We start from the raw sequence: 70796 nt of genomic DNA, 5'->3' as shown, positions 1-70796 counted from the left end.
TAGGTTGTATCCTCATGGACACACAACCGTTTGCAGTATAATCACTAGTAACCAAGAAATTAACACACTTAAAATATGTCACATAAAAAAGCGAAACCTTTTAATTTTATACTTGTCTTATAGTTTTTGGCTCTTTTTAAGCATCTTTATTACAAACTTACAGTAATAAACTTGATAAGGTACACGTGTGTACCTGCACCACCCCCACTTTTGCTTTTCAGAACTGCTTTAATTTCTCATGACAGATTCAAAATGTGAGATTTTGGTCCATGTTGATGCGATCGTATCACACATGCTGCAGGTTTGTTGGCTGCACATCCATGATGTGTATCTCCTGTTCCATTGCATCCCAAAGGTGCTGTACTGGATTGCGATCTGGTGACTGTGGAGTCCATTTGCATACATTGAACTCAATGTCATGTTCAAGACACCAGTGTGAGATATGAGCTTTATGAAATGATGCGTCATATTTTCTTACTATCAGCTCTGACGTCAAAAAAGCATTTTGCCTCAAACTGCTGCTCACTGGATATTTTCTCTAACAAAGTGGATGATGAATGAATTTCGCTAGAGCTACATTTCCATCTTTTCTACCCAAAAAGGTTTTACTCTGTATCACATTCATTAATAATACAATGATAATAATAATACATGCTATAATTACCAATTTGCATTCGATGACTCACACATGTATTTAAAAGTCTTGGAACAATGATGGATAACAAGGTCACAGCCCACTTCCTGCTATGAGTGACTCATAAGCCGTCTGCAAACAACAGAAAAACTGAAAGTCCAACAAAAGCAGTAGGAATGAGAGTGCCTAATAATGGGAACAGTGGAAAAGAACCAACCTATTAAGAGCCTCCACTGGCACACAGTCCTGGAAAAGTGGGGAAACCCCATAAAGAAACATAAATGATACACCTTTCCACAATAAAAGCCCTCGCCTAGTTTAATGTAATGAGAGCAGGGTTGAGTCTAGAAATGCTAAATGAGTTTTAAAATTAACTGGTATACTGATAAAAGCCATAAGCTAATATTCAGTGTCCCATCCATGAGTTTAGAAGTACAGATGAAACCCCAGACTCTTCAAATCTCACTTTTTCTTCTACAGGATGCTTAAAATGTTCTTTATATAGTTTCTTATGGAGATTATGCAGGTTTAGACTTTAAGGGTCAGTCACTTGGGTGGAGCTACCTGTTGTAAAGGCTAGGGTAGTGGTCCCTTGGGGAAGGAGGAACTGAACTGAAGAGATTATACTGCTGTGGCATTACTCAGCTACCAATGCAATTTGTTCCCTATAAGCCATCAAACGTGCAAACCTCCTGCTTATATAAGCATGCGCGGTGCTATCTGAGCAGAAAGCCGGGCATACCTTTAAAAGACTGGAAGAAAGGGAGGACACAGAGGGAGATTTGACTAAAATAGGAGAGAGAGCAGCCGTGTCAGGGCTGTGTGTTTTCATGTGTGTTTAGTGGAAACAGCCAAGTCAAGGTAAAGGTCAAAGGAATTGGAGGTTTTTTCCTTTTTAATTGAGAGAGGGCAGCAGGATGGAAAAGACATCAGTCACAACAATGACACAGAGGGAGAGTGGGAGGTGTGAGCCCCGAGAGAATAATCTGAGTTGACTGGACAAAAGCAACCGCTTCAACAAAGCACACTGTGAGACAGGTAGAGTGACCGTGTTCAGGTCCTCCCGACATCGCTTAGTGGGCCGCAGAGAGGGAAGCTGGGGCAAATTTGTAAAAGCTCTCTGCTGGAGCTGGTTTGAAAGTACGTTTAATTGAAGCACAGATCTGACTAGAAGCGAGAGTGCAAACACAGGCTGACGCTTTTTACCACAAGTCTCACTCATGCAGGGACATTCACACACAGATGGATGCACCGGTGGTGACACCTTAGGGTTCAGTATGACAGGCTGGAGAAGCTGGGATTCAATTTACCGACCTCCTGAATGATAGACCACCCGCTCTACCACCTGAGCTGCTGTGACCCCAACAGAGAATGATTCTAATGGGAACATTTATCCCATTAGACTGCATAGAAACACCATTAAACACACATTTTTTGCCAGTTAGTTATTTTTGCTTCTTTTCTTTTTTTTTATTGCTGAGATATAAATCTGAGATCTGTGGACTTTCTAATACAATGGAGGTGAAGGAAATATCCTTTGCTGTGCTAACAGCCTTGAAAATGACAGCCGCACTGACAGCTCTACGGAGCTGCACCTACTTCTTGTCACACATCTCTGCCGGTTGTTATTTTAAAAAGTAAACATGTCTCATAAGAAACCTGTGGCTGAAAGAGAGCTGTGCTGAGCTGTGGATGCATCCCCGCTGAGACCCAAAAATGATTATCAGACAGAGCAGCAGCTGAAATAACAGCTAATGGCTTAAAGAGAAATACAAAGACATAAGACAATAATAAGAAAGCTTAACTTCCATTTGCAGTGAGTCAGAATAGGTGACTGGCAAAACTTGTGGCTGGTACTGTATGCTTGTGAGAAGTTGGGAATGTTGAATTATAAAAAAGTAAATGTCAATGGTGTCTATTTATTACGTTACATACAGCCAAATTTAAAGTCTTTCATTGTCCCGCAAACTTTTTGCCCAACTAGTAAGTGGAGAAACGGAGTCATGTGAAAGGGAAAGTTTTCACAGGGCTGTGCACCCCAACAACTCTTGGAACCAGTTTTAGGAGCAATAAACTTTGACTGGGTCATTGCAGTACTTTATTCATTTTTAAGGCATTCTGTTGTGCTTGGGGCCACTGTTCTGCTGCATGACCCAGATTTTAGCTTTAGCTGTTGGACAGATGGCTTTACGTATGGCTCTAGAATAATTTGGTATATGGAGGAGTTCATGGTCAACCATACCTGCAAAACAAGCCCAAAATCATCACCCCTCCACCACCGTGCTTGACAGCTGGTATGATGTGTTTTTGCTGATATGTTTTCTTCAGATGTAGCTTTGTAACTCTAAGTCGTGCTGAGACGAGACCTTTTCCCGGAAACCTTTGCAAACAAGCCATGTTTGTTCAGTCTTTATCTAATTGTACAGTCGTGAACGCTAACATTAAACATGCTAACTGACAGTCTGACACGTAGGTTTTTGGGTTTCTTGCACTGGCTCCATAGTTTGAACATTTGTCTAGCAAGCAAAAGGTCACCATTGATGAGTATCCAGTGTAAAATTCAGAGTTATCCACTGTGGTGACCCTTTGTAGGAAGGGAGCAGCCAAAAGTGGCTTCTGACCATTGCATGGTCTGACCTTGAGGAATTTGTTGGGACATCCGCTCCTGGATTGTTTTATTGTGTTTCCACAAACCTGAATGCTTCAACCTGCCAAAATATCAGCTTTTATAGAGCTGCTTATGCGCGCTGATGATCAGTTGATTAGCAGCACTTGGCTGCTACTTACCCTCTGCACTAAGGGTGCACTTTACTCTTGCAGTTTCCCTGGGCTGCATAGAGTCCTGTGAAAACTTTTTTTTTGCATGACTGCATTTTACATTGATGCTAAAAAATAATTTACTGCTGGTGCCTGTAGGAAGGTCAGGGAACAAAGTCACTTAGAGTCATCCGCTGGGTGAATCGACTGGCAATCTTATTAGCAATGCTGCAAGTGTAGCTAATGGTTAAACAGAAGCAATGTGTCCCTGGTCCTCTGAATAATCGATATAACACATGTGATAAATGTTAGGGGTTTGTTTTGTTCTTTTTTTGTTTAAGAATAGAAAACCAACAAACTCAGTATTATACATAGTTTAAAAAAATATTGAGTCATAAAAGAGATAAAAAAGAAGGAGTCTGTACTTTGTCCTTGTGTTTAAACAACTTATCAGCCTCTTAGATGATTATGGTAGCTGCTTGTAGCGGAGAACCAGACGGCCTTACAATACAGCAGATACCATTTTTACCTAAATCGGATCTAAATGGACTCATAAACTCAATCTGTGCTTTTACAGGATTTATCAAACATGTTTGTCTCCTGAATCTCAGTTATTATATCACAGACATGATATACAGCTGAAACAAGGTCTGATAACATGGAATGAATAGTTGATTAATTATAACAGTTAACATTAGAGGACGTTTGGGTTTGTTTTTAAAGCAGACAGCTACACAGAGACACTACACTGTGTTAGTCATTTATTAGAAAATCAGCTTTATTGGATTATTGATTCACAGGTTTTGAACTGAAGTTGTAAAAGTCTCTTTGCCTTTTATAACAGAAAACTGAACATCTTTGTACTTGTCAGACTGATGAGACCTCTGAATAGTCCGAATGTGACTCAAACAGTTGCGATCCTAGATGTCCTGCAGTATTCATCATGTTGATTATAGGTCTATTGTAAGGCTGGGCTCTCTTTGCTGGAGGCTTTGTCCAAAATGGAGCGATAAATGCGACCCAGACGCCACAGCCACCCGCCAACATTGCACAGTAGTTGCGTAGTGATAACACAGGCCATTAACTCCAGTAAACACCGCTCTAATCTTTACCAGATAACTATATCAGCCTCCTGTTGCACTCCTCATGTCCCCACTGTGCCCATCCTCCATCATTACTATCTCTGCTCTCACACACACACAAAGCAATCCTTCATTCAACTGGTGGAGTCAAACAGAGTTCACAGGAAATTATTTTTAGCTAGAGAGACTTACCACAAGTAAGGCTGCTGCGGAAAAGCTTTTTGCTTTGGAAGGACAGTGAAGAGAATTCATTCATAATGACATGAACGGATATCTTCAGCATTTTAATGTTGGAATAAGCCCGATGGGAAAGTCATAAAGAACTGTCCATCTGTTCCAGAGTCTAAAGACACGCATGTTAGGCTGGGTGACTCTGATTTGGCCGTATCTGTGGATGCGAGCTAGATAAAGATCCTAAAATTCCCAGAAGAAAGCGCTGTAATGTAAAGACCTTTATGTTCTGACTCAGACTAGAAAAGCACTGTTTAAATGCCAGTCCATATCTAATTCATCTACTCAAAGTTGTTTCATTTTTCTCCATCTTCTTAAAATAAGTAACAGGGTTTGGATGTAAGGTCACATAACGTGGACTTCCTTCTCACCGATTTAAAGTCTGATCAAGATTTAGTGACGTTTGAATCGGTCTCTAACGACATTAAAAAATATGCTTCACATAGTTTCCCAGAACCCAAGATGACATCTTTGGACAAAAATCTCAAAGTGATTCACTTGAAATAATTTTTGACAAGGACAATCCTCACATCTGAGAAATGACGACGGTCATAATTTGGTCACTAAGGTAGTTAATCTGCAGGAGCTCTAATGCTGGATCAATATGATCCAAAAGCAGATTTAGTTTAGTTTTTGCGTTAAGCTTTTATTAAATAATACTTTAAGATGTTTGTTTTGGGTTTTTTTTTTGGTTTTTTGTTTGAAGCCATTGCTTACTGTAAACATCCGGGCTGGGGGGAGGTAATAATGGAAAATCACTTTGTGGTTGTGAAATGTCAGATTTGGAGATCGCCGTTGTCCTGGAAGTCCCGTTTTCCTGGTGGGAGGCAGGCAGACTGAGAGGCAATGACCCAGGCATGGAGGCAGAGTCTAACAGGACGGCTAGAGGAAGATAAACAAGCTGCTCTGTATTGTTCTCCTGGTATCACTGAGAAGCTGTCAGCCTGAGTGATTGAAGGGCTCAACCTCCCAAAATAGGCCCTGCAAGGCCGCGCTGCCTTTCCCTTCCACCCTGTTATAAATAACCTGTGTGTGTGCGTGTGTGTGTGCGTGTGTGTGTGTGTGTGTGTGTGTGTGTGTGTGTGTGTGTGTGTGTGTGTGTGTGTGTGTGTGTGCGAGCAGCCTGTGTTCATGCATTTCATGTTAGTGTGTGTTTTTTTTTTGTTTGTTTTTTTTAATGACATCAGAAACAGCAGTATGCGACATTACGTGATGGCAGAGCTTCAGTTCATCCTTTGTCTTTTTTTTTTTTTTTTTTAATAAATAGGACAGGGGGAATGAATGAGAGAAAGAGGGGGAGAGAAAGAAAGAAAACCAAAGGGGAGAAGAGACGGTGAGAAGGGGGGGGGAAGAGAGAGAAAAAAAAAAAGAACTCCTGGGTCACCTGTATGGAGAAAAAAAACAAACAAACAAAAAAAACAAACAGAGGAGACAGCAAACAACAAAGAGCAACATAATAATAGAGAAAATAAAGCACCATCACAATAAACTAGCTAGTCATAGATATCAATATTTACTAAATAATAAACGATATTGTGCAGCACGCAAGATAGACAGCGCACAGTGTGCTTTGAGGCAGCAGCCAAGAAGGCTTTAGTCCGCGTCTGTGAATACCCATGTGTGCATACCTGTGTGGATCAGCATGCTTGCATTTCAAAGGTTTCTCCATGTAATGATCTGCTAGGGAGTGTGGGGGGGCCACAGCCCCGTCCTCCAGGGTGTGAAGCGGGTATGGAGGAGATCAAAACTCCAGACATCCAGAGGCCCCCAGAACACAAGAGACCATGGAAGACCAACAGAGGGGCAGCCGCGCCACTGTTCCAGTAAGAGCTGAGGAGAGTCCCAGATGAGGGCTCGCCCAGCAGCCGCGGAGCAGAAGTCAGGGGGAGTTGCAGTGACGCGCCCGTGAGCTCCGCCGGCCCCCAGCTGTGCCTGAGTGACCGAGCCCCAGGCCGAGAGGCCGGGGGCACCCCACCTCCAAAGGGGCCCGAGCGAGCCCCAGGCCCCAGGCCCCGACAAGCGGCCGCCAAGGAGTGAGCCGGTGTGTACCCGGACGCCCACCCCCAGACACAAAGAACCACCAACACACCGACACCTGAGGGAGTCCGCCACCGGCAGGGGAAGTGGTGGTGGGTGGAGATAGGCCTCCAAACCTTGGAGGGCCTGAGGTGTCCCCAGAGAGGTGGCGTCTGATACCCAACCTGACATATAGACACAGACATACAGGCACACACAGACACAAACATCCATTCCCACCCTCATGCTCTCATATGCACTCACTCCACACTCAACCAACGTGGAGACAGACATAAAGAGACGCTGTACACACAATCACACTCCCCAAGCGTACTCTACAAACCGGGTCTAGGTACCCTTGCCCCTGGAGGGGGGAATTGCACCCAGACCCAGGTGGTGTTACCCTTTTCCCTGCGGTGGGGAGAGGCAGACCACCCCGACTCCGCAGCAGCAGGGAGGCCCCACACCCCAGACCGCAGTCGGACGGCCAACTCCTCCTACTAGCCCTCCCGCTCCAGCAGGCCGCAGAGAATGGGGGTGGGAGAAGACTCCAAACCTCCCTCCACCCGCTCATTGTAGTGTTGATGCATATGTGTTCTAAGGTGCAATTAAAACCCAGGAGGGCATGGAGCTACCTGCCAAGGAGCAGCAGGTAAGCGCATAGTCCCTCCTGCTAGCCCTCAATGACTAAGTGTATTTAAAATTGAGAGGTGGGCAACGATGTCAGGGGTGAGGTATACACCCTGATGGTAATTTGGACTCCGTGATTGTGCCCACCCCCAAGATCCTATATGTATGTGTAATGAGAGTGTGAATAATGTGAATGTCTAAGTTGTGGGATAAAATTGAGGCAGAGGCAGCCAGAAGGGGACGGGGGGGGGGGGGTAGCCTCCTCTGCACCCTGGTGACATACCCCCACTCCAAGGCCCTGCATGTGTGGGTGGTTGTGGAGGAGCGGGAAGAGGGAGGCAGCTGGAGATGGGGAGGGAAGGAAGGGAGGGGCAGGTAACCCCTCCCTGGGGCCAGCTCCCCCGCTGACCCCAGTAGGCACTCCCACCCTCCGCGACCCGCCAGGGAAGGGGGGCCCAGGCCCATCAGACCGGGGCCCAGTGCAGTAGCGCCCTCCGGCTCCACAGAGCCCTGGACAGTCCACCCAACCCCACCACAGAGAAAACTGCACCCACCCCACCATCCACACATCTTCCAGACTACATAAGACGGTAAACGCCCAGGCTGAGATCTTCCTCCACCTCTCCTGTATCTCCCCCTCCTGCAGAGAGTTCCTGAAGAGAAGAAAGCTCCTGCAAGATGTGACCATCCCCCCCACCAGTTGAAGAGCCCCCCAGGCGGCTCGACGCACCGGCGGCACCCTGCTCCAGGGCCGGGCCCCCATGCACCCACCCGCCCACAACCCCGGCAACACACCAACCAGGACCCAAGCCCCCGAGGCCCGGCCCGGGCCCTAGCCCAGAGACGGAGCGCCCCCAGAACCTCACGCCCATCCCGGACCCACCCAGGGGCAGCCAGGTTGCCAGGTCAGTAGTGTGTGTTTTAGATAGTGTTAAGAAAGAAAGAGTGTGTGCAAGCAAAGGGAGACAAATATGAGAACTGCCAGAGCATTCTTAGAAAGTGAAGCCACTGAAAACAATGACAGGAGGTCTGTGAGGCTCACAGCCAATGGGTGACAGGAGCCCAGCGGTCGAGACCCTCGACCAACCACTTCTTCTAACACACATTCCCAGTTTAGAGTCTTTAACCTGCAGTAAACTCCCACTCCCTCCAATTTCCACACTTCAGTACTGCACGTCGTCTGTGCACGTGCATGCTCCCATGCCTTTGAGTCATGTTAATGTTTGGATAGGGGCTTGTAAATTACCACCTGAGGGAATATCCCTAGATCATTAGTACTATACTCTGTTCAACAGGTGTGCCGATCGGGGTAAAAGTTTCAAGCAAACATATGACGGCACTGCAGCATCAGTGCAAGCAAATCATGCACTCGGGTGGGGAGGGGATTCGTTTTCTTGTGTGCGCTGCCGAGTAACAATCAAATAAAAAAGAAAAGTTACTTCTTAATAGGACAGCGGAATAAAACTGTCAGAAAGCTTTCTGCTTCTGACTGGATACCCCCAAAACCTCAGCCCACCCAGGCTGCTCTCTCTTCTCTCCATCTCCATTTCCAGTAATTCTTCTGGGTCCAGTAACTCTGTTCAGCTAAGAGCCATCTCTTAGTTTATACTCAAAGAGTTTTTGGGTATCCTTATTTGAGCTGGCTGCTCTCTCCACCCGTCAGCCGGGCTCCACTCTAAACCGCCAGTGTGCCGTTCTCGCCTTTGATTCAAACGTGCCCTTGCACTTGGCTTTAGACTAATTTCAAAGTAATGGATGCTCCAGCATGTACACACTCGCACCCAGCCGACAAATTGTGCCAAGCTGCGGAAGTCACACTCGCAAAGACAAACAGATAGCTCGCAGCTCGACACAGTGGCGTACAGTCTCGGGCTGGCCTCGGACTGCTCCAAAGTATTCCTGCTATGCTCAGCACACTGCTGACCTGATTTCCTATCCTGCTTCTCATTGGAGTGGGATACCTAGAGAGAGAGAGAGCAGACAGAGGCCAGAGAAAGAAGCTCTTTCTTCAGCCAAGAGAATCTGTGTGGAAGAGGCATTTTGGTTTATTGTTCTAGCCAACCTGTCGACTCGCTCTCAAGAGGGAGGAGTTTTAGGGTTCAAGGGAAGGTCAGAGGTCATGTTGACTCTCAGGACCGTTTAGTAAGCAAGGAGAATAAATTAACCCTCCTGGGAACGTGCAAATATTTACAGCTGACATTCTCCCCTCTCAACAAGTCACTGTAGAAAAAGTTTTATTAGGAAAGCTGAAGTGGAAAGGCTCTTGAAGCAAGCACCAGTTTTGAGTTTTCTTGCATGACTTTGGGCCAACTCATGCAGAAGACGCCCATGCTCTAATATCCCATTACTGGTGCTTGTGTTGTTTTTGTTGTTGAACCAAAGCAGACTTTAGAAATCAAGAGGCAGTAAAAAAGAAAAGCTGACAGAAAAGCTCAGGGTGTGCCGAGAATCTGCACCGAGAGACTTCCACGATGCATGATAACCATTTAAAACTGACAATCCAGTTGATTTACTTTTGCTTATGTGACAAAATAAAGCGTTTAGGATGTGGAGGAAATGAAAGTGATAATCCCAGGCCATTTATCACCAGTTACAGAATAAATATTATATTATTTGCAATCCAGACGTTATTTAAGATAACATTTGTCTTAGAATCGATTCGGAGCCCTGCACTGTAAACTGAAGGTGCAGTGCAAAGTGTATTCATTCAGAAATCCAGTCCACCAGAGTTCATTTGTTATATACCGGTCGTCTTCAGTGCACACTGAATAAACATCTCAGTACACTGTGCAGAGACCGGTGCAGCCTTGGAGGAGTAAGCTGAGGAGAGGCTGACCTCGGACTTTGACCCCAGGTTGTTTTCAGGAGGTAATTCAAACCTCCCGAGGGAAAGCGAGACGGACCAGTCGGTTCATACGGGTCTAAGGGAGGGGAGGGTGCGCTGCCAAGTCTTTGGCATAGATGTGGTTTCGGGCATGTTTAAATGATGCAAAGGTTTATTCAGCTATTTCATAACTGTTTCTGAGTGTGTCATGATTATTTGTTTTAATCATTTTACACTTGCGTAAGTTTATTGGAGAGGGTTTGTGTGTGTGTGTGTGTGTGTGTGTGTGTGTGTGTGTGTGTGTGTGTGTGTGTGTGTGTGTGTGTGTGTGTGTGTGTGTGTGTGGTCATATCAAACGAGCTTAACCTCCTCTTTGTGTGTCTTTTTCTTTTTAGTCAACTGAAAAAAAGTATTTCAGGCACCTTCTAAAGAATAACAGAACAACAACCAGACCCCCCAAAGTCCACAAAAAAAACATGCTCTTTGCACACACTGTGAAAAAACTGAATTGTGAAACTGACAAGTTGCACAGTTGGCAAAATGTATGTGCAGGAAAAAGAAAATCCTCTGACATATCTTCTTTAATCCTACACAGCGTCTAATGACTAGATGGTTTCCCGTCGTGCTCAGGCCTCAGATAATATTAGAGTTTCTGCTGAGGTTGGACTATAATTCAAACAAGGCTCTCAGCTCCTCCAGGGCCCCACATTCACCTTGTATCATTTTGGTGTGTGGTAATTCAGTTAAATGCAAATTTCAGTGGGAATGTCCATTATTCAGACACAGTATCAGCTCAGATGTTGGGGGCCTCCTTCACAGCCCAGCATTATTAACCAGTGTTGCGTCTCTGTTGTGTAGAGCTCTGGGGCCCCCGGCATCACAGTTTGGCTGGGGCACTGGTGCATTTCTTTGCAGCATTAGGTTAAGTTGGTCTTATTTGAAATTCTATGCAAAATTAAAATAATGTGAAAAGCATTAAATGCATAGAAGACATGATATAAATCAATATAGATGGCAGTACAAAATACACTTCATTAGGTTCACCTGTTCAACTGCTTGTTAACGCACACATATAATAGTCCAGTGGCCTCCCAGGATGTCAAGTGAATGCACTTGATAACTGCCGCCACTTCACTACGAGTTGAGGTTGGCTCCAAAAGCGAGTCAGTCTGATATTAAAATGCACAAATCTACAGCAGAAATAACAGTGTTTACAGCCTGGTATACAACACGTTTAGTTTCTATAGCTTGGTTTTATTTAAAGATACTTATATTGACCAAAACATCAAACTCAAGTTTTGAAAACAGAAGTCATAAGTCAGTACCTTTTTTAACTGTCTTGACCAAGAACCTGTTTCAGACCTTTGAATCTTGTCTTTACATGTAGATTTGCACATATATATGTTGATGTGCCAAACAGAAATGGTCAGTAACACGCTAGCAGCAGTGTAAGATCAGTTTTATCAGGGATAAAAATAATTTAGCAGAGGCACAGATATCAAAACCAGTTGGAGGGTAGGGTGAAGGGGGGATAACTCCATCCACTCCTGCAAACTGCACCCAGATTTTTGGCATATAGGCATGTTTGACTTTAGCAGTGAGCTTGAAACACTGCCTCACAGAGCATCACTGTAGACTCTAAATCTATGTTGATGTATTTTTGAACTCCACTTACACAGGGTGTGCTTCCTACAAATGTCAGGGTCCCTTAACTGACACAAGGCTGTTTGTAATGGGTTAATTCAATTAGATTTAACAAAATATACACTTTAAATAGTAATTTCTTACAGCGGAACAGTCAGTATTTAGGTCATTTTAATAAAGTTTGCATTCAAGCAGTATTTAAAGGGAGAACCTGAATGTTTCAGTCACATGTGCTCTTAATTGAGCCTTATGTGTAGTATGAATAGCCATGAGGGAGGCATTTATCTGTAGAAAAAAGTTGTAAAGCCCCCTATAAGAGCATTTATGGATGACCTCACCAGGTCACCGGGGGTAGGTGGATGCTCCAAGGACTCGAAGAACTCATCAACTGGTCACAGATGGATTTCAAGCCTGCCAAGCCTAGAGCATTAGTAATGAGGAAGGGGAAGGTGACTGACAAGTTCTGCTTTAGTGTGGGAGGCATCCCGATTCCATCAGTCACAGAGAAGCCTGTCAAGAACCTTGGCAGGATGTTTGATAGCACCCTGAAGGACACTGCAGCTTTCCAAGTGACCAACAGTGAGCTGGGCAACTGGCCCTTAGCAGGATAAATCAGGGCTGCCAGGAAAGTTTAAAGTTTAAAATTTACCTGCATGGCATCTTGCCTCAACTTGTCTGACCACAGCAGGTCTATGAGGCTCCACTCAGAAGGATTAGCCACTACCTGCGCTGGTGGTTGTAACTACCCTGAAGTCTCAGCAGTATTGGACTTTATAGCAGCAAGAACAAGCGGCAACTCCCTCTTTCAGTAATCAGAATTCATGGTCACCCGGGCCAAGTAAGTGATTTTGTACAGGGACTCCAGCAACTCCAGCTACAATAAAGTCTCTGCAGCAGGCATCGAGGTCAGAACATGGAGGAAGTGGAAGGCATGTGAGGCCTAATTCTGGCTGGAGCACAGCGAGTCGGTGGTAAAAGTGGCATCAGGGTGAGCAGGGTTTAGAAACTTTCCTTGGCCTCTTTATAGCAAGGCCCAAGGGCAAGAAGGATGCCAGCTTCTCCAAGAAGAGGTTCGTGTAGGGGTTGAAGAAGGCCACTATTGCAGGTCATTAGGGATACGGCGACAAGGAGCATGGATACCATGGAAATAGATGTTGGACCTGGATATGATTTGATCCCCACCAGATAAGTTTCCTGATTCAGTCAGTCTACGACTTTCTTCCCATCAATCCGATCTGCACCCACTGCACCCCTATAGCACTGGGAGAAGGCTGCTGTCACTGGCTCCATGACCAGGTGCTGAGAGTGACAGCAGATGTCATCAGCACGGGGATAGCTCACAGCAGGCAGCAACAACCTACAAGACATCCTACAAACCATCATCTTTGTCAGGGCTGGGCAAAAGCCTCAGCAGCATATAATCAGAATCAGAATCAGAATCAGAATCAGAATGGGTTTATTGCCAGATGTTGAGGTTTACAACATTAGGAAATTGCTGCGGTGCTTCAGTGCAGACAATAAGAATTAAAGTGCTATGTAGAAAGAAAGATATGTGCATGAGATATACATGAGATATATACATGAGAATAAGAATTAAGAGTGCTACGTAGAAAGATATATACATGAGTGCAGGTGGTGATCAGTGCCAAACATGAAATGATGCAGTGACACAGCGTAGGGTCATATGTTAGTGGCGGGGACAATCATGTGGTTATTGTTCATGTGTCCAACAGCAGAGGGGAAGAAACTGTTCTTGTGGCGAGAGGTTCTGGTGCGAATGGACCGGAGCCTCCTGCCTGAGGGGAGCAGGTCAAACAGACTGTGTCCAGGGTGAGAAGGGTCAGCTGAGATCCGGGCTGCACGCCGCAGTGTCCTGGAGGTGTACAGGTCCTGCAGAGATGGGAGTCTGCAGCCAATCACCTTCTCAGCAGAGCGCACAACACGCTGCAGTCTCTGTTTGTCCCTGATAGTGGCTCCAGCGTACCACACGGTGATGGAGGAGGTGAGGATGGACTCGATGATTGCAGTGTAGAATTGCATCATCGTCCGTGTTGGCAGGTTGAATTTCTTCAGCTGCCTCAGGAAGTACATCCTCTGCTGGGCTTTCTTGATGACGGAGGTGATGGTGGGCTCCCACTTCAGGTCCTGGGTGATGGTGGTACCCAGGAAGCGGAATGAGTCCACAGAGGTGATGGGGGTGTCAGTCAGGATGATGGGGGGGAGTGGGGCTGTGTGCTTCCTGAAGTCCACAATAATCTCCACTGTCTTCTGGGCATTCAGCACCAGGTTGTTGTGGCTGCACCAAGACACCAGACGTTCAACCTCCCTCCTGTAGGCAGACTCATCCCCGTCCGAGATGAGTCCAATAACGGTGGTGTCATCTGCGAACTTGATTAGCTTGACAGACTGGTGGGTGGAGGTGCAGCAGTTGGTGTACAGGGAGAAGAGCAGAGGAGAAAGAACACAGCCCTGAGGGGAGCCGGTGCTGATGGTCCGGGAGTCCGAGACATTCTTTCCCAGCCTCACGTGCTGCTTCCTGTCCGTCAGGAAGTCAGTGATCCACCGGCAGATGGGATCAGGCACATTCATCTGGGAAAGCTTGCCTCGGAGATGGTCTGGAAGGATGGTGTTGAAGGCAGAGCTGAAGTCCACAAACAGGATCCTGGCGTAGGTTCCTGGGGAGTCCAGATGCTGCAGGATGAAGTGTAGGGCCATGTTGATGGCGTCGTCTACAGACCTGTTGGCTCTATATGCAAACTGCAGGGGGTCCAGGAGGGGGGCCGTGAGGGTCTTGAGATGGGAGAGAACTAGGCGCTCAAATGACTTCATGACCACAGATGTCAGAGCCACGGGTCTGTAGTCATTTAGTCCAGTGATCCTAGGTTTCTTGGGGACAGGGATTATGTAGGATTATGTAGGATTATGTATTATATAGGTCGGCTCCTGGCAACAGCATGGAATTGGCAGCTGAAGGTTGACCTTGGGAAGCAGCTCAAATTCCCAGACATCATCACAGAGACCTCACTCAGGTCCGACATGGTCCTGGTGTCAGAAATTACAGGACAAGTGGTCCTTCTGGAATTGACTGTCCCCCCAGGAAGACCGTCTGGAGGAGGCTTTTAAGAGCAAGAAGGCGAGGTATGGGGGGCTTATGGCTGATTGCTGAACCAGGGAAGACCCAGTGTTATCCAGATGCTTTGCAGGCCAGCCTCTCTACGTGGCACTGATAGAGACAGATAGAAATTTCCAAAACCTTAGAGCCATCAAGAACACCACACATGCAGCAGAAAAGACATCAAGGTCCCCCTGACTGGGTCGCCTGGCCGAGGGTGTCTGATGTTAAAACACCCAATGACCCCAGACCTGATGACATCACTGATGATGTGTCCAAGATGCATCCAAAAATCCTCAAAAGAACCATAAAACCTATGAAAATCCAGTTAAAAGTTTAAAATCTGTGCCCTCCTCCACATTTTCCAAAACTGTTAAGCGTAATCTAGACCCTGGACCTTATTTTTGACACCGCTGATCTAAATGGCTGATATGAGGTTGTTGTGTTGTATTTGAGCTGTTTTGGTCTGTTAAATTTGCTGGTTTTGTTGTGAGTCTGGAAGTAAGTGTAAACCTATGATCTCAGTGTCACTTTGTCACTTCCTGTTTTACTTTGAAGGTTGGTTCTCTTCTCGTTATAGTTTCACTTCCTGCATTTTCCTTCCTCCAAAGGGATTTTCTCCCCTACACTTATCAGACTCCGTTGTGTTTAATTGCTTTCACCTTTGCCTTCATCCCTCCTGTTTCTCCTCCTGAGTCAGTCCTGTTTGTGTTTGTGTGTTAGTATAAAGTCCTGTCAGTTTACTGTGTGCACAGGGCTGTTTGCTAACCTCCCCAGATTGTACATGCCCCGCTTTTCCTTTTTTTCATGTGCCTCTGTGAGGTTATTTCCTTGAGTTTAATCTAGTTTTCTGGATTTTGCTAGGAGCTTTGTGTAGCTCATTATTTTCATACTTTTGTTTGTGAAAAATGTTTGATTCCTGACAATCAACATCCTTGAGCCTTCCCAGGTAGTCCAGCTTCCTCTCAATGACATTCATGGGGTTAGGTTTATAGGTGAGTAAACTGAGTGGAGGTGTGATTGTGAGCATGAATGGTTGTCTGTCTCTGTGTTAGCCTTTGACAGAGTGGTGACCTGTCCAGTGTGTACCTCACCTCTCGGCCTATGTAGCTGGGATAGTCACCAGGCTCCCCGTGACCCCAGACTGGATAAGCAGAAGAAGAAGATGGATGGATGGATGGAACATCTTTATCTCCTCTGAAACAACTTGTTATACTTCTCTTTTTCTAGTTTTCTGAATCTGAAGAAACTGTAATTCCTAGTTTGTTTTTTTTAAATCAGTTAAGCGAATCTTTTCATGTAAAGTGCTCTTGTCTGGGAATCGCTGGCACAGACAACGTCAGTGAAACCTTTTGAATTAACCACTGCCAAGTCTGAGGCATGTTTTCTTTTGGAAAAGAGTCATGTGATCAGGCGTGACAAATCATGTAAGGACAGGGAATGATTGATAAGACCAGAACCCGGGCAGCGAACAGAGCCTATCAAGTTCTCAAACAGCAGCGATTCCAAAATAGTCGGTTTTAAGTTTCCAGAAGTGTCCCAGCTGAGTGAATTCAAAGCGTGAGTGCAGCAGCTCGTCCTTACAGACCAGCAAAGTGAGTTAACTTTTGTCCTTTAAATGTACAGCAGCGACCGAACATTATTCTCATCTGATGTGAGCAGGGTCTCTCATCAGTGCTCCAGATCTCCATAAAAGAACAATACAGGAATTCATCAGCAGCAGCAGCAGTTAATTGACGCACAGGCTGTGATACATTCTTTAACCAATCGACCGTAAACACATAGAAGAGCTTATTACCCTTATACTACTTATTCTCTCTGTGTCTTCTGACCCCAACATGCCCGAGCTGTACCATACGTGCCTCCTGACACATACCATGAATCGTGCTGTTTGTTGTGATTATGCGTATATACTGTAGGTGGCCCAGTGGCTTCTCTGAATGAGCAACAATTGCTCTTTGTTTGAATAATTGGAACAAGGTTATTTCAGCAGTTTCGTCAGCCAATTAGGCCCCGACTGAGCTGACCTCTCCCTCTCGTGTGCTTGTCTCGCCAGCGACCCCTGGAAATCGTCATTAGAGCACTCCTCCCATAGACGGCCTTATTTCCCTCTCTACCGTACACCCCCACCTCACTGCCTCCTCTTCACTGCCTTGGCAATAAAGTCTTCCTCTTTGAGGTGTACTGAGGAGCTGTGCTTGCAGTTTCTCAGAAATCAATTTCAAGCTGAAATACTTTTAGTGAAATAGTATCTCTCGTGGCTCTCTCAGCGTCATCCAAAGTAGACTGTAAAGATGTCAGTCGATTTTTCTCCTCTGGCTCTTTGCGCCCTTTTCAGAGCACCAGTCCCGCTTTGATCCAGACTCTGGCACAGGATTGGTGGAATGGAGCAAATATTGACTCCATCTGAGCCAGACAAATCACTCCCCCTTCCTGCTTTCTTTTTCTTTCAGTATCCTTTACACTTGCTCAGTTCCCGTCTAATCTGCCATTACCTCTTTCTCTGACATTCCCTTTCATGTCTTTTCTGCTGCTGCTTTTCTTTTCGCCCCCTTTGTGTCCCTGTCTGTCATTTTCTCTCTCCCTCTCCCTCTCTCTTCTCTCTCCAGGCTTCTCAGGCTGTCGGTACTGTTAGGTCAGGCCTCCTCCCCTTCTCAGCTGCCCGTGAAGCTCTCTCTGTCTCACTTTAAAGCTACTTTGGGTTTCAACACCTGCCTGTGCTGTATGTTCAACTGTTCAACTGCATGCTTTTGCCTTGAGCCTAGAACGTGCTGCCTCATCTGAGAGTGTGCAAACATGCATGGGCATCATGTGAAGGTATTCGCGACGGTACGTGCCAACACGCTTTCATGTGATGCTCATATGTGCTCCAGCCGACTGCAGCGGAGAGATCAAGAAACGAAAAGCCTTTTTCAAATTAAACTTTCATAGCTTTCGCTCTTTGTTTGCTTTTATGTTTGCTGCTGATGCAACCCCATTTTTTTTTATATGTGCAGATCATGTTAAACTATTGATGTGCACACTCACACACATGCAGGGCCTTGGAGTGGGGGTATGTCACCAGGGTGCAGAGGAGGCTACCCCCCTCCCCCTGTCCCCTTCTGGCTGCCTCTGCCTCAATTTTATCCCACAACTTAGACATTCACATTATTCACACTCTCATTACACATACATATAGGATCTTGGGGGTGGGCACAATCACGGAGTCCAATCACCATCAGGGTGTATACCTCACCCCTGACGTCGTTGCCCACCTCTCAATTTTAAATACACTTAGTCATTGAGGGCTAGCAGGAGGGACTATGCGCTTACCTGCTGCTCCTTGGCAGGTAGCTCCATGCCCTCCTGGGTTTTAATTGCACCTTAGAACACATATGCATCAACACTACAATGAGCGGGTGGAGGGAGGTTTGGAGTCTTCTCCCACCCCCATTCTCTGCGGCCTGCTGGAGCGGGAGGGCTAGTAGGAGGAGTTGGCCGTCCGACTGCGGTCTGGGGTGTGGGGCCTCCCTGCTGCTGCGGAGTCGGGGTGGTCTGCCTCTCCCCACCGCAGGGAAAAGGGTAACACCACCTGGGTCTGGGTGCAATTCCCCCCTCCAGGGGCAAGGGTACCTAGACCCGGTTTGTAGAGTACGCTTGGGGAGTGTGATTGTGTGTACAGCGTCTCTTTATGTCTGTCTCCACGTTGGTTGAGTGTGGAGTGAGTGCATATGAGAGCATGAGGGTGGGAATGGATGTTTGTGTCTGTGTGTGCCTGTATGTCTGTGTCTATATGTCAGGTTGGGTATCAGACGCCACCTCTCTGGGGACACCTCAGGCCCTCCAAGGTTTGGAGGCCTATCTCCACCCACCACCACTTCCCCTGCCGGTGGCGGACTCCCTCAGGTGTCGGTGTATTGGTGGTTCTTTGTGTCTGGGGGTGGGCGTCCGGGTACACACCGGCTCACTCCTTGGCGGCCGCTTGTCGGGGCCTGGGGCCTGGGGCCCGCTCGGGCCCCTTTGGAGGTGGGGTGCCCCCGGCCTCTCGGCCTGGGGCTCGGTCACTCAGGCACAGCTGGGGGCCGGCGGAGCTCACGGGCGCGTCACTGCAACTCCCCCTGACTTCTGCTCCGCGGCTGCTGGGCGAGCCCTCATCTGGGACTCTCCTCAGCTCTTACTGGAACAGTGGCGCGGCTGCCCCTCTGTTGGTCTTCCATGGTCTCTTGTGTTCTGGGGGCCTCTGGATGTCTGGAGTTTTGATCTCCTCCATACCCGCTTCACACCCTGGAGGACGGGGCTGTGGCCCCCCCACACTCCCTAGCAGATCATTACATGGAGAAACCTTTGGAATGCAAGCATGCTGATCCACACAGGTATGCACACATGGGTATTCACAGACGCGGACTAAAGCTTTCTTGGCTGCTGCCTCAAAGCACACTGTGCGCTGTCTATCTTGCGTGCTGCACAATATCGTTTATTATTTAGTAAATATTGATATCTATGACTAGCTAGTTTATTGTGATGGTGCTTTGTTTTCTCTATTATTATGTTGCTCTTTGTTGTTTGCTGTCTCCTCTGTTTGTTTTTTTTGTTTGTTTGTTTTTTTTTTCTCCATACAGGTGACCCAGGAGTTCTTTTTTTTTTTTCTCTCTCTCTTCCCCCCCCTTCTCACCGTCTCTTCTCCCCTTTGGTTTTCTTTCTTTCTCTCCCCCTCTTTCTCTCATTCATTCCCCCTGTCCTATTTATTAAAAAAAAAAAAAAAAAAAAAAAAAAAAAAAGACAAAGGATGAACTGAAGCTCTGCCATCACGTAATGTCGCATACTGCTGTTTCTGATGTCATTTAAAAAAAAAAAAAGAAAAAAAAAAAAAGAAACGAAAAGCCTTTTTCAAATTAAACTTTCATAGCTTTCGCTCTTTGTTTGCTTTTATGTTTGCTGCTGATGCAACCCCATTTTTTTTTATATGTGCAGATCATGTTAAACTATTGATGTGCACACTCACTCCAGTGTGAACTATAGAAGACTAAGGCTGAGGCAATACTTCTGCAAAGTTACGTGTAGACATGTTTGCAAACCAGAGCAGAGAAAGAGCTTACAGGTTACCCAAAACCTCAACGTTCTGTTTAACTGTCAGTTCAAAACATTGTTGTTTTTCCTGTTTTTCCTTTTTTGTGATTTCCTCCATCCTTGGTGCTAAAAGAGGCCACCCAAACACACGAGATATCAGTAGAAAGCCCAGGATGTCTTCTATTTAGTATTTGGACTTAGTAGCTCAAATAAGTCAAAAGACAGATCAAAAACAAATGTCCGTTACAGAGGACATAAATGAATAGGCTGCTTCTCAGGAGGATATATTGGGCTAAGTTCACAAAGTCCAAATACTACATTACACATTACACAAGCATGATGATCTTCATCATAATCTTCATTTATGTGACGCCTAGAGAAATCTGTTCTGGCAAAACTTGTGTAAAAATATTGGAGCGGCAGACATTATCTTTCAGCAACCCTGATGCATCCACCAAAATTTGTGCCAATGTGTGGAAGCTTGTTTCCTCCGCTGAAAAAAACAAAACAGAAAAATGTAACTTTTTCTGTCCATAACTCAAAATTCTGAGTTGTTGTGTCAAAATTTCAACTCAAGCTTTAGAGAAAATTCCTCAAAATTTTGAAATAACTCAAAATTTTGACTTTGCTTCACCAATCAGGAAGTGGATTTTTTTATTTCAGTGATAGAAGCAACCTTCCATACCAACGCATGTGTCCATCTGAGAATTGTTTTACTCAAATCTGACACAGTCCCAATGATTATTACATTTTCATTTTCCTCTCAACTCTCTATAAGTCCATGTGATGTCCAGCTGTGCACATGTGGTACGTGTCCTGTGAGTTCACAGTGAGTGAGTGGGTTTACCTGCCTGCTGCCAGCTCTGCTTAGGCAACATCCTTAAATGGAGCAGTCAGAAGAGTGACCAGATCCCAACAAACTACATGTGTTTGTGTGGGACAACTACTGAGAGGTAGCCTGAATGTCTGGATTTTATTTCACTGTTATTTCAGCTGCTTCTCTGTCTGGTAGCAGTTTTTTGGGTTTCTGTGTGCTGCAGATTGGCATATCTTTTTTGAGCCATATCTGACAATTTTAGCACTTTGACACATAATGACACAGACATACTTTAACAGAAATGTCCTGGTGTGGAATTCAAAAATAACTCCCGTGAAAAAAAGATAAAAACAATATTTCTCAGAATATAGCGCTGCTTCATTTTTTGTGGTAGTTTCCATCATATTGAAGAAAAAGCAGAAAAGCTTGTGACAGTTCATCAATGAAGTGCAGTCCCACATAAAGAGGGTCATCTGGTCAACCTGGTAGTGAAAACACTGCTGCATGCTGCATGCATAACTTTGGATATTATCCAAAGGTCATGTGTGAAAACTGTGAGGAGGTCACCTTTGAGGAGGCACAGAGCGTCTGGAGGTGGGGCATGCAGAGGGAAACCAACAGAATATTTATGACTTATGTGGGGAAAACAAACAGCATGCTGATTTTTGTTTCAATAAAGTTTTTTCACTGTTGATGACCTTTTTCAGCCTTTAAGTGGAACAAGTAGAAAAAGTTTGAGCAGCGCTGTGTTGGAGCAAAGAGGCTCGGCTCAGTGCAGGATTCATCCTCTGTGCACCATGAAAGTTTTATAATTTCATGCCAGTACATCCGATAACTGCTGATTTATTTCAGCTTGGATGAACCAACAGATGAAACTTCTCCCTCCTCCCCACGCAGAGGTGCCTACATACATCTTTGTTGAAGCGTGTTTCAGCGCTGACTCTTCTGTAGGTCAGTGGCTGAATGTGAAATGAGCTCTTTGTTATCATTACTGGAAGAGTGTTGCAGGACTGATCCTTCCCCCGCTTCCGTCTCTATCATCTCTCCGCCCTGCTGCCACCTTTAGCACACAGCGGTCCAGCCCCGAGGCCCAACCCGTCTGCTGACCTGAAGAAGCCCGGAGCCCTCATTAACCGTAACAGCGAAATGGTCGCGGGCCTACTGTTCCTGTGCCCGAGGCTGAGGCGTGTGTGTTTTTTGGACTCAGGGTGTGTGTACATACTAGAAGTTTTTCAAGTGATTTATCACTCCCACAGGGCCCCGCTACTCTGATCTGCAGTGCTATTACTCAGATCAGCCAGCCGAGACAAATAACAGATCTGCTGCTACATATAGACCTCCCCGGACACATGCACACACACAAACACACACACACACAAACACACATTATCTCTGTGCTGTGGTGACTAGTTGAGAGAGACATTTTGCTAATCAGGGTCCTGCGGTTGGTGGTGCGTGTCGACAGGCCGGCATGTAAGTTATTGCTTCTCAAGGATCCAGAGAAAGATAGATAGGGAAGGAAGGAGAAGAAAGACATAGATAGGGGGCAACGGAAGGGGGGGCAAAGAGGGCTATAAGTGGTCACGGGCCAGTGGTAGCCATGGCAATGACCTCTGGCTAATTGTAGTTACTGATAGACATGGTGCTTAGAAGTACAGAGATATCCTTTACACTAATAACACACAAAAAACACACACACACGATGTACGTATAGAGTGTGTGTGTCCCTGTATTCACCCACTGCACCCGCGCATTTCTTGATTTTACATGAACTTGTTTTTTATTTTGACAGATCAGATCTTAAGCCCTGTCTGTAATGTTGTTTAGTCTTCGGTCATCTGCTCTTAGCGGGCTTTGAAGTCGCTAATCTCCATCACCATTGCCGTGTCCACATTGTTGCCAAGAAAAGCAGCGTGTCCAACTATAACTCACATGCACGCCCTCCTTTCCCGCTCTCGTTTACACCGTGTGGGCTCTTTGCCTCAGGGTAGCAGGGTGGGAAATGTTAATGAGGAGGTTCAAGAGCTGGATCAGAAGGGACCTTGAGTGAGATAATGTCTTACAAGTAGCAGGGGGCTTGATGTTGGCTCTCTGGGCTCTGATCTCCAGGAGACACACTAGAAAACGAATCTCCATCATTCCTCTTTCCTCCCACTGTCCTCTCATGCTCTGCTTTTTCTCCGAGCTGATCCTCCTCTCATCTTTACTCTTCACATGCTCTGAACTTTCCCCGCCTCACTATTTTCAGTGGTGAGGAGATTATGTTTTTTATTAATGTGTCATGCAGCTATGCCCAGCCCTCAAGGGGCATGACACCAGCTAATAACGTAAACCAGATCCACGGATCGAGCACATATCTTTAAAAAAAAGAAAGAATGCACAGCCCAAAAATAAAGAACACAAAACAAACTCATAATTTTAATGCTTTCGTGCCTTAGATATTGTTCATACATTAAATCTTATTTAAGAGAATAAGCGATGAAAGAATAAACAGAATGAAAGCCCATTTTCTTGTTTGTGACACTCATTCTTTCTTATTTCTTTTTGTGCAGCACATGAGGAAAAACAATGTCTCTCCCTACTGTTATTAAATTTGTCAATGTTAATAGACAGCAGATGACTACCAGTTCTTTTCCATGCAACTAAAGAAGTAATAGCTGTGTTTGTATATATACACCCTCTGCATGTGATCTAAATGACACTCTTTACTCCCACTGTCACCCTGTGAGCTGCTTGGCTGCTTGGTGTGTTCTGTTTTAGAAAACCAAACCAACCAGGATGTTTTGTTTTGTTTTTTAAATATGGTGACACATTTAAACACATTTTTCCTTGTGGGAAATCAGAAAGTCCAATCAGAAGTAAATACACCTTTGCAAGTTGGAGAAGTAAACATCGGGTATGATTTTCAGGCTCTTTTGCAGTGCACTGCGCCATAAAACATTAAAAGTGGCCCTGGACGTGAATCTGAAAGTTGCTTTTTACTTTTTGTTTATTAGCATGTTTAATGAATAATGCTAACGTCTCTCTGTGCCCTTCATCCCCAGCTGGTTGAGACAGATTCCTGCCCCTCCCTGACCCTGGTTGTGTTCTTTGAAGGGAATTCTTACCCCCCACGTTTGCCAAGTCCTCCCTCAGTGTGGATGACGTGATTGTTTGACTATTGTTTGATCATCTTTACTTAGAATTTAAGTACCTTAGACTCTTGTTATTGTGAAGTAGAGGTTACAGTAATGAAGTTGAATTGGTGGTACAACTACTGAAATCTTTGACGAAAAATAGACTGGACTTTACGCAGCAAACTCCATTTACCCAGTCATTCACATACACAGCAGTGCACACTTATTCTACACATATAGTGTTTTTTAAGCTAACACACAATCACACACACACTAATGGAGGCATCTGGAGCAATCTGATGTTCAGGATCTCGCCCAAGGATAGTTAGACTTGCAGGAATTGCAGGAGAAACAAACCACCAACCTAACAGCTGGTGGACCACCCACCCAGTCCACCTCCACCACACAGCTGACTGTCAAAATACTCTGTTACAGCAAAAATCCTGCATTCATATCCTCTGTTAAAGTACAGAAGTATTACTTTCAAAATATATTAAAGTACCTAAAGTAAAAGTACTTGCTATGTGCAATATATAATGGCGTCATTTTAATTACCTTATTTACTGCTAAGCTTAATATAGTAATATTGAAAAAAGTGATCAAGATCATTATTTCAAGTATTTGCCAATAGTTATTGATTGAAGGAGTTAGGAAGCGATCATAGTTCAGGTGTCATCTTACTTACCCTGGGAACAAATGTAGGCCTCAGCTTATTTTAAAGACCTAAAACTACCGTATCTCCCCAATAGAGCAGTTTGCTGGTTTACTTGTGGTTCCATATATCCATATATCCATATATACATATATCCATATGAGTAGAATGGGAGGCAGAGCCTTCAGCTTTCAGGCCTGCGAGACAGACGCCCTCTCTACTTTTAAGATTATGCTTTCCTATTTTAGATAATGTAGTTAGGGCTGGATCAGGTGACCCTAAATCTTTGATTATAGAGACCAAAGAAATTGAAATGTAACTGTCATAATGCATCTTCACTAAAGGCGAGTTCTCTTATAATAAATGGAAAATGACCAGAAAAATCTTTTTAACATTGTTATTCATAATTATAATGCTCTGTTAAGTATCCCAACACACATAGAGAGACACACCTGTATTCACCTTGTTCCTTTGCTTCTTCATTTACTTCCAGCCACGACTTGGAGTCAGATGTCACTTCACCGAGAGCCCCTGCAGCAGCTACCCTCTGGCTAAGCTTGCTGAGCATTTTCTCAACAGCTTTAATGTTTGAACTGTTTTCATTTTTGTGGAAAAGAAAAACAACAACAACAATGTGCTATGGATCAGTGAATTTTCGCAATTGTGTAATTTCAAGATAAATAATATATCTCATATTCATGTTTTTTTTTGTTGTTTTATTGGTCATTTTAGTGGCATAAAGACCAACTTGTTTATGTATTTGTTTTTTCATTCATAACTCTTGGCTGTGCCCCTAATTGTGCATGGACCTCTGGCCTGAGCTCATTGAATAATCCGGTGGGGGGGGGGGGAGATAAGCAGTAACCCCTCCTTTAGAGACGCCTCCTGGTACCGACTGGAAAGGTTGGTGGACTGCAACCAAACATACAGTTTTCACATCTGCTTCCAACCAAAGCTCCTGCTCTCTCTCTCTCTCAAACACACACACACATGCACACACACAGAGTGAGATCTGTGCTCAGGGGAGCCGTGTTTCTTGGGTCTATTTATCTGAGCTCCAAATTGGTGAAGCATGTCTGGTTACAGTCTTTAAATGTGATTAAACAGTTATGAGAAAAAGTCTTTTTTCTTTTTTTTTTTTGCTCCAGTAAGTCAACAGCCATATTTCGTCCACGCAAAATAAAAACACACATATATCTCCCACTTGGAATTTGTTTCTGTAACTTTGTCAGACAACAATTAGTGTTTGTGTTGGCACAACAGTAAGCTCATAATTCTTTGTACTTCCCCTTTAAAGTGCTGCTGCTGCAGATGCTGCCAGCTCAGGGTTGTTCCTGACAGTGTTTAGATCATTACTACTGATCAGTGTGACCAAGCACAATGGGGCATTCTTATGTTAGATTGAGCAACTAAGAAAGCGGCTCTGAGAGTTATTATAGCTCAGTCAGGGCCCATAGTGAGTGTGTGTTATGAGCGCGTTTTAGGCTGGGTGGGGGTGGGGTGGGGAGGTTGTTTTTCATGTGTGAAAGAGAGGGAGAGTGTGTGAGAAAGTTGTGTAATCTGTCCATTTTTTGTCCCCCCCCCCCCCCCCCCCCCCCCCCCTTCTCTGTCTCTCTTTCTCCCGTGCCCCCCCTGGCGCTGTCAGGCGTCACACTAGTTTATATTAAGAACCCAAAGAAGTTGTCGAGTGAACGGCACTGAAAGAGAAAAAAACGAAACTCTTCCCACTCTCCAGAAATCACGGGGAGTGACTGTGACAGGAGGAAGGGGACAGAGAGAGAGAGAGAAGAGAGAGAGAGAAGAGAGCTGAAGTCCTCGCAGGACTTTATCACGTTTCTTTCAGGGCTCCGCAGATCGGATTAGACAACTAAACTGGACTGATCATTATTATCTGTGAGCGGAGTCGGGACCGTGCGGGAGACTCTTGGAGCATGCAGCTCGGTTTGCTGTTCAGGTAAAACTTCTTCACGTCTGCTGCACCCTGCTGCTTCTCTCGGTCTGTCCGTAGAAAACACCACATGGGAGACTGAGTCCAACTTTGTGCGCAGAGTTGTTTCAGAAAGTTGTTTTTGTTTTGTGGTAAAGTTTGCGGTTTTACGCACGATGCCCTCTTGTTGCGCACTGGGCGCTGTCCAGGTAATCTGAAAGGAATTCACCCAAAGGCGACTGTTTTTTTGTTTTTTTTAGCTCGGAGTTCCCTCTGTCTCCTCGGGGCAGATTTTTGGGAGTTTTCTCCACTGATATAATTCTCTTTCTCCCTCTGTTCCCCTGTCCCCGCTGCTCTGAGGTTATTCTACAATGTGCCACTGTAGCGGCGAGGGAAACGTGGACCCGCGTAGGGGGTCTTTACTTCGGCCTGAGCGGCTCTGTTGTGCGGGATCTTTGTGTTTTTCGGGGGTAATTGTGGAGTCTGGTGTGGGGAAACTTCCAGAGACCGCGGCGGTGCACCACACTGGGTAGAAGGGACCAATTACTCTGACTACATGTGGCTTGCGGACTGGTGATTGTGGGGATGGTTTGGTTCTGGTGGTGAGCGCTGAAAGGTCCATCTTAGCAAGTTGTTTAGGATCGTGTTCTCGCTATTTTCCTTGTCAGATGGAAAGAATTTATCCCTCTTGTTTCAATACACTTGTCTCGGTTTCTATGATAATTATAGACAGACTTTGAAACAAGTGTATTATCTGTCTTTTTTTCCTTTTTCCTTTCTCAATGAATAGTGAGACTTCTACGACTCATGTGAGGATTTAAACTACTTTTTCAGGTGAACAGCTTTTGCCCAGCCCAGTCAGCGACTCAACATAATCCCCAGTTGTTGCTTCATGCCCAATTCAACAACTCCAAAGCCACCCCAGCCATACAGCACGTCTTTGAACGTCACACCTTCGAATTAAAAGTAGCTGAAATTACAAGATGATTTCGGATGTTGCAATTTATTGAGCGTGGCAGCTGTGTGTGTGTCTCTAAAAACCACATCCTCAGGGTGTGTACACACGCAGGGAGAGGCATGCAGAGGGAAAACATGCTTGCTGTTAAAACCCATTAGTTTGTTAGCACCTCCCAGGCTTTCCCAGATTGATTGAGATGCTTGCCTGTGATCCTTGAAAGGGGAAAAAGAAACTTTTGTTCACACCCATTTGAGCCCACAGGCCACCCAGAGTGGGGGAGAAAGGGGCATAATTGGTTGGTAAAGTACACTTAGGTCACTGGAACATTTAATAAGGTGTTTGGGTAACACTTGTAACACCTTTTAAAACAAATGTACACTGAAGGAAAAGTTTAAGAAAGCTGACAATCCCTCAACAGGGACTAATGAAAGTCTTTAAGTCTGAACATTATATAGCAGGTCATGGATTAACTGCGTGCTTTACAAAAGACCTCATTCAACCTGCTGATATTTTAAATCCTGTATATCTCCCACTTTTTTACCCTCTATTCTTTGTCCCTCCAGGCTCTATGTGCTGTGGAGCTTTGTGGTGGTCACGACCTCCGTGACCAGGACTGCCAAGAGGAAGGTGAGCCATGAGCCATTAGATCGTTAAGTTAGCTCAACACAACAGTTTCACTTCAGAGGGGTGAAAGGTGACAGCAGTTGAAAGGACAGGTTCACCTTCTCTTAAACGTCACTCACATACTCATGTACACTGAAAGAGTTACAGGACATGAAGGCGTCCATCCTGTCCTTACTGCCCGTGAGGACGTCCAGTGAAAGACAAATAGCAAAATATGTAGTCATCATGCTTTATGCAGCTATTGTGAGACTTTACCAGTCAAAACTGAACAAATTAAGAGTTTTGGGGGGATTAACATTCCCTCTATGATTTACTTTAGCATCCTCGTACTGCAACTAGGCGAGAAAAGGCAGTCAGGGGAGAAATGCTGGAGCCTAAAGTTTGCAATTCACTACAGATCTCAGCATCTTTTAATTAAACAAGAACAGCAACCCTATTTTTAGCACTTTGAAGATGAATTTAACAGATGATCAGGCTAAGACCAAAGCGGACATGTGCTGCTTGGCCCAAAAATTCATTACAGAGTAAACAGATTCAGCAACACACAGCACCACATTGGAAACTAGTTGCTCATTACTGTTTTATTGCTACATTTGCAAGCTAAATAGGTTAAAAAAAAAAACCTACATTATTAATAAAACTGCTTTTAATGCCAAGCATGATGATGATGGACCTGTTGCATAGCTGTAAAAGTAGAGCCAGGTTCAGCTTTAGTTATTGGATGAGTTCTCTGTGGCATTAGCTTCTTTCAGGTGAACATCACACCTGCGTTTCACCACACAGGAGGACAAAGATGCTTCTCTACCTATGAAGCAGCACATCTTTGGAAAGAACGTCTCTTGAAACATACAACAACCATAAGAACCAAAGCTTACTGACTTATAATGATCAGTGTTATATTCAATCAGTCGTCCAATTTGTGCGTCGCTTCGTTGACCTTTGTGTCAGACTCCTCTCATTTGTACTGTATTGTACATGTGCACATTTCTTTCTCCCTTTTTTAGCATCATTGTTAGCACTTTATTCACGTGAATGTTCTTTGTAAAGAGCTGCATTTTTATCTTGAAGGCCACAAGCCAAAATGTGTCTCTCTGGCAATAAGATGAAAGCGTAAGATGAAAGAAGGAGGAAAAAGTTCTCTTCCACTGGAAACCCACAGTGCCACTAATGATTAAAGCCACTCTTTAACTGTAATCTGGCCGTGTGAATATTGTTTTTAAAAAAACGGCTTTAAAGGGCAAAGTCCCACCAGTGTGATCTTGGAAAATGACTGCGCGGAGGGAAGACATATCTGCACCCCTGACTGGTCCAGGCCTGGTAGAGGAGCAGTGTCGCTGGAGTTTAACCAGTAGCTCCAGAGGTCGATGGTGGCTGCTGTGGGGGTCACTGCACGGAGCTCGTTAATGGTCCCAGTTATGTGGCAGCTGTGTTTGATGTCACTCATTACGACAGCGCACGCCTCCCCACTGCCACACACACACATGCGCGTCTCGACCCCCTCCTCATCCTCCTCACTTCTTTCTCTTTCTTTTTCTCCCACCCTCCTGCCATGTTACCCCAGACCAAGACAGGAACTTTCTTTTTTTTTATAATCTGGTGGCGAACTGGAGGATCAGAGCATGCCCGCACATGCGCTCAGGCTTACATTTGTCCCCTCTCTCCTCTGTCCACAAACAGTTTGTACAAGATGTTTACTTGCACATTTCTGCCAATTTAGACATGCATTTACACACTTGGAAAGAGAGAGGAGAGAAGCAGAGCACAGATTCACGTTTTGATTCGTTCTCAATGGAAACTTTTGTTCAGCTCGCATGTTTGCAGGTCTGCCAACCAGGCCAGTGCTTCAGTTATGAAACGAGAGGAGAAACATTTCTTTATAACCACAGAGGAAGAGAGCAAAGCCTGAACTGGCACCGACATACATGCATTCACACACATTCATATGTACAAACAAGACTGCACAGAGCAATCAGCCCTGATTTTTGTCATTTCTGCAGTGCGTCCATACGACGCCGGCTCCTCCTGCTCACAAGCTGCTGGCAGGTGCCCGAGTCTCTCCTAAGCCTCGGCGAAGGATAGTATGTGTAGGATTTATATTTTGGCCCCAGAGGAAGGAAATTCATGAGACTATAGCTCATCAGTGAACTCTGTTTCTGTGAAGAAAAAGGATTTCGAGACAGTTTGGATTTTGCAATGGCAGTTATTACTGAGTTAAGAACTTCTTTAAATTATTGTCAGGGTTTGCAAGTTTCACCCTTTGAGTCAGAGGTGCAGCTGCTGCAGTGGTTTATTGGAGCACTTTAGATACTTAGCAAATTTTCTTTTACCTTTATAGACTTTTTTGACATTCAAATCTTTAAAAAACTAAATAGCTGCAGCAGTTTATTGAAACATAGAATGTAGAAATACAGTATATTAGAGTTTGTGCAATTCTCATGAGCTTGTAAGTCAAGATTTGGTACCTTTATTCTTAAACACAGAATGAACTCTCTGAGGCAGCTTTCTCACAGCGTCTGTAAGTAGTCTTCAGGAATAGTTCTCCAGACTTCTTCAAGGACTCTTGAAGAGCTCTTCTTTGGATGTTGGCTGCCTTTTGTTCTGTTCTCTGTCAAGATGATCCAACACTTTTTAGTAAAGTGGAGGTCCGGGTTGTGGGGAGGGTTTTTAGTGTATTTGCAGTGTGGGATCGTTGTGATGCTGAAAAACGAAGCTGTTGCCAATCAGATCCTTACCTGATGGTATTGTATGGTGGATTAAAATCGGATGGTACTTTGTTGCATTCATAATTCTATTAAGATATTAAGACCAGAGAACTTTTGTTCAAGACATCTTTAAAATTTGACAACAAGGTTTTGCTCTTTGGAAGAGTAGCTTGAGTATGTCAGTAAAGGTGATCACTTCATCAGAAACAGTTTTATTATGTTTGTTTAAATCATAAATTGTTGCTTCATATATGTCACACTTGCCCTCTTTGATATAATGCAATTATTATTAATATTAGTAGTAGTAGTATTAGTATTATCATCATCGTTTATCTTTGATACTCCTGTTTGGATTTTCTTCCGTTGAATGAGATTTTAAGATGTCTGTCTGATCTTGGCACCGCTTTTTATTGACAGCTTGTGTGTGTTTGTGTCTCAGGTGGCAGGTCGAAGGTCCAGACAGGTGTTTGAGCCTGCAGCGGGCGTGTGGTCAACATGGGGGGAGTGGTCAGAATGCTCTCAAACCTGTGGCGTGGGCATCTCACAGAGGAGCAGGAAGTGTTTACCTCCACCTCTTCCGCAGGCCCCTCCACTATCCCACTCTCCACCAAACTGGGCAGGTTATCTTCCCGGGGGCGTCGGAGATCCTGCCGTCTCACCTGTGCGTCCCTATTATCCTCCTCGTTACCCTGGGCAGCACCACCTGCCTTATCGCTCTACGTCAGTCTCCACCAATCAAAACCCAGGATTGCCTCTTTATCGGGACACACCCGCTGAAGGAGGAGGAGGGCCTCCCATACCAGCGCAAACCAATCGATCACCTCCTTTGTACCAGCCAGAATTCTCCTCAAACAATCAAGACCCCGTGCCTCCTGTTTTCAGATCTCCCTACCGGGCGCCAGCACACGGCTACAACCAGCCAGCACGGGTCATCAGGCGACCAACCAATCCTGGAGCACTGAGAGCAGGAGGAGGGGGGAGCAGAAGGTCGGTCTCCACCAGCCGGGAGGGTTTACCTACAAGAAGGTTAGTGATTTTAAAAAAAGACCAAAAAACACAGCTAATTTTACTTAAAGAGCAACAGTTTGGGTGCACCACTGCACCTGTAACCCACCCAGTTGTGACGTAACAGCGTAACAAAACACCTTGAGGATGATGACCTATAAACCACCAAGTCAAGAAAAACAAGGTCCAAATTTAAGGATGCTAATCTACGTAAGCTTCTTTCCATCACAGTTATGGCACGTATCAAAAAAACCCAAAAAACAGAACATTTACATTTTGCCTTACTCAGCACTCTTGAGTTCGCTTTTTCCAGGAAAATGTCAAAGGAAGTGAGTTTTGCATCGCTGGCAGTAGCAACGGCGGTTTGTTTAGGATAAATAGACGGACTCGGTTGTTTGGATGGGGAACAACAGCATCGCCGTGGACAAAAACACAAGACAAGATTGATCACTGGGCGTGAGGGAAGGTGTGATGTTACAAAGATGAAAGAAACTGCCGGTTTGTTTTCAGAGTAATGTTCGACTGACATGTTGAGGCTTCATTCAGGTGCCATTAGTTAAACCGCTGACATTGTTTAAGCATTACAGGGTTTGTTATTATGTTTCAAGCTTTGGGAACTTGCCCATCTCTGTTTCTGGTATCTACTGTATTATTACATCATTACGTCTGTTTTTTGTCATCCAGACAGGCAAGGCATCACCCTTCCCGCTCACCACAGGCTGCTGGTTGTGTGTCGTTTATAATAAATTTACTCTGCCTCTCTGTCTCTTCTCCTTCCTCTTCTTCATCTGCCTTTTCTTTTTGACCCTCAGGTCTTCCAGCATCCGTCCAGGTCAGTTTGGATACGGCAGAGTTCCCTTCTCTCTGCCTTTGCATCGTCAAAACCGCCAAGCTCGCCACACTGTGAACGGCACTGAAGATGCCACAGTAGCGCCCGAACAGGCTGCTCCTGAGGACATCACAGAGAGTAACAGGGGAGAGGAAGAGGAGGCTGAGAGGGGTGAAAGGGACAGGCAGGAGGAGGAGAATGCAGAGCGGGAGATTTCTGAGACACCTGCCGCAGAGAAGGTGCCCACAGTTCCCACCATCCGCCCTCTGCTGCGACCCTCTCACACCCATACACAGCACGGGAGGGCCAGAGGGCAAGTCCCACCCTCTCGTCCCTTATCACGTTCCTCGCTACCGTCTGTCTTCAGTAGCCGCCAACGGTTTGACTGGAGCTCCGTCACTGCCCCACCTCCACCTGTCCCTCCTCTGTCGCGGCCCTACTCCCCTGCAGCCGGTTCACCTTTTTCCCCACCTCTCCACCGCAGCAGCCCTGTGCACAGAGACAGGGAGCTCCACCCGGCCTTCAGTCCCCAAGCTCCACCTGCCGGAAGCATCTACCCCTTACAGCACCCGCACGTCTCACACCTGGGGATGGAGTCAGGCAGAGAAGGTGGGGCTCCTCGCACGTACACATGCGCAGGGCCGGAGAAGGAGTACCGCAGGTGTTTCTCACAGGTAAGACCTAAAGATTGTGTCCAAATCTTCACCTGTGAGTCTTCAACACACAATTAATTTTCCACTTAATATACCGGCTTCACACCCAATCATTCAGTCTACAGTCGCGCTCGCTTCGTATGCGTGCAGTGAATATTTGATAGGTAGACTATTCTCCAGTTTCTCCAGTTCCAACAGTAGCTGGTTGTCTCTGAGCACTGAGACGGAAAATGCCTCCTACTGCTTCCGCTACGCCATGCCATTTGTGTATTCTGGGATACAACCAGAACACACATTTACTCCAGTGAAACTACACAAGAAAATTAAGCACATGTGCATGTCTTTACAGCACACATACATGTGAGTATAAACACTGTGGGTGTTACTCTGGGCAAATGCACATCTGGCTCGGGCCCTGCATTGATTGCCGTCTTATGATTGGGGTTGCGACCTGCTCCATACCTATCAGTGCAGCACAGTGACAGCTTTATCTGAGCAGAGAGCTGCCAAGAAGAGGAGCCAGAGACACCGTCGGGCTGCTCGTGCCAGATGGGCCAACTCACTGTCAACGCACAGGTGAGAATCTGGGGTCGACCTTGCAGCAAATCAGGCTTCACTCAGGCGAGAACGCTGCACTTGATTTCACTCAATTAATTGTGAGATTTAGAGTGAATATTGCGGATAAAGTTTCCAAGCAGTACAGCAGGTATTAGGTGTATCTATGGTGCCATTTCAAGCTGACCTTACTTGTTTAAAAAGGGAAAATAACTCAAAGCACAAAGGCTCTGCACATATGATAGTATTTTCAGCCATCAGCTGCATTCAGCCTGGTAGGATTACAATTGGCAAGCTTAGACGTTTTCCACCTCTTGCTATGGCTGCTGTAAATTAACAGCAGACTTCCACACAACCTTCGGCCATCGCTGCCATTTCTCAACTATCAATCAGTCAAATCTGGTCTCTGGAGAGGGCGACAGCACATGGAAATTTACATATTTCAGCTCCAGTAGCCAAAAAGCGTTAACTGTAGTCAGGCATTTATAAAAAATACCTGATTTATAGACACTGTGTGATACCTGAGGATCAAATTAAAATGCTTTCGTGCACGTGGCAACAAGTATCCAAAGCTATTGTTCAGTTTTCTTAGCTTTTCAGCTGCTTTAAAGAATGATTGGAATTATATGAGGACTAAACCTTAGATACATGCGTAAAAGCTAACCTCTCCCTCTGCAGATGGAGAGACGATTAAACAAAACTGAGCACTCGAATCACGGCAAAAATACCCAGGGTGACATGTGACTGGGTTATTTATTCCAGCAGGTCTATCTTAAGTGGGCGCGCAGGAGGACGTGATAAGACTGGGCTCAATGAACGCCACACTCACATGCGCACCTACACCCTCCTGCCCCCACAGTCCACATCTACAGCTTGCTCTCATCAGAGTGGAAGTAGACACTCGAACGGGGCACTCACGTTGGCACTCACAATCCCTTGACTTTTCCCTCTGCAGATAATTTGGCAGCCTCTCTGCACTTGTCTTTTATCCCCCTATCTTTCTTTCCTTCTGTCTGTGTCCTGTTCAGTGTTCAGTCGTCCCCATTTTAAAACAGATTTAGTAGCTGGCAGAATACATGACCTGTGTGTGCCAAGAGTGCTAATAGCAGTCCTGTGATGGCTGAGCCTGACTCATTGGGTTACATATTTACCCAACATTAGCCTCTGTTTCAGCCTCTCTTGCTGCTCCAGTAGATTGTTGGTTTTATGTGTCTTAAAAATAGGTTCAAGTCCTGCTGAATGCAAGACTTTGCCCAGGCTTGTATGAACTGTATATATAATGTGTGTGTTTGTAATTCAGGGAGTGAGCCAGATCTGGAGAATGACACATGCTATTATCTATTAGGTGTGTTTGTCAAAACACGGTGTGCCTGAGGCACATTGCAAGTGTGACTGGCTGTTGCAGTGAAGCAAATGGGGAACCAAGAGAGGGACAGAGGAAGCGAGAAGGGCCAAAGGTCAGATGTGCAAGATGTGTGCGTAAGTGTCAGAGCGAGGGAATAAGGGGAGGGTGGTAAAGGAAGTGACGCAGTTAAGTAGTAGTGAAAGGGAGTACTGTTTTTAGAAAATGTGCCCATAGTAGTGGGAGGGCGAGCCAAAGGGCAAGGGAAGTAAAAAGGTGGGGAGGGAGCAAGGCGGTGAAGACAGAGAGATGGAAAATGAATGAGTGTTTTGGTGTGGAAGGATGGGGACAGAGGTGTAGAAGGAGGCGTGGTTCACTGAAGCAAAACAATTGACTTGGATGGAGAGGAAGAAAAAGATTCTGCTGGAAGACGAAGTTTGTGTCAAAGGAAGAAACAGATTCATGGAAAACTTTGTGTGTGTGTGTGTGTGTGTGTGTGTGTGTGTGTGTGTGTGTGTGTGTGTGTGTGTGTGTGTGTGTGTGTGTGTGTGTGTGTGTGTGTGTGAGCAAGAGAAAGAGTTTGGGTTCGTGTGTGTGTGTGTGTAACAGGAGAAGAAGTTATTCTGTGTGAGGAAGAGCGGAGGAGAAGGTGAAGAAGAAGAGGGGAAAAAGAGTTAGAAGCAGACGCGTCACAAAGACACCTCCTGTCCCTTCCTGTCCGAGGTCTTTCTAATAAATTTCTGCGATCGTCTAAGTGCTCCATCTTGTCTCGGTTCCTCTTTCTGTGCTTTACATGAGTGTAAATATTTACGTAGAATGACTAACAGTGAATACTTCTACACCAGAAAGTCAAGGAAGCGCTCCTCAGACCCAATGATGTCATTTATAGTCACGACCGGCAGGACATCCACCTCGCACTTTCCAAAAAACACAGTTTTATTAGTCCTAGTTTAGTGTCCTCTCTCTATATCCAGTTTCCTCTTAATTTATTGTTCTTGTCATTGACCTAAACCAGTGTTTCTTCCTTTACTGTATTCCTCAATTTGGAAGCCAAGATAAACTTCAGTCCTCACCAACAAAAGGCTCTGAGGTGAGATTTAAGGTAAAATCAGAAAACTCCTGCAGTGGTTCTGTGCCCACCCGTCGGTTACAGAGCCACAGTTTGAGAACCACAGGCTTAAAGCAACATTATTTATGACCCTCCTCAAACCGAACTCTTCATCTTGATGAGACAATAACACAAAAGATAATGCATATAATGCTTTTATGTATTAAAATTTCACTGATTTCACTCCTATATCTGACCCACTTCCACAGCACTGTGCAAAAGTCTTGCACCACCCCTCATTTCTTTACAATTTGCTAGGAAAATGCAAAATAGTATTGATTTATTACAACATATACAAACATGCCTGGAATACTTTTGGTACTGATCCCCAACAGCACTGGCAGAAATGCTGCCCTTTCATAGACGGCTGTCGTCCCTCTCTCCTGACCTCCTCTGTACATATTATGATGATTAGAAACACAGATTTTTCAAATTTAGATTAATCACTCCATAAGTTTCCAGTAATTTTCAGCTAGGTTCTTCTGTTTGCTGTACAAATAAGTACAATTTTATTCTGGTCAAACTGCATTTTTTTGTATTGTCAATTAAAGAAATAGAAACAAATAAGATGGTTTTCTAACAGGCTGCTGGAAACAAAGTCCCTAAACATATAATTTAATATGGTTCTTTCCCATTTTGTGTGTTATGTGTAAACACAACACTGGTTCATCCTAAGTTAGGGGCTTTTTTTTATGGTTGAATGATTCATAGGTCAGTGTTAAGTGTCTTAACAAACTAAAAAAAATCCTCTGAAACTGATCTGGTACAGGGAGTGGAATGAAAATGGGGAACTTTGAAAGATTTTCTAAACTATCGCTCAAAACCACCAAAAAAAAGTAGTCTGGTTCGTTGGAAGCAAAATATAAAGAAATGAGGGGTGTTTCGAGACTCGACACAGACACAGCACTGTGCGTTCTGGCCATCAAGACAAGCACACTCCTGTTTTCAGGCTGCTGCAGCAAGTCAGATGATCTAATCACACTCTGTCATTACAGAAGTGGTATTAAACAGAAAATATATTATGACTAACAGAGCTGAGGGGCCACACTCCTCAGCTCTAATGAGTGTGTGCTGGCCCTGCCACGCTCACTGCGGTTCCCAGGAAGTGACAAACGGGCCCAGATGTGGTGGGTTGTGGCATGAAACCACACAGACTCATTCACAGGGATCTGAGCTTTATGTGCTTTAGTGCATTAGCAAGCAGAGCTACCTGCTTTTCTAGAAAACAACAGAAAAGCAGGTGCTGCCTGCTTCGCCTGCTTTTAACAGCTACTGCGTCCTGATTACGTTCATGTTCCTTTGATCTCTTTCGGTCTGTGTTTAGTTAGCTGAAGAATTGTGAATTAAAACCACAGAAGTACAACTGCCAAAGAAAAAAATATAACTTTAGAAACTTTTATTTGGGGGCAAATCAATAAACTTTTTAAGCCTTTTTTGATCAAATTTGGCTGATGGCTGCATGCTTTCAAGAATTTCAACATTAATTAACGATGTAGGTTGTTATTTGTTGGGTTGCGCACTTATTTGCACGGTCATCCAATGAAATGCAGTTTTGTCTGATGCCTCCTTCATCTCCCAGCATGCTCAAGATGACTTTTAGCATCAGTCCTCAGATAACTAGAACTAAACTTAAAGCTAAAGCGAGAGTTGAGAGAGAGTTGTAATAATCTCACCATCTACGTCTTTGTTAAGATAATCAAGTAAATGTTGAAGGAATTCAAGCTGAAAGGCTCATTAGATAAAAACAAGGACATAAATATATATTACAAAGTCATATAGAAGATGTTCCAGTAGAAACAATCTAAATGCCATATTACATCACCCTCAGGGACATCTCAGCTCTTGAAGATGAATGAAATTAAGCATCAGCAGCTCGGAGGTGAATTCACAGAGAGATCAAATATTTCCAGGTTCAGACGGTTGGACTCTTGCTGCCTCTGTCGCTCTCTCTTTCTGAGGTCCAGGTGTTATTAAGAAAGTGAGGGTGATTTCTAGGTATTAAAAACATTCTGGTTTAAAAAATATGTTGTGGATTTGTAGAGCTGCTACATGGAAAGTGAAGCATGGAAACTGGCATTTGAGCACAGCTTTGGACTTGTTTATTGATCTTGTGGCCACAGTGTTCTCTTCTTTTCTTTGCTCAAACCCACATTTCTCCCGAGGACAGCATCAATGTTACTCGCCATTCTCCCGCCTTCACTCGTTGCCTGTTTTTTGATTAGTGAGAAGTATTTCCTTTAGGGGACTCATGACACCCCCCGCCCCGCCAGGTCATAGCTGAAAGCTTCCCTATGAAGAGGCGGCACACGGCCTCGGTCACAAGATTAGGCACAGAATGTTAATCACTCGGGACAAACCTATACACACACATATGTCAGCGTATGTCACGGATTTGCATGCACGCAGAGACTGATTAGTCGTGCTGCGAGGTGATTCATGGCTGCAGGGGCCGGCCGTCAGTTGTTTTGTCTGCATTGTGCTGCAGTCATGCTTGAGGAATGACCGGCCAGCCTTAACCTGTATTCAGGCGATTTTGCCAGCTGTGCAGGCGTGGGCTTCAGTGGTGAATAAATGAGCAATGAACAAGATGATAGGAGTGTGTCTTCAGAGGTTTCTCTGCTGAGACACGCATGGCGCTAAAGGTAGATCCCGACCAAGCTGCGGTTTGGCCTGTGTTATTGGTGGATTTCGACCTGTCACTTGTCAGTGTCAGAGTATATCGTGTCCATTATGCAGCAGTATAACATTTCTTTAAACATAACAAAACTGTGAAAGGTGTTAGAGGTATTTATCCAGCCTTCAACTTCATCTAATTATCTGGGCAAGAAGAAGGCACAGAGAACAGACAGTCTGACAAAGGATTATATATATTATACATATTATATATACACACAGAGGTGAGACACAGGCACAGGCAGTAATTAAAGTCAGACAGTTGCAAAAGAGGGAAAAGAACAAAAACAGAAAGTAAAACCAAATCAAGATATGTGAGAAAATTAACGTTTAAAGTGAAAGCAACTAAAAGACAAATAACGGAAACAAAGAGACATTGGAAAGTTAATATACACCCTTTTCAACTTAATAAAGTATGAACATTCATATTGATACACCAGAAACCTGCATCTGGATCCAGCATTGGTCACAGGGCTGTTTCCAGGATTTGTTTGAACTGGGGTGACGTGTCGAGGATCAGAATATTTAATAAGAAATTCAATCATTTAAAGTGACTAAAGTAAACATACCCCTTATGCCGAATGACACTTTTTAGATTCATATGCAGTATATAATCAGATCATAATTATTGATTTATGTGTATTCGTTGATGTGTATATCACTTAAACGTTCCAGCTTTTATAGTATATCTGTCAGGTTTCAGTTAACAGACTCCGGCGCAGACCGGGACTCCTTACAGGATTTACAGATTTTATTCACACAACGACACCAGGTGATGCTATTTACAAAGTGCTGGAGGGAGGGGAGGGGGGTCCAGGGTATGTGAGGGAAAAGACGGGGATCTGACGTCCTCCAAAGGCTCTCTCTCTTCACTCCCCACACTGGGGAAACACCATCCACTCACTCATCCACGGGGTGACAGGCAGGCAGGGAAAGGTCCGGGATAGATCTATACACAGAGATAATAGTTAGAGGCGAACAGACGGAACGAACACAGATCCTTATTTGCAATCTACTGAGCAACTGACGCTGATAACTCAACGATCCAGCGACGAGTGACACAGTGCTGCTGTCTTAAATCGGCCTTGTGATTATCCCGATCGGCAGCAGGTGCGTGGGCCAGGGGCGGGAGCCCGTAATGAGCATCGCCCCGGCAGGAAGGAGAGAGAGAGAGAGAGAGAGAGAGAGAGAGAGAGAGAGAGAGAGAGAGAGAGAGAGAGAGAGAGAGAGAGAGAGAGAGAGAGAGAGAGAACACATGTTGCCTAATACAGAATCAGCTGGTGAGGCACAGGGACCATGACAGTACCCCCCCCTCAACGGGAGCCCCCCGGCGACCCACCAGGCTTATCTGGATGCAGACGATGGAACGCCCGCAGCATGCGCCGGTCCAGGATGGCCGCCCGAGGGACCCAGGACCGCTCCTCCAAGCCATAGCCCTCCCAATCCACCAGGTACTGGAAGCCACGCCCCCGCCGCCGAGAATCCATGATACGGGTGATCGAGTAAGCCGGCAGACCGTCCACGAGCCGGGGGGGAGGAGGGGGCCTGGAAGGCGGGCACAGAGGACTGGACCGGAGAGGTTTAACCTGAGACACATGGAAAACATCGTGTATCTTCATGTTGCGAGGCAGCTTGAGCTTAACAGACACAGGGTTAACCAAAGCCGAGATCTCGAACGGGCCGATATAGGCAGGAGAGAGCTTCCTGGATTCCGCCCGGATGGGAACGAAGCGTGTGGAAAGCCATACCTTCTGCCCAACAGTATAGGCGGGAGCGGAGGACCGGCGGCGGTCAGCGAAGCGTTTGTTGCGGTCCTTGGTGCGTAACAACGCAGCCCGGGTGGCCTTCCACACCCGACGACACCTACGCAGATGCGCCCGGACGGATGGCACAGAGTGTTCGCCTTCGATGGAGGGAAAAAGAGGTGGCTGGAACCCCAGAGAAGCTTCGAAAGGGGACCGGCCCGTGGCGGAGGAGGTCATGCTGTTGTGGGCGTACTCGATCCAGGGCAGTTCCTCGCTCCAGACGGCCTGGTTGGAAGAGACGACGCAGCGCAGGGCCGCCTCCAACTCCTGGTTCGCCCGTTCGGACTGGCCATTGCTCTGCGGATGATAACCAGAGGAGAGACTGACCTTAGATCCCAATGAGGTGCAGAACTCCCTCCACACACGGGACGTGAATTGAGGACCCCGGTCAGACACGATGTCATCTGGAATGCCGTGCAGGCGAAAGACATGGGTGGTGAGCAGGCGAGCAGTCTCCAATGCTGTAGGCAGCTTGGGCAGAGCAACAAAGTGAGCCGCCTTAGAAAAGCGGTCAATGATCGTGAGTATGACCGTATTACCTGCAGATGGCGGGAGGCCGGTCACAAAATCCAGAGAAACATGGGACCATGGTCTGGTAGGCGTGGGTAAGGGATGAAGCGGACCCGAGGGTGGCTGGTTTGGGGTCTTGTTTCGAGCGCAGGTTGTACACGCGGAGACGTATTCCTTGGCGTCCCGGCTCAGGGTGGGCCACCAAAAGTAGCGCTGCAGGAAAGCAATTGTGCGGTGTATTCCTGGGTGACAGGAGAAACGGGCTGTGTGTGCCCACTGTAACACCTGAGACCTGACAGGTTGGGGAACGAACAGGCGCCCCGCAGGGCCGCCTCCTGGATCCGGTTCGGCTCTCTGAGCCTCGCGAATGGCCGACTCGATTTCCCAGGAGACAGCCCCCACCACACAGGTGGCCGGGAGGATGGGAGCAGGGTCCGCCGGGTCTTCGGAGGTGGAGAACTGTCGAGACAGGGCGTCCGGCTTGACGTTGCGGGATCCTGGCCTGTAAGTGATTGAAAAGTGGAACCGCGTAAAAAACAGAGCCCACCTTGCTTGTCTGGCGTTAAGCCTCTTTGCGGTTTGCAGATATGCCAGATTCCTATGGTCTGTCCAAACGATGAACGGTTGGGCAGTGCCCTCCAGCCAGTGCCTCCACTCCTCCAAGGCGAGCTTGATGGCAAGAAGTTCCCGATCGCCAATGTCGTAGTTGCGTTCTGCGGGGGTGAGACGACGGGAGAAAAAGGCACACGGGTGGAGCTTACCATCCCTCTGTTGTGAGAGGACCGCTCCTACTCCCGTGTCGGATGCGTCCACCTCCACCACAAACTGCAGGGTTAGGTCGGGCTGGACCAGAATGGGTGCTGAGGCGAATCGCTCTTTCAGCTCCAGGAAGGCTGATTGGGCAGCATCGTTCCACTGAAAAGGAACCTTGGGAGAGGTCAATTGTGTTAAAGGCAGAGCTACCTTGCTATAGTCCCGGATGAACCTCCTATAGAAGTTAGCGAAGCCGAGGAACCGCTGCAGCTGCCGTCGGTTGGGGGGTTCAGGCCACTCCACCACGGCTTTCACCTTAGCTGGGTCAGGACGTAGGTCTCCCTGCTCGATGACGTAGCCTAAGAAGGCAACTGTGGACACGTGGAAGACACATTTCTCACCTTTTACGAACAACCGATTTTCCAGCAGGCGTTGCAGGACCTGTCTGACGTGGGTCTCATGCTCCGACAGTGATTTGGAGAAGATCAGGATGTCGTCGAGGTAGACGAAGACGAACCTGTCGATGAAATCCCTCAAAACATCATTAACGAGTGCTTGAAAAACTGCAGGAGCATTAGAGAGGCCGAATGGCATAACCAAGTATTCAAAGTGTCCAAGGTGAGTATTGAAGGCGGTCTTCCACTCGTCGCCCTCTCGGATCCGAACTAAGTGATATGCGCACCTCAAGTCCAATTTGCTGAAAACTGTCGCCCCCTGGAGCAGCTCAAAAGCAGAGGTCAGAAGTGGGAGTGGATATTTGTTTTTGATGGTTATGTTATTTAATCCACGGTAGTCGATGCACGGGCGGAGCGACTTGTCTTTTTTCTCGACGAAGAAAAACCCTGCTGCTACGGGCGATGAGGATGCGCGGATCAAGCCGGCGGCGAGGGACTCTGAGATGTATGACTCCATAGCCTCTCGCTCCGGTAGAGAGATGCTGTAGAGACGGCTAGTAGGCAATGGCGCGCCAGGGAGTAAGTCGATAGCGCAATCGTACGGTCGGTGAGGAGGCAACGACTGGGCCCGGTCCTTGCGAAACACTTCGGCGAGATCATGATAAACAGGGGGCACTCCGGACAAATCGGAGGGCGCGGTCGACTTGGCGAGGGAGGCTGGTGTGTGAGGCGGTGAGGCGGATTTAAGGCAGGTCATATGGCATTCCTCTCCCCACCCCGTAACGCGTCCCGTAAGCCAATTAATGCACGGGTTGTGTTGACGAAGCCAGGGGTGCCCGAGAACGAGCGGCGTCCGAGTGGCCTTAAACACAAAAAAACATATTTCCTCAGTATGGTTGCCAGACAGAGTAAGAATAACGGGCTCAGTGACGTGAGTAATGTCAGGTAGGCGCTGGCCGGACAAAGCAGTGACACGCAAAGTGTGGGGAAGAGGTTCCTGCCCTAGCTGAAGGCGGTCTGCTAACTCAGAGTCAATAAAATTCTGTTCCGCCCCTGAATCTATCAAAACGGAGAGAACATGACCTTTGGTGTTGACCGTGAGCTGGGCAGACAGCATTAACCGTGGAGGAGATTTGTCTTGGCTGAGACCGCCCACCAGCACTCCTACCGTCACTGGTGGGCGCGACCTTTTGCTCGAGATGGGCAAGAGGCGACCACATGTCCCTTGTGGCCGCAATAGAGGCACTCACCGGCAGAGATACGGCGCTGGCGTTCCGCGGCGGAGAGATGCGAGCCTCCAATCTGCATGGGTTGCTCTCCTCCGTCTGCGCTCTCTGCCTGCCGGGAAGAGCTGGGCTCCGAGGTGGAGCCAGCCCTCCACTGCCCCGTGGCCTCCTGGGAATTGTAGTGCCGCGGCAGACGACGAGCTCGCAGCCGGTCATCCACCTTAATACATAAAGCCATTAACTCGGTAAGAGAGTGGGGGAGATCTCGCATAATGAGTTCATCTTTCACCTCTTCACGAACATTATTGAGCAGTGCACTCCGTAAGGCCTCCGGGCCCCAGCCTGTCTCTTCAGCCAAAATCCAAAAATCAATAGAATAGTCAGACATGCTCCGCTTCCCTTGTTTGTAGTTCAGCAGACGAAGCGCGGCGACTTCAGCGCCTGAGCCTTTATTGAACACAGTCTGGAATTTAGACAGGAAATCAGCATAGGCAATCCCGGGATCCGAGCTAAGCACGACCTGAGCCCACTTTAAAGCCCGGTCCCGCAGCAACTGGACAAAAAAGGTTATTTTGGCACCGTCGTTGTTATGGAAGCGCCGCTGCTCACGGAACACAAGAGTACATTGAGCCAGAAAACCAGCACACTTGTCCGACTCACCCGTAAAAGGTTCCGGCGTGGGCAGGGGTCCGTCCGAGGGTGGCAGAGGTGCCGGAGGTGTGCTCGCAGCGGCAGGCGCAGGCTCCTGGGGGGCGGGAGCCGCCGGCCGGGGATCACTCTCCAGAGGTGTTAAGCGAGCGACCGCCTGCGTAAGCGCCGCCATTTCGTGGTGGAGCCGCTCGAGCATTTGCTCATGTCGAGCCAGAGCAGCTCCCTGAGCGATGAGTGCCTGAGCGACAGGGTCCTGAGCGGCTGGGTCCCGACCTGCTGAGTCCATGATGGCTGGATCGTTCTGTCAGGTTTCAGTTAACGGACTCAGGCGCAGACCGGGACTCCTTACAGGATTTACAGATTTTATTCACACAACGACACCAGGTGATGCTATTTACAAAGTGCTGGAGGGAGGGGAGGGGGGTCCAGGGTTCCGGGGTATGTGAGGGAAAAGACGGGGATCTGACGTCCTCCAAAGGCTCTCTCTCTTCACTCCCCACACTGGGGAAACACCATCCACTCACTCGTCCACGGGGTGACAGGCAGGCAGGGAAAGGTCCGGGATAGATCTATACACAGAGATAATAGTTAGAGGCGAACAGACGGAACGAACTCACAGATCCTTATTTGCAATCTACTGAGCGACTGACGCTGATAACTCAACGATCCAGCGACGAGTGACACAGTGCTGCTGTCTTAAATCGGCCTTGTGATTATCCCGATCGGCAGCAGGTGCGTGGGCCAGGGGCGGGAGCCCGTAATGAGCATCGCCCCGGCAGGAAGGAGAGAGAGAGAGAGAGAGAGAGAGAGAAAACATGTTGCCTAATACAGAATCAGCTGGTGAGGCACAGGGACCATGACAATATCAATAAGTGTACTATAGTATTTTAATGGATAGGTTGATCTAAAATAATGCAGGATTTGGATTATTTGGATTAGCAAAGTAATAAACAGAAGACAAATAAATAAGGTTTAAAATAAATGCTGTAGAGAAGAAAATACAACATTTGAAGTAAAAGCAGAAAGTAGCACAGCAAAGATTACCCAATTAAAGGAAAAGTACTTCAAACCTGTACTAAATAGAAAATCTACTAAGTGGCATTCCTAATGGTCCTGTCCAAGCTTTTATCCAATGGAACTGCCCAGTGTAGGGTTAACAGTACTATAGTCCAATGGCGTTGGTCAGGACGGTGCCAGACAATCTTCCCACAACCCCCAACTACCACCACCACCTATTCATGAACGATCAGTTGGGCTCCTTAAACCTTAATTCCTAAACAACATCCTCACTTAAAATTAAACATCACGTTTTGCTTTTCTAAAACTTCTAATTTTAACTTGGATACACAGACTTTTCTGTATTTTTGTGCTACTTTCCTTTAACAAATGCGTGCCGAGTATGGAAAGTTGAGCACAAATGCTCCAGGGACTGTTAATGATGACTATGATGATGATAATGAGCATTATTATTATTTAAATCCTTTGTTTGAACAGACTGAGATCTCTTTTTCAAGAGAGGCGGGTGTACAGAAATCACACACACAAACCGATACCGACAGCCACACAATGAAACGACACATTATACGTGATTACAAATAAAACATGTGTAAGGGTAGTTGCAGATAAATAAATATAACCTTTTGAGATGTTTCAGTGAAATCCGAGAATGTAGCTACAGAGTTTGTTTTTGCAGCTCATTCAATCCATTTACAGGCAACAAAGTATTCAAAGATGAAATCATTGATTAAGTCACGTTGCCGTGGTAAGTGTGTGTTTCAGCTGTGTTGTGTTAAGGCTTCGGCTGTTGTGAATGTGTGATGTGTTTCTGTGGCTCAGAAAATATTGACCGAGACTCCTGCAGCATTTAATGTCTTCTGGCCGGTGTTCAGCTTCCAGGTTCGTTGTTGACGTGTTAATTAAAGCTGCGTTCCTCTACGGGGCCTAAGAATGCGTATAAGTAATCTTAACTTTCTGAACTAAATGAATTGTGGTTTTCATAATCGCATTTCTTTTACAAAATATCGCGAGCTGGCTAAAAGCAAAAGGTTCCATATTTTGTTCCTCTGCAGAACTCATTAGTGTAATCTGGGTGTTTGTTTTACATTCGAGGCTTTGGCTTGTGTGGCATTTTTGTGAGTGTGTGCAGAACAAAGCCGTCACCCCGTCTGCTCCACATATTCTTATATATGCTGCGCACAGATCTCCCCCCCAGCCTGGGCAGTAAAACACATCTATAACCTTCACAGCTACCGTACAAAAAACACTAACTGTCCCTCTTTCTCCAGCTGCATTCACTTTACTCTCACCTGCTGCTATACGCTAGTCTGTCGCTCAGTCGCAGACATTTTTTTTGATCTCTTGCCTCATTTCTTTTGTGTTTACAGCACAATCTCTGAGCTGCTCTGACTTTATCAGATATGTTTGGTAGTATTTCATTAAACTCAGCAGCGAGGGAGTGGGAAAGTCCACTCTGGTAGAATTTGAGTCTCATATTAGTGGTTTTGGCCTTCATTTCTGTAACACAGCATTTCTTAAGTTAATTGCTGAGATCCGTAATCTGCAAAGGAAATTAAACACGCAAAGAAACAGAAGCAATCAGATGATAATCAAGGTGTTACACAAACCCACCGGTTAACCTGATCTGTGTGGGAATCTCTCCATCTATCATTCCTTATCTTGAAAGTGTTTTTGCCTTGTTGGCCCATTTAATAACCTCCTTTTCCCCCCTCCATCCCTTATGAGGAGATTCGCCCCTCGCCCTGTGCTCACAGTATACCACTCCTTACAATTACACACAAATTATCCTCCAGAACCATGAAACACCAGAGAGCACGTCGCCTTCTCTCTTCTGCTTTTCCCCTCAAACCATCTCCGCTTTCCTCCCCTCTCCCTTCGGTCCATTGTCTTTGCTGACATCCTTACACACCCTAGACATCTTTTTTTTAGAGCAGAATCCACTCCTACCGTCTTACATTCTTTCTTTTTACATTCCTTTTCCCTTTTTTTCTGTACTGTAGCATCCCACGTCTGCACACTACACCCTGTGCACATGTGTGTTTGTTTATGGGGCTGTTGTCCGTTTAATGTTTGCAGGCGAACACATATGCCCTGCGACATGGAGCATATCCAGTTTAAAACAGGGCTCTGCTTGTTTATGTGCAGCAGAAATATTTACAACCAGAACCAACCGTGTTTCACACACAAATCTGGGCAGATTTGCACGGTCCCCTGAAAACATAAGGTCGCATACGTGCGCTGACCTTTAAGGAGCCCGTATTCGGTTCTAAATTCAGTGGCTGTGGCTCGACACATTCCTTTATAAGCGGCCTTAACCAAATGTGTATCATATCACCCATAAATTATGCCAGGTTAAGTCTGTTTTTTGAGCAGCGAGGACATGCGGTAAGCCGTACCACATAAAGTTTCATGAGCTGGTTTCACACTTTGACAGAGGGGAAATACAAGACATCGCAGATACACACACTCACACACCAGTATGAAAATGCGGGGGGGGGGGGGGGGGGGGGGGGGGTTCAGCATCAGAGAGTGCATGCTTTGATGGTTTATCCATGAGAATCTTTTACACTTTGTCGCAGAGGATGGTTCACGTGGGAAATGTTGCTCTGTGTGTGAGTCTGAACCTTAGTATTCGCTCTCCCCAGACGAGCTGCTAGGAACTTTCCAGCTGTTTGTGACAGCTGTGTGCGTGACGAGAGGTTCAGAAAAAAAAATACAAGAAAGAAAAAGAGGAACGAATCAAAGAAAGTAAGAAATGAAAGACAAGAAGATTGCAGAGCTGACAGAGATTAGAGTTCCAAGGAAATCTGAGAGCTTCGTGTGTGTGTGTGTGTGTGTGTGTGTGTGTGTGTGTGTGTGTGTGTGTGTGTGCGCGCGTGTGTGTGTGTGTGTGTGTGTGTGTGTGTGTGTGTGTGTGTGTGTGTGCGTGTGTGCGCGTGTGTATGTGCGTGTGTGTGTGCACACTCCTCGGGCAGGGTGATTGTGGTTTACCACAGAAGTGACACCTGATGAAGCTGGTGGGAGTTTTAAAACCTGTTATTTAACTAAAAATGAAAACAGTGTACGAGTACGAGTAAAAGCAGAGAGATATTACTGACTAAATGCACTGCCCTGCACGTCTTTTAGATGTTGATGGTATCTGTGGTCATTGATTTATTCTCCAACAGGACAGTGATGCCAAACACAGAGCTATCTTCAGCAAAAACAAGAAAAATTAGTTCTGTAGCAGATGGTCTGGCCCTCACTGAGCCCTGGTCTCAGCGTGATGCGGTCAGTCTGGGATTGTGAGCTCTCCAACTTTAACACACTCACCAAATACCTTCAAAAGCTGTGCAAGTGTACCAAAGACAAGTGGCACTTGTTTAAAGGCAAAGGGTGTAGTTTTGTTTTTTTTTTTCATTTTTACAGCACTTTTCTGAAGGACTATTGATAAATGCAGAGTGATAAGGATTATTTTTTTAAAACAAAATATCACAGGACTGTGTTCAAAGGAAATCATTACATGGCATCTTAAAATTATGGATCTTGCTGGCAAGTAACTTATCAAACACACTTTAAAGGCTGATTCTGTTCATAACATTTATGGACAGAGATTCAAGGCACTGCCAAGTGGCATGGGCTTTTTGGTTTGGTGGCCTCAGGATCACCTCTCTTTTGGAGGATGATGTGGTTCTTTTGGCTGGATTACGTGGCGAGTCTACGCTCTCAGTTTTTCAGCCAAGTGTGAAGCAGCAGGAATGAGAACCACCTCCCCAAGTCTGGTTCTCAGCTGGAAAAGGTTTCAGTTGCAACTCCGTGAGTTGCCCCAAGTGCAGGGGTCTAAGTATCTACATTCCAACCCTCACCTATGGCCACAAGACGTGAGTAATGACCTACAGAATGAGATTGTGGATACAAATGGTGGAAATGAGCTTCTTCCGAAGGCTGTGTGGGCTCTCCTGTAGAGATAAGGTAAGGAGCTCGGGGAGAGGCTCAGAGGAGAGCGGCTACTCCTCCATTTGAAGGAGCCAGTTGAGGTTGTTTGGTCATCTGACTAGGATACCTCCTGGACACTTCCTAATTTAGGTGTTTCAGGTATGTCCTACCACGAAGCAACCCCATTGTAGACCCAGGGCACACTGGAGAGATTATCTCAGCCTGCTCGGGAATGCCTTTGGCTCCCCCCACAGGATGAGCTGGAGGAGCTGGCAGCAAGAGGGAGGTCTGGGCATCTCTGCTTAGGTTGCTCCCTCCAAGACCCAGACCCGGATAAGCAGCAGAAAACGGATGGATTGATAGCAAAGCAAACTCTCCTCCTTTTTGACTACAGTGGGAATCATAATTTAAAAAATGAGCTTTTTGTCATATCGAGCACAACTTTAAACCAGTGGCTTAATTCCCAAAATCATCTGGAAACTATTTATTGAAGCCAAAGAGCAAGTGAGATGAAGAGTTATATGATCCCTTAGACTTCCATACAACTGGAAATCTTTTTGCAGCCAGTGGAGTCGCCCCCTGCTGGTCATTAAAAAGACTGCAGCTGTAAGACAACCTGGAAGCTACGTCAATCTTTATGTCTGGAAATGAGTAATTGCACTTATTGTGGCTACTTCCTCCTATTTATAGTCTTAATTCTAAGTAGGGCTAACTGACTTCTTATTAATTAACTTGAATCAATGAGTTAGTGGCATTTTAAAGTTATGACAAGTTAAGGCTGAGCATTTACTGTATAACCATTTTTAACCAGGCAGGTTTCTAATGTGAGCCATGGACTGAGGCCCTTTTCGTAAGGCAGTAAAGATGATAAATGTGCTACAGTGAAGAAGAAACTACAGTCTAATACAAATATTTGAATTTACTTTTTGACTCCAAATATTTTTCCTGATTAGCGCAGCATTTAATGGTTTTTCTTCTTAAAAACACTTGTGTGTGGACTACAGCAAACCTCAGCGAGTCATAGCCGCTGCAGCGTAAACCAGCAGAGTTGTGTCTGCCTGATGTCTCAGCTGTCGTTTAAGTGCATGTATGATAAAAACTGTTTCCACTATACGGCTCCACAAGGACCCTTCTTAAGCGAGCACAAGCTTGACATGTGTTCTTACACACACACACACGCATAGACACACACTCGTACATGTGCTCACACAGTCACTCACATTCTGTGGCCATGCACCGAAAGCCACGGTGGATTTATGTGAGCAGCCGTTTCCAAAAAATCTATTATTTCCATATGGTTCTTATACTCTCGCACACTGGCCAAAGCAGCATGGGGAGTGCTTGTGTGAGTTTTTCTCCATAACAGCATAGCGTGTTTGTGCTTACCTCTGTGATGTCAAGTTAATTCTTCCCTTCTTTATTAGCTGCTTGTCCTCAACTTTTCCTCACTCCACCCTTACTTCCCCCAGGGACTAGGAGAGAAACAGCCCTCTGTGTAATCTGTTGTCTTTCACATCAGTTCAGTTTGCGGCATTAATTGTTTTACCTCTCTCTCTCTCCGTCTGCTTTGGTGTTTCTGTCCTGCAGGTGTGCCGAGGAGGTGCGCTGGACTCCAGGGCGGAGCAGTGTGCGGCCTTTAACACCAATGAGTTCATAGGTCGATTGTACAACTGGGAACCTTTCACTGAGGGTGAGAACTGAGTCAACACACATGGTAGTTTAGTGGTGAGCTGCACAGTGCATCAATGTTATAAAAGGCTTATTGGGGGAATTAAATGGTATGATGGGGGAGGCGGGGTTGGGGGGGAATGTGTGTTTGAGTGAGTTAAATATGTCTCTGGTATGAGTGTGTCCCGGCTGACCTGCGCTGCTTGCCCAGCCCACCGCAATCCCTGCTCTCTGTCGTTTGAGCAGGCCAACATCTGCATGCAGCTTCGAGGGTGGTGAGAGTCAATAGAAACAGAGAATGACTGGAACCCAATCTGCTTTGATTCTTTGCACCGAACACTTTCCCTCCTCTGTTTTTCTTCTCATTTGTCCAACATCTCCCTTTCTCCCCTCCTCTCCTGCCAAGTTTCTCCTCCCAACTCTGACTAAGCACACGGATTCCTACTGGGTGAGATAAAGAAGGAGAAAGAAGGACGGGGAGAGGGAGGTGAGAGGTGATGGGATGCGAGTGTTTTGTCACATGACCGCTGGGAGCAAACGGAGACAACGTGGCTTGCGTGCGTGTGCGTGCGTGCGTGTCTTTGTTTCTTCACACAGAAGTGTGCAGCTCCGTGTGTTTGTTTACTCTTTGGTTAAGTGTGCAAAGGTTCGCAGCAGTGGAGCTTGTCTTTGTTTTCCAATGCTGGAGGCAAAGAAAGAGAAAAGGCTCAGCGGATATTTGAGGAATTTGAACGAATAGGAAGGGTGAATATTGCTTGCATGGAGCTGAGGGAATCGAGGAGGGAAAGAGAAGAGAGAAACACAGCTGTGGGATGATATCAACAGTATTTGTCATTAGAATTAGAAATATGTGCTTGAGCCTGTGTGTATTTGTGCTATTAACATATTGGCAAGAGTGCTTGTGCTCTAGATGAATAGCTTAATGGATCTCAGATAAAACAGAAACAGGAGGGGAGAAAGCGTTTGCTCATTCGTGTTTGTGTGTCCGTCTGTCTTTGCACTTGTGATTACTGGATGAGCTGGATGAACTCCTTTGACCCACACAGACACTGGGGGAAGCACAGACCCAGTAACAGTAGATCAGCAACACCACCCGGCCTGCACACAAGTACATTAGTTTGACAAATTTTGTCAAAAAGAAATACACAGTTAGCACACTAGTCCAAATATAGACAGCACACACAGCTGAGAACGTCGAGTCAGTAGAGTTTATTCATTAAAGCGGAGCACGACACGCGATCGATACAGTAAAAGTTAAAGTAGCTCCAGTTAATAGATTATTTAATGGAGCCGATGAAAGCAGTTCAAAGAGTTCTCCCACTGAGTGTTTTATCAACTTCCAGCCCACTATCTTGATTTTCCATCCTGTTTAAGTTTGCTGTTATCACTCTTGTTTTTGGTCGCAGCAGGAAGCTGTTTTTAATCTTAAAGCTCCATAAACTGACTGTTTATGGAGCTGCTGAATACTGTGGAGCAGTCGTGGAATCAAAATAGGCTGCATGCACTTTTGATTGAGCAAGGACCCCTATGGCCAAAAGAAACTTCTTTTCAAGCTGGGGTCATTTAAATTTGGAGATCCATCTCTGTTCTGGGACCTCGCCATGCTTTCATGTGCGTAGCTGGGGTGGAGGTGGCTTGCAAGGTGGCTTGCAGGTTCTAAAGTACACTACATGGACAGCCCCTAATCTTGCCACAACTGTATAAAATCAAGCACCTAGCTACTCAGTCTGCTTTTACAAACATCTGTGAACAAACGGGTTGTTTCTTAAGAGCTCACTTGATGCGAGTGTGATATTGTAATAGGATGCCACCCTCACCACAAGCCAGTTTGTGAAATTTCTTCCCTCCCAGGTATTCCATAATCAGCTGTAAGTGGTATTATTGAAGAGCGAAAGCATTTAGAAACCACAGCAGAGGGGCAAACCACGTAAAGTGCTGAGGCGTAGAGCGTGTAAAAGTCACCAGCGCTCTGACTCAGTAACTCCAGCGCTCCAAACCTCCTCTGGCATTAACATCAGCACAGAAATTATATGGGTTTCCATGCCTCAATAGCTCCTGTAGGTGTAATTTGTAGGCAGCCCAGTGCTTTTGGCCATATAGCGTAACTGTAGGCAGGCTAAAATAATTAAATAGCATGGCAGGTATGACATTTACCAATGGGATGCATGGAAGGTGTGCAGATCCCATCACTTGGCATGTTGATAAATGTATACTTTGTTGAGAAAGTATGAATTTAGTGCTTTTGCTCTGACTTTCTCTTGAAACAATAAACCTCTTGAAAGGCCCGCAGACAGGAGCGGGTGGGCATGGATAAAAATCCTCCTCAGTGAACCTATTGCAGTGTTGGAAAAACCCTAAATCGGTGTGAAATGAAAAAGTAACACAGTAAAGCATACTGTCTGAGCATAGTTTAAAAAGATAATTATGAGTTTTTGTCTGTTATTTGTAACACTCATACTTGCATACTTACTTGTACTTGCAGCCAGAAAAAATAAGCCCATGAATGGCTTCAGATCATTTTTTCCCATTACCTGAGGGAAAGGTCAGAGAGTGTGTTTCAGCTGAATGCCTTGTGTTTCCCAGGGGAATACAACATGTCAGCCATGAAGGCTGTTTAAGATTTCAGTCAGACTTCGGGAAGTTTGAGGCGGATCTACAGATTAATTCTGTGTGTTTGCACCAGAAGTCATCGGCGGGGTATCAGCTGGAGTCAAACTGTCTGCATAAACACACGGGAGCTTTCCTTTTACCCACTACCAGGTTTCTGTGCGTTTGTGAAACGGGATTGGGGGGGGGGGGAGATATCGCTGCATCCTGAATTGAGCTGCTGTGCGTCCTTGCCCTCTGCTTCACTTTGGGTTGTTTTAAACTGATGTGTCCTTGAGGTCTGCTGAGAAGAGGAGAGGGCTGGATAAGGGGGGGGGGGGCAAAAGGGCAACCTCTGGTAGGGGGGAGTTTATGGGAAAATAGTCAAAAACACTCACCAAAGTCCAAGCTTTGGCTGCACTATGCTGCTGTGCTGTGGGGGGGCAGATGCTGTAGCCAGGTGACGTCACACTCGATCAGCACCGGAGATGATCCTTTCCCACTCCGCTAAGTAAACTCTATCACATTGTTTACTTCAGTCCGGTCCCATTGGCCACAGCCCAGATTTTCATATCTGGCTTCCTATCAACACGCTGGAGGCTGCGATGGAGTGCTTGAGTGTGTTTGAACACTGACTGCTGCATGTCATTTTTCTCCAGCTGCTCTCATCTGTTTAAAGCTCTGTAGCACTGCATACATTTCCAGTCAGTATTTATGTTACGCGGTGCAGTCAGCTTGTGAACGTTTTCGCCTCCAAGGTGACGAGCTCTGTTATGTTTGTTCTTCGGAGTGGCGCGGCCTCGGGTTTAGAAGTGTACGTTTAAACAGTAAAGCTGCCACCGTGGTTATAAGCCACGCAAGCGATGGGCCCTGACTAATTTCCTGCTACACGCTCGGCTCTGGTTAGCAGCGATTCTATAGATTTGTAAGCGCTGCACGTGCAGGTGTTGTTTTACTTGAATATTTCCTTTTTTCAGGCCTCATCCCCTCTGTGCACACCCAGCCTCCTCTCTTCCTGTCCCACTGCCTCTCTCTTTCTCTCTCCCCGTTGGAGTTTGTTTAGATGAAGCGATAGCGGGGAAGTATATTTAGGCACCATATATTCCACTGTCTGAACACTAAGCTCAGACAGGGAGCGAGAGTTAGAGCGACAGTGGAAGAGAATGAGAGGCAAAGACGAGTAGGAAGAAACAAATGGAAGATAAAGGCTAAATTTAAAGAAGACAGTTTGGAGCTGAGACGCGCTCGAGCGTGGCTTAAGGAGACGGAGAATGAGGGAGGTGATGAGGAAGGCAGAGAGAGCATGTGTGGCGACACGTATCCCGCTTTTAGCTCCCCCTCTCTTTTCTGTCACTGTCTCCAGTCTAATCTCTCAAAGATAACTATGACAGAGAGATGGAGAGAATGAGGGTGGAGGGAGAGAGGGTGGGAACGCTGCCTCTCTTTTTCCATCTCTTTCTCTCTCTCTGTCATGGTCCTGGGCCATGTGGGCCCAGTATTCTTAGTTCTTTGTATTTTTGTATTTCGTTCCTTATTTAGGCCATGTCTTCTGAGTTGCCCTGTTGTGTTGTTCCCTAAGTGTTTTCCCTTCATGGCTCTCTCCTCCCTGTGTGCCCTCTATGTATTGATGAGCCCTCGTCTCCCTTTGTGGTTGTTTCATGTTTCCCCAGCCCGTTATGTCTGTGTTTTCCCCGTGCTCTCTCTCCTCCTGTCGGAACCTCTGTGCCTCTACATGTCATGTTCAGTTCACCCCGCCCTGTCTCGTTATGATTATCAGTGTCACCTGTGTTCCCCGTGTGTGCCCACTTTCCTCGTTTACCCTCTGTGTATTTCTGTCTGAGTCTCCCTCTGTTCGGCGTCGCGTTCTCCCTCATGTTGTGTGGATCTCCCTGTGTCTACCTTCGAGGATTAGTTTACGTTTTTCCGGTTTAGTTTTGCATGTCCTGTATTCTGTCCTGCCAGCATTAAAGCTGTGTTTCTTAAGTTCATCCCCGTGTTTGTGAATATTGCTATTGGGTCCTTCTCCTGCCTGCCACACAACGTATCATGACACTCTCTCATTCTTTCTAAATATGTACCATATATCTTCTCATATCTCTCTGCAGTCATCAGATGGTAAACAAGGGGCACACCGAGGCTGAAAAAAGGACGGTTTTGCACAGTTTGATGCAATTTGATTGTTTTCTACCACCTTATGTCAACAGCAAACTTTTCTGATATATTGAAATCAGAATAAATTACAATTACAGCAAGACAATTAAAGGCTAGCCTTAAGAAATTAGTTCCAGGAATGAAAAGTATATAATATACAGTAGTATACTTCTTATTTATATAATATATAAGAACTATATTATACTATTCATCTATTTTTCAAATGTGCTGGTTTGAATATTTGTTAATGGCTGGTTATAAATAAGCTTTTTTCCCATTGGCATTAGATAGTTTCCATTCATCTAGTCTAGATCACATTGTCCTCAATGCGACATATGTCTGCAATAAGTTTTCCCCACTTGAAGCATCTCCTCCAACTCTGCCTAAGACCACATGATGTCCTCCATCATGTGGTCTTAGGCCTGCCCCTCTCTCGATTTCCAACAGGGATCCATCTCGGGACACGATGACATATTTTTGTACATGATAAAGTGTTTTATTTTGTCCTGTTTTCACTGAGAATTAATACAGTTTCTCTGGAAACTCTGCTGAGTCCCTTCATCGCTAAATCTGTTGCTGTTTAGTCTCTACATCTTTAGTCCCTTGAAAAATTGTTTAAATTCCTCGAACTCCATGTTTACCTGTGTTGAAGGACTGCTGCTACAGTATCACAGTGTATTTATAAGCAAACTTATGCGCAATCTCCTGCCTTGTGTCTGTATAAAACTGTTAAAACATCAAGTCTAGCTCAACTGTTTTGCTTTAATGCCCTCCTCACCACTTCCACCCACTTAGCGAGAGGAAATTCACTCCTTAACGCTGGAAATATGTGTTCCCTTTGTGGAAACATAAAAACCACATATCTCAATCTGTACGTCAGCCCAAGCTTGAAATGACATTTTAACAGTCTACTTTAACTTGCCCTTATCTTCCAAGTGGAGGTTATTCATTAATATTTTTAACGACTTCTCATCTATGATATGGTTTTCACCCCATGTTTCTCTCAGTCTGTGCAGTGATCATTGCAAAATGTGATCCCGGAGCCTCGGTTCCTTTAACAGGAACTACCACGAAGGTTTTGAGTACTTCGGCAGGTGTTTGTCCTTTCTGAACTCGACGGCCTTGCAGTCGTGCCAGATGCAGTCATGAAACTGTACAGGTGTGCAGCTGACATTAAAGGTTGAGTTTAAAGATAGCTGCTCTCTGGGCCATCGGGACTGAGTAAACGATGGTAGAGGTAAGAGGGCCACGTGGCCGTTCCCTCAACCCCAGTTATCACACATTTGTCACACATTCTTTTTCAGTTTAATGCTTTTGTAAGTCACTTTTGAGTGATCTGGTGTACGGTGTCACAGCTGCTTTGATCCCGGCACAAGATAGCTTAGTTTCCTGCTTGTGTGACACCTGGCTGAGCAATGTGGTACTCTGAGAGATTTGAGGACCCTGAAAGCATATGGATTTCCTTTGAATGTGTGTCATACGACACTCTTTGAATCCTCACAAGGTGAAAGCAGGGCGTTGGTATTTGACCTTTACCCTTTGTTCTCCGTTATCTCCTATGAACCTCATGACTTCGAAGGTGATGGAAAGCTCGGTTTACTTTCTGCTGATGTCATGACTTGGAGTGGAAATTTTTCCATTCTGCAACAGTGTAACCATTTTGCAGCACTGCTGTATTATCACAAACAACATTTGGTTGCATCATAAGATTAACGCAGGCTTTTGAAAATTCTTTTAAGAAGAAAATTATTTATCTGTATGCTGTTTTGACTGCTCCAGGCAAAGTGGCACGGTGTTCATATATGTACAGAATTTAATGGTTTTTACAGTTTCAGAAGACGAGAATTTTCCCCTTTAACCTCGAGCCCCTCCCTCCTCTCTTCAGCTACCTCTTCTTCTCATGGAGTGAGCTCATGTCATTAGCCCTGTTTCAAACAAACATGATCACAGGCCTGTACATTCACATACCCCTACAGCTTCTTCTTAAATAAACTGCCAAACAGTGGACCCAATCACCAGCCCTTCCTCTGTGTCTTGCTCTTCATTTTAAATGAAGATCTTAACCTTTTGGGAAACAGACCCATACTCTTTCTCCTAGGACTATGATGAGAAGTTGTAGGCTACATCATACATTTGAGGAAACCAGCAACTAACTTTGTCTGGAGTTTGGTTGTGGGTGACTGTTTTATTCCTTGGTGTTTTACATGCTGAATTACAGTAACTCTGAGTCTTTCATAAAATACAGGTTACTTACACACCCTGCAGTCTGAAAAAGCATCATGTTTAGGCACGAATGGAGGACTGAAGACGGTCTGCTGATGTTGTGCTCATGCCATGCCCTCAAATATATTAGTTCTTTTTCTTCAAAAAAAGCTCCTTATTTTCTTCACATTTTCCTTTTACCACTCTGCCCTGTGTAGTTTTCTGTATTCTCCACACTATTTATCTTCCCTATCCTCTCTGCACTGAATGACTTTCATTTTCTCTTTTACCTTGAAGCGGTGCCCTTTTTCTTCAGTTCTTCGACTCTGTGTTTCCACGCACACTTCGCCCTGCTGCGTGCATCCTTTGGGTCGCACTCATAAATCTTGCCTTTTTCAAGCTTAAGATTACACCTCTTTTCTGCGTATGTATCCGCTGGGAAGGTGCAGCCATGAACAGCGGGGAAATAGCTGATCACTCTCCCTCTCAGGGGTTACATGGTCTGGCCTTAGTTTCCGGACCACATGGAAAGACGTTCATCCTTCCAGCTGTTTCTTCTCCGTGGTTGTCAGAGAGAGAAAAAAACTCTGCGCACACACACACACACACACACACACACACACACACACACACACACACACACACACACACACACACACAGAGTTAAGAAAAACATACATGCTGTCTAGTGACCCTGCTGCCCTGTGTTTCTGTGTTACAGTTGGGGCAGACAAGCAGTGCGAGCTGACCTGCAGACCCGCTGGCTATCGTTTCTACGTCCGTCAGTCAGAGCGTGTCAGAGACGGGACGCCCTGCTTCAATGTTAGCACCAATGATGTGTGTGTGGAAGGACAATGTCTGGTGAGTGGTTTCAAATGTGTGTGCGAGATTTCTTGTTTCACGTGTCTGAGTCCAAGTGTCTCCTGTCTCGAAGAGGTTGACAAAGCCCAGAATCTGGCTGTCTCAGTCTCACGTCTGGAAGCTGATTTAAACTGGCATTCAGAGTCAGGCTCTTTTTACGGCCCTTCTCGGGGCCTCTTTTCTTTGCATCTTTCCCTCTTTCTCTCATTTGCACTCTCACTCTCTGATTTTACCCTCGTTCCACCCTTCTGCTCCTGGCAGGAATCTAGCGAGCATCAGTTACCAATTTAAATAAGCAACGTTGAAATAAACACTGGCAATGGATGCGAAATGTCAACAAGATTGGACCCGTTTTTCTCCATCCCCACCCCTTCTCTAACATCTCAATTGTTTCCCAGCCACATTTCCTTCATTGTCCGACCCATCACTCACATCTTTTCAACTCCTTCTCCTGTCAGACGGAGGGCTGTGACGGGGTGCTGGGCTCCGGCTCTGTGATTGACAAATGTGGAGTGTGTGGTGGGCGGGAAACATCCTGTCGAAAGGTGACGGGAAGCTTCCACAATACCACGGTTCCTCTTGGTTACCACAAGATCCTGGACATCCCACCCGGAGCCACATTCATCAACATCACCGAGAGACGAGCGAGCCCTAACTACCTGGGTAAGCTGAGTTGCACACGCACACATTCGGTTTAGGGTTTCTTGAATAATGCTGGCCTACAGCTCCAGTAAAAGTGAAATACTGGCGAGGATAGTGCAGATTTGGGAATGAGATTTGGCCCGTGATCGTGTGTGTGCTGGCTTTGACTGAGACCTGAGATTTTTGTGGTCTCACAGACTCTAAGCTAGCATTGTTAGAGCTCATAAAGAATCAGTCAAGTGTGTAGATTTCTGTGTGTGCGTGTGTTTCTTGTCAGCCTCCTTTTTGTTCACCACACAGCACTCCAGGGTCTGTGTTTGTCTTTTTTGGGAATGTGTTTGAGCATATGGGGGGATTTTCTAAGAAGTCACCAGACTAAACAAGGTCCTAATAAGAAAAGAAAAATTCACCCCAGTTCTTCTGACATTCCCACTCCCTCCTCCCTTTTTCCAGCCATGAGGAGTGGAACAGGAGCTTCCGTGGTGAACGGACGTTGGGCTGTGGACCCCCCAGGGGAGTATCAAGCAGGGGGCACTACCTTCACCTACACCAGACCTAGAGCACAGGCGGAGGGGGAGGAAGCAAAGGGCGAGTCCCTCTGGGCACCAGGACCCACAAAGACACAGCTACAGCTATATGTAAGTTCTGAAAGAACACATGGACCAGCACTACAAAATTACGATTTACTCAGAGAAACATGTATACGTACAGAATATTTCTCTAATATATCTTCATGTCACTGTTTTGTGCCCGAAGCTGTGTTCTTCTGCTCTGTGTCAAGATCCTCCAAGGAGACGGAATTATTTTAGTATTATGGCAGGATAAAGAAGGATATATACTAAAGCTTATCCTGAGCCACCTGAAACTATCCAAGGCTTAATAATAACAGCGCTAACCTCGGGCTAAAATCTTATTAAAGATCAGGAGTCATGTGTAGCTTCACATCCAGTAACATCAGGATCAGAGGAGGTAAAGAAAATAGCTCTGGTTTGATCTCCCCAAGAATCACCAGCATTTTTAAGGTTTAGCGGGATACAAAAAGTAAGATATAAAAAGATTAAAACGCTGTCACCATGGCAGCGGCACTGTGATGCCGTGTAGCTCATTGCATGCTTGTTAGATGGATTAAGAATATGTGCTCCCTCTAGATCCTTGCCAGTGTTGCAAAATAAATATATAAATTAACCAACTTTTTGGCACACCCTGTAGATTTGAGTTAACACACAGACCACAAACTAAAATGCCTCACTCCAGGAACTTTTTTTTTTCCTCCACTCACAAGGGCACTCCAAGTAGAGGGGGAGAAAGGCCCCAAATGTCCTCTTTTTTTTAAGTCACAGGTTGTATCCCTGTTTTAAATACACCTTCCAATATTAGGAAAAATAGTCAGTGGTGTCTTAGGCAGTAAGGCACTGAGGGACCTGTCCGAAGGGAGGCCATGGAGTGGCACTGAAACCACTCCATGTTTTCTATATTGTGCTCTATTATTATAGATAATGTTACACAGAATTAATAAAGTCATTAAATCATCTGCTTTTACAAAATTAAGGTAAGTGCATGACTGATTATAATCCAGTAATTGTAATCCAATAATACGATACATTTAATTTTGTATAATACTTATATTTAAATAAGCAATACTTACCTAAGTAATAGGTCTAAATGTTTGTTTCACCATTTGTTAAATAGCTATTCAATATTAAATGTTTTACAGTCACAGAGAGCTCCCTTTCCATGTAACACATCTTTATTAAGGCCCTGCACATGAGCATGAAAACTTACCTTACATTTTTAACTTCATATTTCCTGCCACCTCATTGTAAAAAAAAAAAATCCCAGAAATGCCTCTGACAGCACTCGATTTTCCATCACAAGGCCAGCTGTTTGACTTTAGGACCCAGGTGGTAATTTAGTATTTTGGAAATGAATCCTGTGCTCTTGAATGAAGGGGGTTAAGGAAAAGCCAACTAGAGCCAACTGAGCAACTAGACAGCAAAGCATACTCTAGCACGGAGACTGAAAGCTAGGGGAAACAGCTCTGACTCTTTTCAAAAGCAGCCAAATCAAATGTCTCGCACCCCTAAAACTCAGACATTTAGATCTTGTTTGTTTAACACAGATAAAACACCAAAAGGTTAAATGACGTGGGTGTATTAATGGTGATACAGCAGCTATATATTTAAATCTGAACTTTTCAGTTAATCTCTAAATCATCCTTCTAGGAATTAGGTGTCAGAGTTTGTTTTGTTGTTGTTTTTTTAAAGAAAGCATATTTTGACTCTTAGCTCTTCCAGATGAATTTCACTCTGCAAGCAGATGTGACGCCGCCAAACTAAAGCAGTGACTGAAGGCCCTCAGGATCAGTTGCAAAGTATAGCAGATCAAAATGTTTTTGAAATGAGACCCCTGCTGATTAAGTCTAAATGACCTTGACTAGATTATATCTCATATATAAGACTGTAGGATTATGTAGGGGGTGGGTTCTTGAGCATGATATCAAGCTCCTGCCAGTTCATTCTGACCTCTGACCTGTAACAAGAACATTTCTCTGTGGGAATCAATAATGCGATTTTCAGGCATTTTTTTTCACCCTCTTCTTTGGCTCCATTTTGTTCTTTAGATAATCTTCCACAAGGACAACCCAGGCATTGACTATGAGTATTACATTCCGGTTGAGAAAAAAGAGGGAGAGACCGAGAGGCTAATGGAGAGAGAGCGGGAGACGCCCAGAGAGGCACCCAGGGAGAGACCAAGGGAGCGAGAGCCAGCGAGGGCACCCCTTCGCAGTAAGTCTATGACACCCCAGCTTTCTGACCTCCTCTCTTCTGTTTGACAACCATATTTTCTCTATGCTGTGTACAGTAGCCTAGATGGCAGCTTTCCCAGCAGTCATGTGCAGCACATAGCTGAACCGTGTCAATGTGGAGCTCTCCAGACTCATTCTTTCCAAGTTACTAAAGGAAACATCACTGTAATGCAGATTCTGGGAGAATGACTGACGTCTTTATGGTTTATGATGGGTGCGGTTGTGGGCCAAATGGGAGGGATTATTTCACGAGTGTGTTTGTGTGTGTTTGTGTGTATTTGTGTGCGTAGATGACCTAGATGGGAGGCTATCTGATCCATATGTTGGCTGTCATGAGATGCTGACCTCGTCATGACATCATTAATGTTTTCATCTTATTTCCATCATTTCAACATGTTTTTCGACTTTCGCCGCTCTTAATAACGCCTCTTGTGTGTTTCCCAGTCACGTTCTCCTTTATATTTGAGCTTTAATGTCCATCTTTGTTGGCATTCTCTCACAGGTCCTCTCACCGTCTCAGTTGAAGACCCTGTTCCTGCTCCTCCTCCCAATTCAGTCCATTCTTACCCTTCCTCCTCCTCGTCCTCCTCCTCTGTGTTTTCGCTCCCAACTTCGAACCAGTGGACACCTGAGCGGTCACGCCCACGAGGATCTGCGCCCAACAGGAATGCTCGGATCCCCCCTCGCACCGACCTGCCACTGGACACCCTGCCGCCATTTGTGTGGAAGAGAAGTGGCCTCACCGAGTGTTCTGCATCCTGTGGCAAAGGTAAGACTTCTGATTGTGGGACTTCATACGTGTTACACCCCAAAAATTCTCTCATCTGCTTAATTACTTTGGATGAGGTGGTGTCTCCCTCCTCTGGTTGTTGGAAGCAAGTACAAGAATCTGTCCATCTCTTTCTCTCTCTTAAGGTACTCAGAATAGACTCATCGTATGTGTGAGCCGTGATACAGACGAGGAGGTCTCAGAGAGCAAGTGTGACTCTGCAGCCAAACCTGTTCCTGAGGAGGAGCCTTGTAACACACACCCCTGCCCTCCATTGTGAGCAACCTATACATAAACTTATTCATATACAGGTTATATAGAAAATTAATTTCTATATTGCATTTTTTATACATTGAATCTTATTTAACAGCTTATTTTTAAAATGATATTCATTTATCTTGGCTTGAAAGCATAGATTTTTTATTTTACTTGAACATAGGGACATTTTATGCATATTTTTGCATACAAAAAGTAGTAGTAGCTACATGGCAGTTAATTTGTTTGGGTTGGCTGTATTTTGTGCCATGCTTAAGAGTTACTGTGAAGAATTAAAGATAATTCCACAAACTGTATAACATAATTATGAATGGAAACTAACTGCTTACAAAAGTCTCTTTGCTTGAATGACTTGTAAATGTTTTTAAGTGGATCCTGTCTCCTCTGTCACAGCTGGGAGGCAAGTTCGTGGTCGGAGTGCAGTGTATCCTGCGGCCCGGGTGTCCAGCAGAGGCAGCTTCAGTGCAGGCAGAGCTTTGGCGATCGCTCCACCATGGTTCACCCCCAGCGCTGCGCCGACCTCACCCAGCCAGTGCTAACACAGCCCTGCCAGCTCCGCCTCTGCTCCCACTGGGAGGTCAGCTCTAACTGGAGCCAGGTGAGTCCACAACACATGTATGCAGCTAGCAACAGCCTCTGTTCTTGTCTGGAAACAACAGACCCTCTCACATTGTCAGCAAGCGGGACACTTGTATAGTATAGTGTCTCAACAAGACACTATCATTCATTTCAAAAAGCTATAATTAATACTACAAAAAAAGATATAATTGGGAAGAAAAAGAAGATTTGTTTCGTGGTTTGTCTGCATATTCTCATGTTTGTCCTGTTTCTGCCTCAGTGCTCGGTGGACTGCGGAGTAGGGAAGAGAACAAGGAGTGTGCGCTGTGTCAGCGATCAAGGTGACGTGGTGAACGAGAAGGAGTGCAGCTCCAGGGCCCGTCCACAGGGAAGTGAGGAGTGCAACATGGGTCCCTGTGTGACCAACTGGTACTTTACAGACTGGTTAAAGACTGTAAGTAATGCACACGCATTTCAGCTTTCAAAAACTTTTCAGCTTTAAAAAAAAAACAGTTGAAAACACATCTATTTAGACAGGCAGTATTTTTAATATCCTTGTAAAGCACCTTGTATTAGATTCTTATCTTAAAAGGTGCTATATAAATGAATTTTACTTATGTACTCACAGCAACAAAAGAATAAAACATGCATTTAGCATCGGTCCTCAACATGTTCCCTGACTTTGTGTGCTCAGTGTTCAGCGCAGTGTGGCCCTGGGGTGCAAAAGAGAGAAGTGGTGTGTCTGACCAGAGGAGGAGTCAGAGAGGGTGGAGAAGGAGGAGATTGTGTTGGGGACAAACCAGCAGAGATGAAGGCATGTAACGGAGGCCCCTGTGTGCCAGTAGCTATGTGGTATAGCAGCCCCTGGACACAGGTAGGAGAGTGGTGTCTAAAGACTTATTTTGTGTTGTGAGTTTGGGTCTCACAACAGTTTGGGTGTTTTGTGTCCTATAGCTGCTTTATTCTTGATTAGGGTTGGGTATGTCACTGATTTGTGGTCTTTTTTCCAGTGTAACGTCCCATGCGGGGATGGAACTCAGCGACGAGACATCATTTGTGTCCAGAAGATGGGGAACGATTTTACTGTTGTTCCAGACGCTGAGTGCGCTAAGCTGGACAAGCCTGCATCAGTCCAGCAGTGCAAGATGGGAGCATGTCAGGCACAGTGGTTCACCACAGAGTGGAGCGCGGTGAGAGATGAAAGGACAATGAAGAGATATTTTTTAAAAATCAGAGATTTGTGGAGATTATATTTATACTGTTGGCCTGCCTGCGTTTTTGTTCTCAGTGCTCAAAGTCTTGTGGAAAGGGCTTACAGATGAGGGAAGTTCGATGTCTAACACCAGAGAAGAAGCACAGCCATGAATGCGACTCCAGCACCAAACCAGTCCAGGAACAAATCTGCAACACAATACCCTGCAGCCCACAAGTCTCAGGTCGGTGCGTGTGTCAACAAAACTGTGATCAAGTGTGTTTTGATCTCCCTGCCAACCTCTCTGTCCTTCTGTCTGCTCACAGATGAAAACTGCAGAGACGTACGTCAACAGTGTGAGTTGGTGGTGCAAGCCAGACTCTGCGTCTACACCTACTACAAGAAAGTCTGCTGTGCCTCCTGTGTTCAGAGTGCTCAGCGTGCCAAGAGACACTGACCAGCCAATGGCAGACAGCCCCTGTGCGCAAGTAGTGGAGGATTAGGTCAAAAGGGCTAATCACTCCAGAAATGACAAGTCTGTAGAAATGAGCAGCCCAGAGTAGACACGTGAAGGCGTTTGGATGACATTTAGCTTTTTTGTCCTAAATCTTAACATAAAACACTGTGAAAGTTCCTCTTATCAGTACCAGTCGCTTAAACCTGCACCTTCCTCTGAGTTTGCTTCAATATACTATGTGTGTTAGCTTTAACAGTTTGCTGATTTCCCACACACAGTTTAATTGAATTTCATTGTCCTTATTTTCACTCTCGGAGACTCATTTCTGTGACTTACAGGTTGTAAAGAAAGGAGGACACAGCTGTGTTTCAGCAGCAAATTTAACAATTTAAAGATTCCTCCTAATCTACGGGATCTTCAAGCAGACATGCATACCACTAATTACGTGCTAAACGAATGATTACCATGTGTGCTAAGATCTACTGGAATAGATCTGTTATCAAGTGCCCCACTGAGCTACAGTGGAAAAAACCCTCCCAGACTAGAAGGATTTTATTTACATATTTTATCTATTTTTTTCTCTTTGCCAAAAATATTTCCTCAAGTGTCCTCTCAGTATTTGGACAGATGAACCAAAGGATTGGGGTGGGCATAAGAGTTAGTGACCAAATATAACAGGGTGGGAAGACAGAGATGAGATATTACTTAAGCAAGAGTAGTGTTGACAGTAGGACGCTGACAGTCCTAAAGGACCAGCTTCAGCCCGCTGGTTTCGCTCCACTCTCCCTTTAAGCCAACTTTCTTCTGATTGGCTGCCGCGTGCAAACACAAGCATGAACAGCAGGTGGGTGGGACTTCACCTGCTGTGTGCCTACAATGAACATATTAAGGATATCTCCTTCCAATGACCTCATACAGAGCAGAGAGTAAAAAATCTGCCTTAAATCAATGTTTAGACCATTCTGAAGCCTCAGGGTTTTGACTGAATTAATCTTTTTTTTTAATTATTTGTTAGCTATGTATAATATTAGCATCCATTTTAGCATTTGCTGCTTTCTTTGGTCAGTCATTGGTGGTTTTGTACTTTTCATGACATTTCCTTTCGGTACAAACCAGAAGGACATTCAGAGTGTGCATCCTCTGTCAACTGATTTCTTTATTTTTAACAGTTATAAATAAAGTGACCTAAATTCTCCCCAAAATTTGACAAGTTCTTAACAATATCATAAAGTCAGCTTCATAGTTTCTGCATAATCTTGCTGAACAAAAGCCAGTGATCATATATGTTTAATAGACAATACAGAAGGTGGCCTTTAACCAATAGTAATTACTAAATGATTGATTTTGCAATTGTTATGATTAAGCTATTAAAAATATCTTTATGTCATTACCTTTTTGGGAGGGAATGTTGAATCTGTCTAGTGAAATCAGGTGAAGTCATAATAGGAAACCTTAAGGGGACTGAAAAAGTTGCTTTCTTACATGTAGGCTTCTAGATATGATTGGATCATAAGCAATGATCCTGCTTTGACCTGAAACATAAATAATGCATATCGAAGTGGCAGCCTCTGTATATGTGTGTGTGTACTGTTTAATGCTCTTTCTCTGGCCTTGATTGTTTTTAATTTGCTCCCATTTTCTTTTTCACCTCCCACTCTGACATATACTGACACCCAGTCAAGGGTGGGGAGTCTGTATATTTGTGAGATATGTTTTAATGTCTATAATTTCTCTGAAGATAGTCGGTGCTTATGTTTATAACTGAGTAGAGTTATCAGAAGTGTTGTTATAGAATCCATTTATTCACATCTAACTGTCACATAACTATTTTATGTTGCATTTGAAGAAAGAATCAACGTTTTTGCTCTTAAATTGCGTGTGTGTGTGTGTGTGTGTGTGTGTGTGTGTGTGTGTGTGTGTGTGTGTGTGTGTGTGTGTGTGTGTGTGTGTGTGTGGTTGTGAGTTTTGCATATGTGGCTTTGAATGTGTCATTCTTGTCTCTTATCCCTTGTAGTAGAAATTAGATTTTATATATAAACATAAAAAGGATAGTAATTTATCTATTATCTAAAGAACATGTAATTTATTTGCTGTTTTGAGGAGCTGTAGCAATTTTTTTGTTACCACAAGAGATTATCAGATTGTTATTTTCAGTATACAGACAATTTTATGATGCAAAAACAGGAAACAGCGTGGAGGAGTTATTATCTTGAAGCTTCATTTTAAATAAAACGGAAATTACAGAGAAATCAAGGCGTGTGTGTTTCTTTTTGGTCCACTGAACAAGGGTGAATTTGCCACTTTTGTCCAAACAGTGGCGCTATTGAGTCTCTTACACAACTTAGTCAGGCCTAGCTGTCTTCCACAGTGAGTCATCTATGGATAAAGAAATAAAGAGGTTTTTTTTATAAAATGTATGCTGTGGTCGAAATATTGAATGAACACGAGTGTTTTATTTCACTTTTCACCCTAGATGAGTCTTAAATTCCAATTTTTGTGTAATGACAATAATAATAATAAACATCTGACCAACATAACACAAATGACACTCTAATCATATATGTGCTGTAGTACAATTAGTATTACAAGGCAGAAAAATCATGGAAACACACAAAGATTATTATTTACATATTTATTTATTATACTCTTTATAAAATCTTGAGTGAGTGTGTGTGTGTGTAATGTGATGTTTCAGATAGGAAGTGTCTTTAAGGAAACCCTGCCAAGGTCAGCTGCTGTCTGAGATGAAAATCTAGGAGTGGACGAGCTTGTATAATGAGTAGGACTATCAATAAGGCAAAATCAAACCAGGAAAGAAGAGAGTGGATGCTAAAAACTATAGGACCTTCATTAAACTTAAATATCGCTTAAGCCGGTGTAGTTTCCTGATTCCGTATCAGCAATTCTGGAAATGTCAGCCCGAGTAACTTCTAATAATTTCAGAACTTTTTGGTGGAGAAGTGATAATTTCACATAGAAATTTGTGATGTAAATGTATACTTTTACCTCCCATGGACGATATAATGGGCTCGGACCCCATTTTGGCTTCAGCACTGCCTCAGTTCTTCAATACATAGATTCAACCAGGCAGTGGAAACAATTTGGTCCATATTTACATGGTCGCATCATACACGCTGCAGATTTGTTGGCCGCACATCCATAATGTGAATCTCCCATTCTACCTCATCTTAAAGATACTCTATTGGATTGAGATTGGTGACTGTGGAGGAAATTTTAGTGAAACTAACTGTCATGTTCAAAAAACCGGTTTGAGATGATCTGAGTTTTGTGACATGGCGTGTTATCTTGCTGGAAGCATAAATCAGAAGGTGGCTACATTGTGGTAATTAAGGGACGGACACAACAGCAGGCAGGCTGTGGCATTTAAACGATGCTCAGTTGGTACCAAAGTACCTAAAATGTGCCATGAAAATATTCTCCATGCCATTACACCACCACCAGTAGTCTGAACTGGCATGATGAATCCATGCTTTTATGTTGTTTATGTCAAATTCTCACCTTGTGATCCAAATGTCACAACAGAAACCAAGACTGATCAGAGAAGGCAACATTTTCCTAGTCTCCTCTTGTCAAGTTTTCCGTGTGAATTGTAGCCTCAGTTTCCTGTTCTTCACTGACAAGAGCATCCACTGTGCTCTTCTGTAGTAGCCATTTCAATTTGACTAACTAAAATGTTCACTACATGCCAGAAAAGGTATTTAGTCGCTGCCATGTAGATGCTGATTAAATATTTGTGTTAACCAACAGTGGAACAAACTGGCTGGTGATTGTATGTTTTAAATTGTGGAATGTAAACTCCCTCAGATTGACCATGCCCCCAGTTCCCACTAATTTAGGGGGGAAGTGTTCTCTATGTCCTCCAACATAGCTAAAGATTTTCCAATCCAGTGGTAATGTAACAGTTTGGAGCAGTTTTCAAACAAGTGCAAGGTAGAGCATTCATAATGCTTTAGCTCAACTATGAAGGAACAGAGGCAAAATCAGGATGTACTCTCTTCTTCTCATTCTTTTTCTTTTTGCAAGGAAGACCTATGAGTTCCAGAGGGCTACAGCCCTTTACACCGGGGTTTTCATGCAAGCCTGCGTGGGCGGGGTATATATGTTGGATGAATGTGGCTCACAGAGGGCACGATGCAAGACAGGCAGATGGTGACCTTTGGGAGTAAATTACCATGAACCTTATGACTCTGTTCCCTCAATCTCTCTCTCCTTTAAAGGGTCCGGGCATGCACACTGGCTTTCAATTCAAAGATGTGAATAAGGAGCGTGCTGTTATCGATAACTCTGGAAGTTTGGGGTTTTGGGGGATATCACAGTTAAATAGCCCAGTGTCTGCCGGTTTTCCAAAATACAGGCTGTAAAGTAGGCCAACTCCAACCTCGAGCTATTTCTCTTCCCTCTGTCACACATTTCACTCTGTGTGGGTGTGAGCGTGAATTTCGGGCTCGGGCGTGAACAGCTGTAGTAGTCGTGACTGCGTGCTCGACGACGGCGGCGCGCTTCGGCTTCACGTCAAGAAGCATCGTTTCAGCACCAAGGCCAGGGCTCGCGGCGAGAACAATAGGCGGCTCCGCGCACAGAGTTGGCTAGGCATCGTCTTTAAAGCGGTCACCTGGAACTAGTCGCTAAGATAACACGGCGCTAAAAATGCTAAAACAATCTTTTTGTTTTAAATACTGAACACACATCCACAAGTTATTGAGTAAAGCTTGAAAAGATTACCGAGACGTTTAATCTGGATTTATATTTTTATTTTTCGTGTGTGTACGAGAGGATTGTTATTGACCGTCCCCGCGGCTGACGTCACGCGCTAGCAACCGCTTTGGAGATAGGAGGGGGAGGGGGAGACAGAGAGTAGAGAGACACCGGTAGCTTTAGGACGTTAAAAGCCATAGAACCGTCGGACGGGCCGGTCGCTACAAGAAACAGAAAATAGTAAGAGCAGCTCCCCATTAACGGTTAGAACAATAACGACAAGGCTGAAAGATCCCGTTACGAGTGACCGATCAAGTTTCAACAGTTTTAAGCTAGCCAAATTCTAGAAGCTGCTTTGTCCATTATCACTTTGTTATAATATAACAGGACTTGAGAGTGGTGAAAGTGATAACTCTGGATTTGTAAACCCTGAGAGGTTGGGACTAAGTGCAGAAAGTGGTGGTGTTCGAGCTCACCTGCCGCCAGGACTTCTTCTCCGTCACTTCCACACCCGAAGACCGGGAACACCGGGATTTTTTGTGGATTTTTGTTTTTTGTTTTTTGTTTTTGTAAAAACACAAGGCGAATCTATAGTATTACACACCGAGGAGAGAGGAGGAGGATAAACACAAACACACACACAGCACGGCAGGCACAAAGAGCGGGGAGCATCCAGAGAGGGGAAGAAGGCGGACCGCACGGA

The 70796-nt window shown here is 45.2% G+C and overlaps 1 protein-coding gene across 1 annotated transcript; it reads left to right on the top strand.

The window, feature by feature from the left end:
* The first annotated feature begins 26230 nt into the window (after window positions 1–26230).
* adamtsl4 (ADAMTS-like 4) lies at window positions 26231–67615 on the top strand. The gene is made up of 17 exons (XM_085366510.1): window positions 26231–26515; window positions 28010–28073; window positions 31212–31798; window positions 32590–33280; window positions 50797–50899; window positions 58538–58677; window positions 59136–59340; window positions 59773–59957; window positions 61940–62105; window positions 62628–62894; window positions 63041–63170; window positions 63564–63768; window positions 64009–64182; window positions 64423–64602; window positions 64739–64918; window positions 65017–65164; window positions 65247–67615. The coding sequence occupies exons 1-17, from the start codon at window positions 26493–26495 to the stop codon at window positions 65375–65377; spliced, it is 3579 nt and encodes a 1192-aa protein (XP_085222636.1). The 5' UTR covers window positions 26231–26492; the 3' UTR covers window positions 65378–67615.
* Window positions 67616–70796: the final 3181 nt, after the last annotated feature.

This window comes from Diplotaxodon limnothrissa, linkage group LG11 (genome assembly GCF_057381915.1).
Source record: "Diplotaxodon limnothrissa isolate DT_005_m linkage group LG11, D_limnothrissa_male_GT1.1, whole genome shotgun sequence".
In the NCBI taxonomy this organism is placed as follows: Eukaryota; Metazoa; Chordata; class Actinopteri; order Cichliformes; family Cichlidae; genus Diplotaxodon; species Diplotaxodon limnothrissa.
The sequence above is the reverse complement of the archived record's forward strand: the minus strand, read 5'-3'. Positions and strand labels throughout refer to the sequence as shown.

Excerpts from the sequence above, each read along its gene's own strand:
- adamtsl4 (XM_085366510.1), top strand. The coding sequence starts at position 26,493 with ATGCAGCTCGGTTTGCTGTTCAG. Across the intron at positions 28,074-31,211 it reads CCAGGACTGCCAAGAGGAAG|GTGGCAGGTCGAAGGTCCAG; the intron begins GTGAGCCATGAG and ends TTTGTGTCTCAG. Across the intron at positions 63,171-63,563 it reads ACACACCCCTGCCCTCCATT|CTGGGAGGCAAGTTCGTGGT; the intron begins GTGAGCAACCTA and ends CCTCTGTCACAG.